Source organism: Miscanthus floridulus, chromosome 5 (genome assembly GCF_019320115.1).
Source record: "Miscanthus floridulus cultivar M001 chromosome 5, ASM1932011v1, whole genome shotgun sequence".
NCBI classification, from domain to species: domain Eukaryota; kingdom Viridiplantae; phylum Streptophyta; class Magnoliopsida; order Poales; family Poaceae; genus Miscanthus; species Miscanthus floridulus.
This window is the reverse complement of record NC_089584.1, coordinates 145528484-145599375: the sequence shown is the minus strand read 5'-3', so window position 1 is coordinate 145599375 and position 70892 is coordinate 145528484. Positions and strand designations below refer to the sequence as shown.

The 70892-nt window shown below is 46.3% G+C and overlaps 4 protein-coding genes and 2 pseudogenes across 5 annotated transcripts; 3 read left to right on the top strand and 3 right to left on the bottom strand.

Moving 5' to 3' along the window:
• Positions 1-25241: 25241 nt before the first annotated feature.
• LOC136451090 (S-formylglutathione hydrolase-like) lies at positions 25242-31268 on the bottom strand. 2 transcript variants are annotated; one of them, XM_066451834.1, is made up of 8 exons: positions 31014-31268; positions 30800-30917; positions 29562-29609; positions 27139-27335; positions 26933-27031; positions 26797-26862; positions 25739-25811; positions 25242-25599 (listed from the first exon to the last, which is right to left on the bottom strand). In XM_066451834.1, the coding sequence occupies exons 1-8, from the start codon at positions 31152-31154 to the stop codon at positions 25595-25597; spliced, it is 747 nt and encodes a 248-aa protein (XP_066307931.1). In that variant the 5' UTR covers positions 31155-31268; the 3' UTR covers positions 25242-25594. The 2 variants fall into 2 exon arrangements, with proteins under 2 accessions (XP_066307931.1, XP_066307930.1); XM_066451833.1 differs by having other exon boundaries at positions 25242-25811; positions 31014-31267.
• Positions 31269-31904: 636 nt separating this feature from the next.
• LOC136453997 (probable glycerol-3-phosphate dehydrogenase [NAD(+)] 1, cytosolic) lies at positions 31905-35657 on the bottom strand. Its single transcript, XM_066454548.1, has 6 exons — positions 35322-35657; positions 34298-35190; positions 33345-33566; positions 32736-32983; positions 32401-32540; positions 31905-32257 (listed from the first exon to the last, which is right to left on the bottom strand). The coding sequence occupies exons 2-6, from the start codon at positions 34938-34940 to the stop codon at positions 32134-32136; spliced, it is 1377 nt and encodes a 458-aa protein (XP_066310645.1). The 5' UTR covers positions 34941-35190; positions 35322-35657; the 3' UTR covers positions 31905-32133.
• Positions 35658-38308: 2651 nt separating this feature from the next.
• Positions 38309-43010, top strand: LOC136451089 (uncharacterized; annotated as a pseudogene).
• Positions 43011-44391: 1381 nt separating this feature from the next.
• On the top strand, positions 44392-45150 carry LOC136455556 (uncharacterized). Its single transcript, XM_066455531.1, has 3 exons — positions 44392-44564; positions 44641-44711; positions 44782-45150. The coding sequence occupies exons 1-3, from the start codon at positions 44459-44461 to the stop codon at positions 45148-45150; spliced, it is 546 nt and encodes a 181-aa protein (XP_066311628.1). The 5' UTR covers positions 44392-44458.
• Positions 45151-49338: 4188 nt separating this feature from the next.
• Positions 49339-49698, top strand: LOC136455555 (acetylserotonin O-methyltransferase 3-like). Its single transcript, XM_066455530.1, has one exon. The coding sequence runs from the start codon at positions 49339-49341 to the stop codon at positions 49696-49698; it is 360 nt and encodes a 119-aa protein (XP_066311627.1).
• Positions 49699-65240: 15542 nt separating this feature from the next.
• The window catches only part of LOC136453996 (uncharacterized), a 9971-nt pseudogene continuing 4319 nt past the window's right edge, over positions 65241-70892 (bottom strand).

The window sequence follows — 70892 nt, the reverse complement described above, 5'->3', positions numbered from 1 at the left end:
GATAGGCCCTTTGATGTATACTATGATGCCTCAAAGACAGGGTTAGGGTGTGTGCTTATGCAAGATGGGCGTGTAATAGCTTATGCTTCGCGCCAACTGAAAAAGCAAGAGGTGAATTACCCCACTCATGACTTAGAGCTGGCTGCTGTGGTCCATGCTCTAAAGATTTGGAGGCACTATCTGTTGGGCAACAAAGTGCATATCTTTATGGATCACAAGAGCCTCAAGTATATTTTCACTCAGTATGAGCTGAATATGAAGCAACAGAGATGGTTAGAATTGATAAAGGATTACAACTTGGAAGTCCATTATCACCCAGGAAAGGCCAATGTAGTGGCTGATGCTTTGAGTCGAAAGTCATATCAGGTTGAGGAAACCCCTTTATCTCTCAACCACGCAGAGGTGTTCGCTCACATTGCATTGACCTCAGAATTGCTGGAGCAGATTATTCAGGAGCAAAAGGAAGATCCTAAAGAAATACCCCACATCAGAAAATTGATTGCCGAAGGGTGTGGCCCTCACTTTAGTGTTGATGAGCATGGTGTAGTAAGATACAAGGATCGACTGGTGGTTCCATTCAGTAAGGAGCTGAGAAGAAAGATCTTGATTGAAGCTCACCATTTAAAGCTATCTATTCATCCTGGTAGCAACAAGATGTATCATGATCTGCGTCACTTGTACTAGTGGTCCAACATGAAGTAGGACATCACGTAGCACATCGTGGAGTGTGACACTTGTGGTAGAATTAAGGCAGATCACATGCGTACTCCAGGTTATTTGCAGCCCTTGCCCATTCCTATTTGGAAGTGTGAAGATATTTCTATAGATTTTATTATGGGTTTACCCGCACAACCAAGGGTTATAACTCTATCTAGGTCATTGTGGATTGCCTCACCAAGTCCGCTCATTTCCTCCTAGTGAATTCTAAATATTCTATCAGACAGTATGTCAAGTTGTACCTAGACCGGATTGTGACTCTACACGGAGTTCCCCTCACTATCATCTTTGATAGGGGATCGGTTTTTATCTCTCGTTTCTGGGAGCAACTCCAGGAGTGTCTTGGAACTAGTCTCCTCCACAGTTCAACCTATCACCCCTAGACTGATGGCCAAACCAAAAGGGTAAATCAAGTGCTCGAAGATATGTTGAGAGCTTGTGCCATTTCTTTCCCTGAGAAGTGGGATGCCTGCTTGAAGCTAGCAGAATTCTCTTACAATAATAGCTACCAAGAAAGCATCCACATGACACCCTTTGAAGCTCTATATGGAAGGAAGTGTAGGACACCACTCAATTGGGTTGAAGTGGGAGACCGTGGATACTTTGGGCTAGAATTCATCAAGGAAGCTCGTGAGCAAGTCGTTCTTATTTAGAGTCTTTTAAAGGCAGCCCAAAGTCAGAAGAAAGCCTGTGCTAACAAGCGAAGAAGGCCTTTGGAGTTTGAAGTTAGGGATTATGTGTACCTCAAGGTGTCTCCTATGAGAGGAGTGCATCGGTTTGGTATCCATGGCAAGCTAGCTCCCCGATATGTGTGCCCTTATAAAGTCTTGAAGCAGTGTAGCCTAGTTGCTTACCGTCTACAGCTTCCTGATATTCTATCTATGGTACACAATGTGTTCCATGTATCACAACTGAAGAAATGTTTGTGGGTTCTTGATGAAGCTATGGAAATTGAAGGACTTCCTCTCTAGCTAGATTTGACTTATGTTGAGCACCCTGTAAAGATCCTGGATGAGAAAGAAAGAGTAACCAGGAACAGTGTGGTAAAATTTTATAAAGTGCAATGGTAGAACCATTCATAGGATGAGGCCACGTGGGAACAAGAGGGTTACCTATTGAAGCATTACCCCCACCTACTCTCTAGTTTATATAGTTAGATGTTGAGTCGAAATGTACTTCCTATCTCTTTCTCACACTAGGCACACAAATCTCAGGTCAAGATTTTATTTTAGGTGGGTAGATTTGTAACACTCTCGGTGTTACATTGTATAGTTTTTGCTAAAACCCTGCATGAGCATCAACTTGTGCGTAAATGCATGTAATATAGAGTGTAAATCAATATTCAGAGCTTGAAACGTTCAGTTGAAACAAGAAACAAATGTTACAATTCATGTCACTTTATATCGTTTAGTATTCTAAATGAATTTTTATCGGACAGAAATGCTATGGAACGCATAGGTAGAACATATTATAGTTTGTAGCCCGAACCTCGTAGGCGACAATGAAATAGGTGCGGTCGAGGACGAAGTTCGCTAGCTATTACGTCAAGAAACTCGGAATTGGAATTCGATGCGAAACCGTTCGAGGTTTATTCATTTCACGTTAAGTCTGTAATTGAGTCAACGAAGCCATGTTTGGCAAATTTTGTAGAGCGATCGGCTTAGGAAGTGGTGAGATGTTATGGCTTAGGTCGATAGTCCTATGTACCCTCTTGCGTATAGAAGAATTGGTTTGGCGTTTGGACCATCAAGTAGGATTTTTCAACAGCTTTAGAAAGCATGCATGTCACATAGTTTCAACCAACGCTAGTGCTGGTCGCGGTCACCTCCTTTGCCAAGCACCGTTGCTGTCGCTGTTAGCTGCTAGTGAGCTGCCGAGCCGGCCACGTCACCACTGCTACGCTTGTGCGGGCATGCCATGCGTGGGCCACCGCACTGGCCATCCCGGCCACTGTCCTCGCCCTACTGGCTACGCTGTGCTGCTGCTCTAGCACACCATGTATGCTCCCGCACTGGCTGCCATTGCGCCTGCGTGTGTACACCTGTGTGTTGGCCCTTCGCTGCCGGCCAAGGTCTCCTACTGTCGTGTGCTGGCACATGGCATGCGTGCGCGCTGGGCCCGACCATGCCTGGCTACTCTGCTCCTCTTTCAGCGCGTCATGCCGTGTTGCTTGCACTGCACGCCGTTCGACACTGCCAGCCCGCTACTGCTTCTATTGACATCGGATGTGTGCGTGCATGGGCTCATCCTGCTTGCCTTGTCCTCATGCCTACGCTCGAGGCCATGACAAGGGTGCCAGTCCCATCTCCTAGAAGGTGGCCGACTGACTGAGCCACACCAAAGCCGAATCGATGTGTTGGCCCCTTTCTTTGTACTGAGCACGTTGGTGGTCGAGTGGAAGGATGGCGTCGTGCCAAACCGATCACTGTGGCGGTGGTACAAGGGAGGGGCACCAATTTGATTTTTTTGCCGTCGCCAGCCGCCATAAGTCCTTAGGCGTCGCCACTGCAATTAGCCTCACCCACTCCACCGTTTTCCAATTATCGGTGCATACTATGAGCTTAGGTAGTTAGCTATCGAGTGAAGTGCTCCCGGCATTCGTTCGGCCAATAGTGAGGTGAGGCGGGGCGTTCCCCTCGTGGTGGTCCACCATGGCCGCCAAAGCAGGCGAGCAGGGTCCTCCTCATAATAGCATCAAGCAGTCTAGCTGTAGGAGTGAGATCCTTAGGTGTCCTGCTCGACCCCTCGCCAAAAGGCTCTATGAAACAATGGTGGACTAGATCTGTAGGGGCACAAGACCGCTATGAGGGTGTCTGGGAGGCTCTGTCTGTCTATAGCACACCTCATGTAGTCGGATGGGCTGCTCCTGAAGCCTAAGTATCTCTCTGACCCTAAAGCTCATCGGCCTGTAATCTCTACCTCTGAAAGCAAAGTGAATGAATCTGTGTTGTGGGTCAATCCAAAGTGTAGCATAGAACTCATGGACCCAAGATGGAACATATAAGCCTGTTCGTTTGAGTAAGTCTGTCAGCCCTGGCAGGTAAGATAGGTAAGGGCGAATATGCTCCCCAGTTGCTGCTATAGTGGACTCAATGTTGCACACCCTCCGAGACCTAAATACTACCCCGCTGTTAAGATATGCATTATAAAAATCTTCCTACAGTGGTGTGTAGAAGACCTCTGATGCACACTCATCCCTCCTAGGTGGGAACCGGTCCTCAAACTACGTAAATTAGAGTTGCTGCACCTGCTTGGCCGTGGCGGTCCTCAAATCCAAGTGAGTCACTAGAGGTGGACCATGTGGTCTAGGTGGTGGACGAGAACCCCTCCACTGTGTCTCTACCCTCGGTGTCACTTGGGTGCGAGTATGACCAGAGCGGCATAACTGTGGCTGAGGTGCCTGCTCTGTCTCCTCGGCCTGCTCTCCCTCCTGAGTCTGCTCTACTGGCTGTGTCTGCTGCTGTGACTCCCCCTGAGACTGACTCTCATCAATAACGACACGCCATCCTCCAACCATGGCTATCCTAGCTGGACCACCATGACAACACTCAACCTCCTAGACAGCGGTCCTCTGAGCTAGAGAAAACTGATTTGCAATCTGTACTCCACTCCTAGCACCTCCTGCCTCTGCACGCTCTATGGCGGCTGCAACTATGACTGCTCTCGCTATGTCAGCATCAGGATACTTGCGCTTCTTTATTCCAAGCTTCTTCATCGCCTTGCCTTTTACCTCAGAAGGCAGGCGAGGCAGGAGCCTCGAATCCTCATCAACGGGACCACCTCTGGCATTCTTGACATGAGCCATCTAAAAAGAACTGTTGCCTCTGACAAAGATCAACTGCCCACTATCACCTCTGAGGCTTGGCCTCGATCCATACTCATGAGTTTGGCCCCGAGTTGACTGATAACTGCCAATGAGACCTCAGAAACACTGACTCGCTGCACTTAGGCCCTGTTTGGTTGAGCTATGGCTGTGGGAAAAAGCTGCTGTGGGCTGTGAGCTGTGGGAAAGCTGCTGTGGGCTGTGAGCTGTAGAAAAGCTGAAAGCTGTTTGGTTAAACAAGTATAAAATATACCTTCTATCTTTATCTCTCTTGAAACAACTATGGAAGAGCTTTTTATTCCACCAATTTTGAAAAGCAGAAAGCCAAAAGCCAAAAGCAGGGTCAAACCAACTTTCAAAAATGTACTACGGAAAAGCAGCTGCTTCTGAAAAAGCAGCCTCCAAAAGCAGCCCCTTTGGTTGGGCTTTTGGCTTTTGGGGCCAAAAGCCAAAGCCAAAAGCCCAACCAAACAGGGCCTTAGAATAGATCAGATATATGAATAATTTCAATATATATCTAGAGATATGAAACCCTAAGAAAGCAAGTAATAGATACGAAATTAGAAATGAGGGCTTGCTACCTAATGAACCGGTGATCCAAAAAGAAGAGGAACGATAATCAGGGAACCACCGGGTCGGCACTGTGAAGCTAGGGTTTTAGCGAGGCAATGCGGCGTGGATCGGCAGTGCACTACGGTGAAGAGGCGCGGTGAGTAGTGGCTAGGGCACTGGAGGTGCTTCTTGTTGGCATAGAGGCGGCGCTAGCGTAGGGCTCAGGCACGACGGCGGTGCTGAAGCACGGCACGGGAGAGCTGTGGCGTGAGCGTGGGCGAAATAGCACGGTGGTACACGGGCGTGGGGAGGCGCGGCTGTGCGGCGGTGGCTAGGGCACGAGCACAGCGCGGCGACCGGTGGCGAGGGTGTAGGAGCAAGGCGGCACGGCGAGCTTGTGGAGGCATGACTAGGGTTGCTCAGCGATGTCGGTGCGGTGGGTATAGGAATAGGTTAGCGGCGCGATTTATGGTGGCCCCTAGCGGATTAGATAAGGAAACAGAGAAGAATCTGGATCCCGCACGTTTTCTACTGACTGGATGCTCCGGTGGCAGTGTCCGGACACTGCCACCCAGAGTCCGGTCGACTCTAGAGAGGTCCAAAACCCCTAGAATCTTGACCAGATGCGTCTGATCCCAACTGACCGGACGCAGCCAGAGTCCGGTCGATCCTGTTTTCGTCTTCTTCGCTTGATCGGAAGCAGGATCACCTTTTGACCGGACGCTGAACAGCAGAGTCTAGTCACTCCTTCGCAGCTTCTATTTACCTCCTGTGAACAGACCGGACACTAGACATTAGAGTCTGATGCAGCGTTCGGTCACTCTTTTCTAGCAAGTCTTTCAAGTTCTTCGCGCTGCCTGTTCCTAATCAAGTCCCAACTTCAATAAGATCCAAATAAACACCAATTAGGACTGATGTGAGTGACCTCTCTCAAACCCTCAAAATTTTCAAAATATTTTGCCTTAGGCTATAATTCTTTTTAAGAAAATAGGCAATAAAAGGGTGATTGAAGAGAAACGACAAAACAACATTCATACATATGCAATTCAATACTTGAAAATAAATCTAGTTGCTTGTCAAGTCTGATCCAAGGTTAAGCTTCTTCACCTGCTTTTCGGCGGTTATCTTAACCATGTTAGACAAGCCCTAAGTGCATTACCAAAGATTAAACATGTTGTATATTACAATGCAATGCAAGGGACAACATAAGCTTATTTTCTAGTGAAGTTGCTAAAATCAAGAACATTGAGCTCATTCCGTAATCGACAAAAAGTCGCCTCATCTAGCGGTTTAGTGAAGATGTCTGCCAATTGATCCTCGGTCCTTACACCTTCTAATGAAATATCATTCTTCACAACATGATCTCTAAGAAAGTGATGGCGGATATCTATGTGCTTGGTGCGAGAGTGTTGAACCAGATTATTTGCAAGTTTTACCGTACTTTCATTATCGCACAAAAGAGGTACTTTTTCTAGAACTACACCATAGTCTAGCAAAGTTTGTTTCATATAAAGAATTTGTGCACAACAAGCACCCGCGGCAATGTATTCCGCTTCGGCGGTGGACAAAGCCACACTATTTTGTTTCTTGGAGGACCAAGACACAAGTGATCTACCAAGCAAATAGCACCCTCCAGATGTGCTTTTTCTATCAACTTTGCACCCTGCATAATCTGAATCAGAATAGCCAATTAATTCAAATCTAGCACCTTTGGGATACCAAAGGCCAATGCTTGGTGTGTGCTTAAGGTACCTAAGGATTCTTTTAATGGCACTTAAATGAGCTTCCTTTGGATTAGCTTGAAATCTAGCACACATACACACACTAAACATGATGTCGGGCCTAGATGTGGTTAAATATAACAAGCTACCAATCATAGAGCGGTACAGAGTTTGATCAACCATGTTACCTCCCTCATCTAGGTCGAGATATCCATTAGTTGGCATTGGTGTCTTGATTAGCTTATATTCATCCATCTTGAATCTCTTAAGAAGATCATTTGTATATTTCTCTTGAGAGATGAAAATTCCTTCTCTCATTTGCTTGACTTAAAAACCAAGAAAGAATGTAAACTCTCCAATCATTGACATCTCGAACTCCTTCGACATCAATTCACCAAATTCCTTACAAGAATCTTCATTTGATGATCCAAAGATGATATCATCAACATATACTTGACAAATAAAGATATGTCCATCAAGCTTCTTGGTGAATAGTGTGGTGTCGACCTTCCCAATGGTGAAGCCCTTCTCAATGAGGAAGTCTCGAAGGCGCTCATACCAAGCTCTTGGGGCTTGCTTAAGCCCATATAACACCTTGTGCCTAGAAAGTGTTTCTATTGATCTACCGCACAAAAGTTTAGCAACCTATGTTCTAATCCTACTCTAGCATGGCAATTCTATGAATGTAAATGACAAGAATTGAATTGCTCAAAGTAAATGCTCAAAGTAAAGAGAGAAGGAGGAACGCGGCGATGTTTTGCCGAGGTATCAAAGAGTCGCCACTCCCCACTAGTCCTCGTTGGAGCACCCGCGCAAGGGTGTAGCTCCCCCTTGATCCGCGCAAGGATCAAGTGCTCTCTATGGGTTGATTCTTTGACACTCCATCGTGGTGAATTACCCACAACCGCTCACAACTTGAGTTGGGTCATCCACAAGCTTCGCCGGATGATCACCAAGCTCCCAATCACCACCAAGCCATCTAGGTGATGGCGATCACCAAGAGTAACAAGCACGAACTCTCACTTGACCATGACAAGCCTAATGAGAAGGGTGGATGCACACTTTACTACTCTTGCTTTCACTAATGAGGGCTCTCTCTTGGATTCTCAAATCTCAATCACCTCACTAGAACCTTGCTCTTCTTAGCACTCTCAAGGGTGTTTCTCAGCTGTTGAAATGAGCAAAAGTACCCCTTCACACGAATGGAGAAAGTATTTATACATCTGTGTTCAAAACAAACCGTTATGTGCCTCTGCGGGGTGACCAGAGGCTCCGGTCAAGTTGACCGGACGCTTCAGTCAGTTCACCCCAAAACCCAGTGTTTAAGTTGTGACCGAACGCTAGACAACGTCCGGTCAGCACTGACCGGACACGTCCGGTCACGATTTTCCCTCTATGGAACCTTACTAGAGTCGACTGGACGCTAGCCCTCAGTGTCTAGTCACTCACCTCTCAGCGTCCGATCACGCTAGACGACTTCACCTTGATCAAATAAACTGATCAGACTCTGCGCCAGCGTCCGGTCACACCGGAACCAGCGTCCGATCAGTATTTGACCCTCCATTCACTTCCATCTCGCAATCATATGTGAATGAAGTTTGCTTCAATTGATCTAAGGGCTATTTAGGAGCTACCTAGTGCTAGATTTAGCAAGTGTGCACCACACCTAACCCACTAGACTCACCTAGGTCAAGCTACCCGTCCATACCCCCTTAATAGTATGACCAAAGAAAAAACAAAGTCCTAAACTACTCTAATTGTCTCTTCAACAACAAACGACACTCAGAACTAGTCTATCCTTAACCTTGTTGTTCATCCTTTAAAAACCAAAACGATTTCCATCGTAGGGGCATGACAACATTATTGCCCAATCGATCTCCATTACCATGACCTAACCTAATCGCCTGTACAAAACACATGTTAGTCATAATAATCACGTATTGTCATTAATCACTGAAACTCAACTAGGGGCCTAGATGATTTCACATACTTAGAAAATCATATATTTCAGTTTTGAACTAACATCCACTAGCGTGTTTGCCTTAATTTTTAAAAGGTCTAAACCCAGTCGATTTCAACTAACAAGCATATCATGACATAGCCCATACTACATATTAACCCATAGGAGCAAAATACTTAAGCACACTTTAACTATTTTGCTCAATATAATTCGTCAAAATAGTATTCTAACTATAATTTTAACTTCCTGCTGATTCATGAAAAGTTCTAGTTTAATTTCGGATTCAATTTCTGAGCTATCAAATATACTATTGAATAATTTCTACTCACCAAAATAAAAGTTGCATTTTCCTCTACTAAACTTGCACTCCAATTTTTATTCAAGTAATAAATACGAGTTATACTTTAAAAAATTTGTAAAAATTGTTTTTCATGCTTAATCTAATAGAACAAGCCATTCGCTATTTATTTGCTAGAATCGTTATCGGACATTTTTAAATACTTCACGCACTGAGTGAGTTACCTTGGATATTTATTTGAGTCTAAAAAAGTGAGTCACATAGGATTCACTTATTACTTCATGTGTGTATTAGGTTTTCAAAACCCAAAAATTTAGTTGACTGATTTCTCTTAGGCCTTAATCTTGATGCTAAGCGAGCTCGTGACACCAAAGATGCTACAGAGTGGCACTATAGAAAGACTAGCGCACACAGTTCGACCAAAAATAAGCATGTGACCAAATCTTGTGTGGGCCCCGTCGATCTACGCGGGTCCTATATCTTAGAAATCTCCAATATTGGTTCTCCCTGATTTATATAGTATATAGTAACCTAAAGAGACATGCACGCACGCTCTATTTTGTTAGCAAGCGGGTGCTAGCCAGTGCTAGACAACAATATCGTTGTGCATGGGAGCGACAAGTTGATGCTTTTACACTACTGATGAATCTTACCAAAATTGCCTAACTATGTAGACCTAAAGATGATATATAATAGCGTAATAACTCTAGTCGTAGCAGTTGTGTGCAAGCATAGTGCACATCAAAATAGGTGGAAGTAGCTATGAATATGTACGTACTTCATCTAGTCATAGATGAATGACGTTTTGAGGTTGTACAAAGTTCATTATTCCAAACTTTGACTGTATATGTTACTTATTATGTATCAACTTTTAATGTTTGAAGTGATATGAGTAGTTTTTTTAAATAGTTTTCTTAAAATTAGTACATTGGATACATTTTATAGATAATATTATAAGGAAAAGTAGTAGTCAAAGTTTTGAGTCATAGACTTTAGACCAGCCTCCTCCCTGGTGGCTCACGCCCATGCCACCCTTGCCCGGCGCCCCTTTTCCTAGCCCGCCTTGACACGCGGTCATCCAGGCTCGGCCTTGCTCAGCCTTGCCTGCACAGCCCGAAAAATGAGAAGAGAAGATGAGGGAGCGCATGAGAGAGGAAACGAAGCACACACTGAGAAAGGGGCGATGTGGACAAGAAGGCGACGATATGTAAGGGAATATTCCTTTCTAGGACGGTTCATCCAACCCGCACTCGAACCAAACACCAGAGGAAGTCCCATCCCTTATTGAACCAGACGCAGATGATCTCTTTGAATGATGATGAGACAACCACTAGTAAAATCTGTTATTGCTTTGAACACACAGGGGCAACTTGAATTGAACCACCAGGGCAACTTCAAATTATAAGTCATTATAACTTTCTTGAGAGTCAAAGCATCTCAAGTTTGACCAAAATTATAGAGAGAAATACAAAGATTTATGACATCAAATAGATATTACCATAAAAGTATAATTAATGAAGAATCTAATGATACTTATTTGGTATCATAAATGTTATAAGAGTTAAATACACCAGAGGTCCATTAGCCTGTGAGGAGGTTTCGGTTAGGTCCATCAACTTTCAAAGTAGTTTTTTGAGTCCATAAACTTTGTACGCCGTATCACTTAGGTCCATACATCTTCACGTTGGCTTCTCGTGCTGATGTGGCATGATTCCGTGGCCATGCGGGCGTGCAGGTGGCTTCCTCCGGCGGCGCTTCATCCCCTCCTCCATGGCCGGCCACCGGCGCAACTCCAACAGCTTCCTTCAGTGCCCCTGTGCTCTGCCACGGGCAAGGGCTCCGCCACGCGCGGGCACCGTCGCGGGCCCAAGCTTGACCGCGTGCACGCTCCGCGCGCGGGTGGCCTCCAGGCCCCTCGCCACCGCGAGCTCCTCTCTAGCGAGCGCGCATGCCATCCTCGCCGGCGCGAGCTCCATCCCCGGCGGGCGCGCTACACGACGAAGACAGGGAGGGGAACGACAACATCAACGATGGGCGTCGCGGAGGACAACCTGCTCGCGCGCCTGTGTGGCCACGGCAGCAGCTCGCCCACGCCCACAGTGGCGGCGATGACACCTCCTCTCACGCCCGCGCGCCTGTGGGGCCATGGCGCCGACGATGGCGCTGCCCAGCACGGCGCTGAACCCAAGGCCGAGAGCGAGCAACGACACCCTGATGCTAGACATGGTATTGGGAAACTCGGAGTAGTAGAACTCAATCTGCCTGATCAGGTTCAGGCCCTCGGCGAGCCCCGTCAGGCAGTGCTGCGGCACCAGCTTCATGGCCGACATGTGCACCGGTTCGTCCGGGTGCCCCGGGTCGCGGAGCTCCTGGGCGATTGCGGCAGCTCGTGGTGTGCGCGGCCATGGCCATGGCCACGGCGAAGAGCGCGAGGCACACAGTCGTGGTGCAGGTAGCTCACGCCCTGCGCCACGCCCACCGCGATCTGGTGCCGCGCTTCCTAGTCCAGCCCCGCCTTGCCCACGACGCCGGCACCGGCAGCGCCGTGCAGGAGGTCATCCAGGCTGCCGTTCAGCATGTACTCATAGAGGAGCAGCATGGCCTCGTCGTCGGTGCACCACCCTAGTAGCCGGACGATGTTGCAGTGCCGGAGGTGGCCCAGCACCTCCACCTCGGCGAGCACCTCCACCTCTGGAATGCGGTCATCCGCCATGGCCCGACAACGACGTTGGGGCGTGCACGTGCGCCGCCCGTGCTACCGCCGCCCAGCGCGCCGGTGCCATCCTCGCACCACTGCTCCACAGGAACGCCGCCGTCGTAGGCATTGTATCCGATCTCCAGCTGCTCCAGCGACGCGAGGGCGCCGAGCTCCGAAGGGAGCTGCCTGGTCAGCGCATTCCCAGCGAGGTGCAGGAACCACAGCGAGCGGAGCTGCCCGATCTCGACCGGGACGCTCCCGTTGAAGAAGCTGCCACCGAGGTTGAGCCGCTGGAGCCGATGCAGCTCGCCGAGGCCGCGCGGCAGCGGGCTGACGAAGCAGTTGCTGTAGGCATCGAGCACAACGGGTTGATCGACACAACGGGCTGATCAAGGATGACGCCATCCAGCAGCTCGATGACATCGAGTCGTCCGCGATGCTCCCACGGTGGTTCGGTAGCTCGGCAACGTTCGTGGAATCCCACCTGCACCGTGGTCATGCCCCGTGAGCCGCTTGACACGGCCACCGTCGCGGAGGCCATCAGCATCATCTCGTGCTTCTACGAGGACAAGACGGAGTGGGGGCGGCGCATCGGGTGGATCTACGGGTCAACGCTCGCGCCTCCTACGTGCTCGCCGGTGGTGGCGACCTGTGCGGTGGCGGCCAGTCGGGCGAGGCCCGTGCCCGCGAGCTCACACGCGGTCGGTGGCAGTAATGCAGTGTGCGCCGCGGCTACAGCCCGAGCCCGAACGGTGAGCGAGGGGTGAAGAACAAGGAGTCAGGAAGGGGCACGCGGGCCACCACCGGTTGCTAGAGTGCGCAAGATCTGTCGGCCGCGAGCGCCACCACCGGCAGGCCACGGGCACAGGCTCTGCTACCGCATAGGACGAGCAGGGCGCAGCCACCCCAGAGGCCGGCCGTGGCCACAGCGCCGCCAAGCGCGTCAAGTGGCGCGGTAGGTCTCGTCGTGGAGCTCACGATGCTGCAGGTGGCACCGCCGGGGAGGAGCGGTTGTCGGACGCCGACATGACGGCGTCGTCTACGGCCTCGTGCCGCTGTCCACCCCCAATGTCATCTCTCTCTACTCCGGCCGAGGCGGCGGCCGCTCCTCTCATGTGACTCCTTTGTGGCACGGGCGTGCCCGCATGAGGAGGGTTCAGGGGCGCCAGATGGCTCCTCGGCGGTGGCCGGTGGGGGCGGCGTCCGGGCAGGGCGACGTGGACGCACCTGCACAGGCGGTTGCCAGTACGGTGTGGGCGACGTGGAGCTCACGATGCTGCAGCTCGAGCCACGTCAGGGCGCCCAGGAGTGCCAGCTGCGGCGGTACCCCGCCGGAGATGCCGTTGCGGGAGAGGTAGAGCTCTTGCAGCGTGGAGGAGGCGGTGAATAGGGACCCCGGGATGGCGTCGAAGAAGGCGTTGCCGGAGAGGTCGAGGATGCGGAGGCTCGGCGGCAGCAGGACCCCCGCGGGGAGCTCGCCGTGGAACCGGTTGTCGGCGAGGGACAGCGACGCGAGGAAGGGGAGCGACACGGTGACGGCATCGGCTTCTGCTCACGCGCCGCGGGGCTGCAACTGGCCTGTTTTCGCGCCCGTGTGGCAGGGCGGCGGCACCTGCCTGCACGCCCGCATGGCCACGGCATCATGCCACATCAGCACGAGAAGCCAACATGGAGAAGTATGGACCTAAGTGATACGACATACAAAGTTTATGGACCCAAAAAATCACTTTGGAAGTTGATGGGCCTAATCGAAGCCAGCTCACAAGTTAATGGATCTCTGGTGCATTTAACTCATGTTATAATTTTATTATATAAATTTGGTCAAACCTTGAGATACTTTGACTCTCTAATAAGAAAGTTGGAATGACTTATGATTTGGGATAGAGGGAGTATATCTCATTTCTTAGGTACACAAAGTAACCTATTCTCTTCCATGAAGGCACAAGCTGCAATTATAACTTGAGCGGCTAGCTAGTTTAATTATTTGACATCACGCCATCATGTGCATGCAACTTGCGCATCCAGGGAAAGTGGTCGCTGTACTCCAACCCTTTCCTACGTAACATGCATTTGTTATCATACGAGTTTATACTTGTCTAGAGATGTAGTTTATTTCAATGTTTCATTAATTGAAGCATACACTTTGTAACAAATAGTACTCGTCAAAATTAGGTTTGGAAAAAAACCATGTCCCAAAACATCACTTATTCGTGTGACTCGAGAGACAGGAGAGAGCAGGACGGTGTTCCCGTACAGTCCATTCTACCAACTTTGTGAAAGCTAAAAAGAAGACCCGCCAAAGTAACTGTTGCTTTCATGAACGCATGCATAAGCTATATGGCCGCGCGCGCATTTCCCATCAAGCAAGTTTAAGTACCCAAGAGCTAGACTTTTTAAGCTTCTAGAGATCTTTAGCTTTGACAATTGACATAATCTCTCTCTATATACATTGATGTGTGTATGTGCTGCCAACAATTAATTAATAATTAAGGAGTATATATAATATCTTTCTTACTTGATGTCACATCTCATTGGATGTCACTGACACTTCTCTCTAGATTGCTTTCAGATATGCTTATTAGTTAACTATAGTAAAGAGGCCTCTTAACCTAACCGTGTAGCTATAGGTTTACATAAAGTTGCAAGCCTAACTAGATCACATTACGTACTAGCTAGCTTTCGTGTAATCAACCCGGCCCAACTTTTGCTGATCGAGCATGAATCAGTGAATCTTTGACAACAAACACCATATCTCAGCTAACATATAGTATATGCAGCCATGTTTGGATTACGTACTAGCTTCTATACATTAAGCTATACATAGCTGCATCAAATTATTGGCAACTGAGATATCAAGAGCACTAAACAAAGCATATATGCTAATGCGACATCCAAAGACAAGTGTGCAACAACATATGAGAGGTCAAGAAAAACGACACTAGCTACATCGATTACATCAATTGCTAGTAGCCAAACCATCTGCAAAGCTAGCAACAGCATACATACAAATAAAATCTACCCGATCATGCATCTCTCTGAAGATCTTTTGATGAATATATATATATATATATATATATATATATATATATATATATATATATATATATATATATATATATATATATATATATATATATATATATATATATATATATATATATATATATATATATATATATATATATATAATAGGCAGCTTTTTTCTGCCCATAGCTACAAGTACTACACAGCAGGTGTCCGGTTTCCCATTTCCAATGTCAAATTAGTCAGTGCAGAAATGCTGCGCTAGCTGTTGCGACCTTTTGGCTATGCTAGAGATTTGGTTTGGTTTGGTTTGGGTGCGTGCTGCTGGGTGCCGGATACAATAGAACCGAATTCTGACCGTGTTTCGCCCGGCAACATGTCGCCTAAAGGCCCAGCCATGAGAGCCCCACCATGGGGTTATATATATCTCATGTTTTCCATTTTATTTTAAACTTTTTGGACACAAATTCATTGCCTCGGAATGTGCCCCCGTACTTCGTGTGTATGGTGGTTGAGCTTAATTTGCTGCGGTACTCCGGTTACCTCATAGGAGGTCAGATTTCAAAAAAAAAAATATCCCAAAGCCTTGATTTTGATTTATTATAAAAACAAACAATGAAATAACTAGGTAAAAAAGAAAACTCTAGACAAAAATAAATAAATCCCAAGTATCACGGGCGTGTCTTAGCTCGCCGGTCATGCTGTTCACACGAGATGTTTAAATCCCGGACCCACAGTTCTTCCAATAATTAACCTTTTTAATGTGATGGAAATATGTTCCCAAGAAGAAACTCATTTACAGGTGCAAAGAAAGTTGCCAGACACAGGTTTATGTTTTCTTTTTGTAACAAGCACATATGTTTGCATTTGTCCACACTAAAAAAATCTACATCTACATAAAAAGCAACAAGTGTGACAAAATCGTGATAAATGTGTTTGAGTTTTGCTTGAAATCGACGCCAAGAGATGGATCATTTTTTCCAAGCGTCTTCAGTGGATCTTGTCTTTCAGGAACGCATAGTCCCTATCATTCATTCTTTACACGTGCTTCCTAATTTTGTAGATGGAGGGAGCCCAACAGATTTCTTATGTGCTACTCCTAATAGAATGTGTGGTCGATCACTCTTCTATTTGCTAGCTGTAGGTTCTTGACATATCGCCAGTCGAATAATGCATGGTCGTCCTAGATGTCTGACAGCAACACATTATTCTCCATTATCGCATTGTTGGGAAATGAAGCAATGCTGTAAACTTTTTTTGTTGGCCACAACATTTCACTCAGTTTGGTAGATCAGGCAGAGGCAACTAGGATATATAACTAGTAGGATGCCTGTCTTTTGATAGACATGCATGTATGTGATGATGATCTCCTGGCCAGATGCTAATAAGCAAAATGGAATAACAACTGCTCTCTATATATTCTACCTACAAGAAGGTCAACATCGCTTGGATTTTGTGTTATCCATGTTCAAACACACTGGATGATGCTGTCTCAAAAACAAACATGCTGTTGGATTATGCTGAATGATGTGTCGGTTGTTCATGGGATAATTAGGGCATAAGTAATGCCTCCACATTGAGTCGATGAAAGAACATATACTATACATAAAAAAGTGAATGCATGATGTACATCTTTCAGGGTGCACACACCTATCATTTCAGTTCCCTTTGGACAAAACGTGTGCGTTTGGTGTCGTTTTCTAATTATTCTATCTGATACTTTTAGTACAAAAGTTATTCCCTGTGATCACAAATATGTTTGGAAAGCAATGTGCAATCTAAATTATCTGCTATTATTTGAGTTGCTTTTCATGAGGATCTGTACTTGAAAGGTCCTAATGGCTAAAGGGGTGAATAACCTAATAAAATTTTCTATAAAATACTAGAGCAATTTGTTAGTCAACTAAATGGCGAAGCTTTTTGCTCTAGCTCTACTTCAAAGGCAAGCCACCTAAACCACAATTCTAGTATATTATGATCACTATGGCACACACAAGGCTATGTCACTACTTCTACCAATTAGTGAGCTAACTAGCACAAGTAAATAGCTAATTACTCTAGTTACTCACTAAGCTACACTACCAAGCTAACACTACCACTACACAAGAGTATATGAAAGTAAGTGCAAGAGAATGGTGGAAGGGTTATACCGACGTGGCAAGTGACAATCAATCAATTATCAATGAATACCAAGTGAAATCCAAGGAGACAAGTGACATAATTTTTCTCCTGAGGTTCACGTGCTTACCGACACGCTAGTCCCCGTGTGTCGACCGTTCAATTGGTGGTTCGCGAGCTAATAGACGCCACGAGCCTAGCCTTACACAAAGGTGCCGCAAGAACCTACACAAATGAGGGTACTCAACGACACGAGCAATCCACTAGAGTACCTTTTGGCACTCCATCGGGGAAAAGGTCAAGAACCCCTCACAATGATTATCGGGAGTGGCCACGAACAATCACCAACACATGCTGAGCTCCTCAAGCTGCTCCAAGCCGTCTTGGTGGCAGCAACCACCAAGAGTAACAAGAAAACCACAGCTAGAATGATCCCTAAGTGCCACTAGATGCAATCACTTAAGCAAATACACTTTGGATCACTCCCAACTCACTTGGATGATGAATCACTAAAGAGAATGAGTGAGAAGGCTTTGGCTTATTAGCTCACAAGGATGTATGGATGATCAAAATGTCCAAGAGAGTGAGTTAAAGCCGGCCACAATCTATTTATAGAGCCCCAGAGGCTCACTAGCCTTACCCTATCGTGGGAGCTCCAGACCATGAATAGTAGGGTCCGGACGCTCCTAGCTATGAATTTTGTGCCGCCACGTGTCCAAGTGACCGTTGACCAAGCCAACGGCTACTGTGAATCTGTGATCAACCGGACTGGACTTGCCGCCTAGCGTCCGGTCCAACGCATGCGTGTGTCCGGAGCCATCCAGAGATGTTCCAGAGCGCATAAATGATTCCAGACTGAGTCCGGTCCAAACGACCGGACTTGTGAACAATAGAGTCTGGTGGTGCCGATTTTCATGCAGAGAGCTCAAAACTGACCGGACAGAATCCCGTCCAACTGACCGGAAGCAACTATCGAGTCCGATCACTCCTCAGCGTGCCATGTCGCCATCAGCCCCCTCAATCAGGCGCTACAAACATGGTCCGGACCCTAACCCAAGCAGAGTCCAGAGCCAGCGCTGAAGCCCGCAGGCTAGGGTTAGGTACCGGACCAGACTCACCCAGGGTTCGAACCCCCTAAGCCTTCAGAGTCTGGTGCATAATTCTTCTCCAAATCAACTCCAATCTCTTCACCCTAGTGCATGTGTGCCAACTCAAGTATATCAACACATGTGTACGTGAGTTAGCAACATTTTCAAAGTATTTTCAAGGGTCTTAAGTAGCACACTAGGTCCTAATGCATATGCAAGTATGAATTCACCTAGTGGCACTTGATAACCGTGTTAACCATGATTATCCCATCTTCATAGTATGGCTATCTATCCTAAACCCAATCACACCCTCTATGGTGTCTTGATTTTTAAAACAAAAATGGTCCTATCAATTATACCTTTGCCTTGAGCCCATTTTTGTTTTTCTCTTTCTTCTTTTCCAAGTTGGAGCACTTAATCTTCAATCTGTCCATCACCATCACCATGGACATCATCTTGCTCCACCACTTGGACTTGGACCACCCTAACTCATCCATCACTTAGACAAAGGGTTAGTCGAAATAGGTTTCATCAATTAGTCAAAACCAAACTAGGGCTTTCAGTACTGCAATCCATTAGGATTTGTTTCTAGCACCTTTATTTCTTCACTTTAAGTTTTAGTTCTAGTTTTATTACTCCTCAGTCTCAAAATAAATCGATTCCTAAAATCACCCCTGAGTCAAACTATTTAAAGTTTGACCAGCTTTATAGAAAAGGGATAGCAACATCTATGACGTCAAATAAGTACATTATGAAAATACATTTCATGATGTATCTAGTGATACTAATTTGATGTCATAAATATTGATGCTATTTAGTTTCTAAAAAGTTTGACTTAGAACAAGTTTAAAAGGTGATTTAATTTGAGTATATAGAAAGTTGCATGGAAATTCACACAAACATATTGTTGTAGAATTATTTGTGATCCCTACAAAAAATAATCTCATGTCCCCTTTACTTTTCATTTAATTTTAGTTGTACGTAATTAATTGGATGGACTGATGCCTCGTCTTTGATGAGATTGAAGCCGAAACAATTTTTATTATCTAGAAAATATAATTAATTGGATGAACTGGTACCATGTTTGATCTTGGAGTATGTTTTCCTCATTTGTACGGACATGTATGGTTGTACTTTGCAAAAGACAAGTATTACTATTCTTTTAGCCGCGCTGGGTTGTTGGGTATCGTTTTCAACCCAGCAGTTTTCTTTAATTATTTTCCACAGTTGTGTGATGTAAGCGCAATCTAATTAGTATCTCTTCATGGTCCAATATGACATGGACCCTTTTGCTCAATTAATTATAGCTGAAAATCTAAAAAAAGGTTACAAATCTACAATGAAAATCCAAATATTGAGAAAGCGTAATTGTATTTAATATGGTTTTATTGTAATATGAATGGTTTTATTGTAATATGAAACATCGCGGTAATCCTTTTTAGGCTAGAGACTATGGCCTCATTCGGCTTACCTTATAATCCGCACTATTCAGCTTGTTTTTTCAGCTGGAACAGTGTTTTTCTCTCACAACAATTCAGCTAGAACAGTGTTTTCAGCCAATTCAGTCAAGTTTCAGCAAGCCAAACGAGGCATATTTGTTAAATTAATCCACACAAGAGGAGTGAAAGAGAAGCATGACAACAATAACAATAAAAAGAAGTAGCATCATCTGATCTGGTGGCTGTGAGATTACCACTGAAGGAAAGTTATGTATGAATATAAAATTGGGTGTAGACTATAGGTGTAACAAATTATTCGTCACCTAGTAGCGTTTAATATATTTTTCTGTTGGTCTTTTAGGTTATTTCATTATTCTTCAGATGTGGGCCATATCCCTATACAGCATCAGCTTCAATGGATGCAAGTAAAGTCCAAGCCCACACAGGTTATACAAAAGGTAGGGGCCAGGAGCTAGCAAGTTGGATAAAAGGGTGACAGGCCATTTCTGAGGGTGGGAAGGGAGCAATGTTCATATCATTGCTGCAGGAGGGGTGGAAAGGAGAACCAAACAATGACCCTTTTTCTTTGCTCTATGAGACAATAATGTACTCCATTTCAGTCCAAATAGTTGTACTACGTGACACCAAAAGGGGCATGACCTGTACTGCAATTGTGGGAGATCCTTTTTGTGCCATCCTTCATGCTATAACCAAATATTTTATATAACACATGAAGAAAGCCCCACAACGTGTTGCTTGCTTGCTTGCCAGCGTATTGACAATAACTCTCAAAGATTTATCTTGTTTTATAGAGGCAGACGTTTCAAAGACTGAGCTGACACATTTTAAGATTGATGATGTTACTTTTCTTTTTTAACAGACATAGATACTTCGAAAGATTAAGACGGTAAATCTTGAGATTGATGAGTCACCATGACGCATCGTCGTTGAGAGAGACATTGTCTTCTACCACTGAAAGAATATAACACCGCTAAATTCTAGAATAAATCTAAGAAAATGTAAACACCCACGTTAAAGTTGAGAACTTGAATCTAGGTAGACATTTTCCACAAGGCACCCAACTAGCTGAAATTCACTTCTCGAAGATTTATCTTAACAATATTGCTTGCTGAGAATATAGTCTACTGTATGCAGAAATTTCACTCCAATACAATGGCTCCCCAAGAATCTAGACCCATACCACACAATATGGGTGTGTTTGGTTTCACCTCCTAAACTTTAGTCGTTGTCTCATCGGATGTTTGGACATATGCATGGAGTATTAAATATAGACTATTTATGAAACTAAATGCACAGATTGAGACTGTTTTGCGAGACGAATTTTTTAAACCTAATTACTCCATGAATTGACAATGTGGTGCTACAGTAAATATGTGCTAATGATGGATCAATTAGGCTTAATAAATTCGTCTCGTGAATTACTGACGGGCCTGTTCGCTTGTTGGTTTCAGTCAGGGCTTATTAGCCAGCCAATAGTGTTTTTCTCTCACACAACAAACCAGCACTGGTTTCAGTCAGGGCTTATTAGCCAGCCAATAGTGTTTTTCTCTCACACAACAAACCAGCACCAGCCGGGCTTATCAGCCTAAAAATCAACCAGCGAACAGGCCGTCTGTAATCTGTTTTTCTATTAGTATCCGAACACCACATACGACACTCTCATGTGACACCTACTAAATTTTAGTCACCGAATCCAAACACCCCCTATAATGGGGTCACCAAGAATTAGCCTGTTCGCTTGCTCGTAAACGATCGTAAATTTCTAACTAGAAACAGTGTTTTTCTCTTACACCAAATTAGCCAGCAGTAAATAATCCACAGTCGTTTACGGCCTCCCGAACAGGCCGCTAGACCCTAAAGACATACTGCTCCTAAATGATACCTGATGAACATGACAGGTCACGACTCACGAGTTGTTGACACAACTGGCCCAATGCCACATCACCAATCACGCATAATGGCAATCTGGACTATGATCCTTCTTATTAGCGCCACCAAGCTAACAGTAGGTGAGGACAGGTGCAGGAGCTAGGTAGGGGCATGCATGCAGCAGATCGCTAAAATGCATGGGCGAGAGAACGAAGCATCAAGCATCCACTATTGCAGAGACAGAGGCGGTGCAAGGAAAGAGATGGGATGAATGATGAAGCAATGTGCAAAGAGATGGGTGCTGAGCAGCCAGCAGCAGCAGCTGGAGGTTAGCATCTAGCTAGGGCATAGGGCAGGGCCATGCCTACTACGCCAGTCGCCAGCCCGTGTTCGGCTGGAGAGGAAGCGGCTTGTTGGGCTTATTTTCTAAGCTGGAGCGATATCTTCCTCTCACAATATTCAGCATAAACAGTATTTTTTAATATAAACGGTAAATAATTCGTACCAGTCCAATCTCATGTCCCCCCCCCCCCCCCCCCCCCCCCCCCCCCCCCCCCACCCCCCACCCGCGTCTCGCCTGTCTGAAATTGGCATCCTCTCCTACATTTTACACGCACGCCACAGTGCTTCTACTTGCAGTGCAGTGCAGCTAGCTTCTCCTCCATGGCTCCATGACCATACGTCTCCGTCTCCGATCCCTTCTGCTAGCTTTCTCCTTCCTGCACTTTAGTTTTTTGCTGCTGTGCTGGGTAAAGGCGAAGGTGAATATAATGGGTCAGCAACAGTGGATCTCTCTTTTGAGAATCTATTTGTATTGTTGTCGCATCATGTTGTCTGGGCAGCGTATATAATTGGGACTGCATGATGCTTGCATTATATTGGCCGGGAGGCTTGAGCACCAAGAGATTCGCGTGACCTAAGAAGATCGAGATCATGAGAAAGCTATGCTACGTATTATTTCCGCTACAGAAATCTGATGATGCAAATCTTCATGTAAAGCAAAGCACCTGATCTGTGATTTGCCACATCTCCATCTCCATCCATCGTCATCGACAGTAATGTGTGATTAGGGACGAAGCCAGAAAAAAAATTAGGAGGGGTTGAACAAAAGAATAAAGGTTTTTTTATCTTCTCTTAACCTTAGCTCCTCCTACCTAATATATATATATATATATAATTTTAAAGGATAGCTTAGGGGGCTCCACGTGCCTAGGATTGGTACCCCCAGGCCCCACCGCTGCCTCCATCTTTGTGTGTGATGCCCTTGGACACAATTGATGCAGCAAGAAGGCAGTAGCCGTAGACACGCACCACACGCCGACACAGAGAGGGCACATGGAAGCTCATGTCAGTCTCGCTGGTGCCATTGATGTCTGCGGCAGACATATCACTAGTATAGCAGAGCTCAATACTGGCGGTTCCAAATATTAGGGATTACCAAATATATTATAACATTCGTGAGATTATTGAAGAAGCCCAATGTTTTATACTAACATCACCTATATATAGTTCCAAATGTTGTAAACTAACATCAGCTATAGTAATTAGTAACTGTCGATGCATCGTAAAGTTGTGGATCAAGTGGAAGCCAACGAGGTTCCGTAAACGAATGGTGGACATTTGTGCCAATGTCGAGGAGGTAGTTGAGCGCAAAGGCATGTAGTGGTTGAGGATATCATGCTTAAGATAGTTGTGGTCAACGTAGTTGTAGTAAGGTAGCTGATGTTAAGTCGCAAAAAAAAAAGTAGCTGATGTTGAGGTAGCCGCACATAAACCTAGTTTGCCAGGCCCAGAAACATAATTGCCGACGAACCCGTTTTTCTAATATTGAACGTACAAGTGAGAGACATAACAACCACATGCCAGTGCCTAAGGGGCTAGTGGATCAGGCCTCGACGACGACTACAGTGCAAAACTACGTCAAGTAGAAGGTGCCGATACATGGTGCATTTAGCGGAGAATATGAACATTGTCAGGGAGCGTGCACTAGTTACGAGTGCTAGATGCACGAGAAGGTGGGAGGAGCAAAGCCGCATGATTGTTGTGTTGTGGTGGCGATGGTGCTCAAGGAAGACGGTGAAGGACACAAACAACGCGACCGCGAGCCCCACTATACCGAGCACACAAAGATGATGAGGTGGCTGGTGTGGTTGACAATGATACCAGAGTAAATACGCACAAATATGATAGGTTGCAAGTGAGTCAAACCGATCTTAGATCAGAAAAATCAAAAGAAACGCAAGTCAACGATCGACAGGAGAGAAATTTCTAATCAGCGGATGAACAAAAGACTCCTTAGGGTAGCCAATCAACGGGATTAGTGGTGTGAGCTTTAGAACGAGGTGGTGTTGCCCCTAAAGGATCCTCATATTCTCATGGGCAATCTCCAAGCAGCGTGTAGGTTGTTGGTTTGGGGTCACGCCGTTCCACATCATGGAAGATGATAGCTGGCAGAAGAGATGTGCAGCAGCCAACGGAAGATTAAGGGCTTGTTTAGTTGGTGTTATATGAAACATGCCTAGCATGCAGGCGTCTTACCAATGCTAATCTTCAACCTTGCTCCTTCAACTTCAACCTCCCCCCACTCCCACCCCCACTCATCTTCAACCTCGTCTCCACCCGCCCCACCACCATTGGCCACACCATCTAGTGTGTTCACCCCTGCCGTCTCCCTAATACGTATCGGAGGATTCGCCTTCCGGCCACCTACTGCTCCACTCACCATCCGTTGAACCGCGACCACCGCCAAGCCCCCATTCTTCAGATGCTCCCTCCTCTAACCTAAATGGGAGTGGAGGAGATGAGGCTTGTGTCGTGCCAGGGCTGAGGAAGACAAGGAGTGGACCGTTCGTTAGCCTGGATTGGATCTAGGAACAATTTCAGTTTATCAAGATTATACAAATTAGTGAATCATTCCAATCCAATTCCAAGAACTTGTTGCAAAGGGACCGAACGAGCCCTAAGTGATTTTTTGGATAAGGAAGGATATCACGGAATTATACCACAATAATAAATTGTAAACTAAAGTACCGTAGTTGGGATTCCAAAATATACTCTAACAGTGCCCAGATGTGCTCGACCCTTCCTGGACGATGCTGGCTCACAAGGTAGTTGCAGCTGCCGTCCGTGCAAGGAGCCGTGACGTACTCACGAGAGCCTGAAGCACGACGGCTGTCGACTGGTAGCCGCTCCTGCACGGAATGACAAAATTTTGCCATGATGCCCAGGTCCCGGTCCGGCCGCGGGGGGCGGGGGTCCAGTCCAGACGTGCCATGGACAGCCCAGCGGCGAATCCGGCGAGCCGGGGCAGGCGGAGGAGAGCTTGCTAGCTTAGCTTGGTCCCGGTGGTTGGACGCAATCTTCCGTACTTGGCTCAAGATGCTGTAGGTACAGTGCCCATGTCGTTCGTGGCTGCGTTTCAGGCCCAACAGAGAACAGATAGACTGTCTGAAGCGGCCATTCGTGATTCGTCGAGGGCAACACAGAGCACCAGAATGACTGGCACTGGCAGGTAGATCGCAGGACATCTTGAACGCTTCAAGAGTGGACGGGAGGACCATGTCTGAAATTCTGAATCGAGAGATGATCATCACCATCCATATCTATGATGCAGATACGTGTCGGTGCGAAGGCACCAACTTCATTCATTGATGCATGCCAAATGCTGTCTCCTCCTAGCCCCCTAGGCCTTCCCCGCCCTACAACAGTGACCGGACGGAAGGTGACTCTGGCCTGGCGTCGACGCGTCGTCCTCATGGTCCGGCATCCAGCTCGGCCAGAAAGGTTCACACAAGATACATCATCGTTGCATCATGTTGCAAATATGACATACTACGGCAGAGCTGTAACTGAACCCAGCACACAAGAACACCTACTACAGACAGCACCAAGGGGAACCATGGCACAATACGTATTGACAAAGGCCAACAACGAGACCAACTTATAAACAAGGCTCTGATCATACCGATTTTTGCTCCCCCTGCAGATTGCGAAGAAGAGTCAACTACACAGTTGGGCATCATTTCTTGCACCAGAAAAGAAATGGCAGCATCAGGGCCAATAATTGTGCATAGCGAATGACAAGGAAACTACACTCAATGCAACATCAGTCCCATTCGAGCTTCTCAATGGACAGGAACAGCAAATCTTTCATCTTATTTTGCATGTGGGCGTATTGTTCACCTCAAGCTGGCAGACAAGAGAAGACTGTCGGCATGGGTAACATGCTGCAAGCAGACACCTCAGAGCTCTGCCTCCTTGTCTTCCTCACACTACACATTACAGGAGACTTCTGCAGTCAGGCACTCTTGAGAAACTGAGCATGGTGCGCAATGTGATCGTCCACGAACGTAGCAATGAAATAGTAGGAATGGTCATATCCAGGCTGCATGCGCAAGATCAGAGTAGCACCTACAGCCTTGCACGCCTCCTCGAAGTTGTGAGGTAGCAACTGCTGCTCAGCCAGGAACTTGTCAGCATCCCCCTAAACAAAAGAGCATAGCGGATAAGAACTCCCACAGAAATAACCCTTTTTACTTCTACTCTGAGATAAACAAAAAACTACATAGTAGCAGCCTCAGGACTCATCAGATATTTTAATTTTCTCCAAACAGCGTCACACTGTGGGTGATGCATGATAGTTATGAGCTCTAAAATCTATCGGAAACAGTTGACAAGCTTGACCCTACTCTACTCTTTTAGGAGCCTAGCCAACTAGACTTCTAACCGGTTCAATCAAAACATGGCATTTTAAATTAAATGAATCCATTCAGGCGGTAGGGATCTATGCTACTGTTAATAACTGTTAAGTAACCCTGATAGGCTCTGAATAATGCTCATGTGTGGAGTCCTACAAATGCTACGTGAATAAGTAGAGGTCTCATCGTTTGATGAGCTAATCCAACCCACGGTGTAGAAGACCATCAAAATGGCTGTACTCAATCACGTGCAACAGCGTAACAAAGAAAACGTGAACAGCCCAATTGAAAAAAATGTTCTAAGGTCCCCATTTGCCATCAACTTCCCACCTACCTATTATCCAGGATGGCAACTCAATAATGTTGACACCAACATCTGAGTAAAGCTACTTGAGTCCGATTCAGTGGTATCTCAAAAAAATCCAGCTATAATGCTAAGTAGATTTTCAGATGTATCCAGGATTTGTTCTGATACGGGCTGGGTGGTCTGGGTGAGATTTCATTTTCAAGAATGAGAGAGATCAAATGTAAGCACTAAATGACTAGTCAACCCATTAAAAAAAAGAAAAAAAACCATGTGTGGACAGGCAAGCAGGTGGTTTGGCCACATGGGCATGTGCCACCACACTCGACTTAAAATCATAGTTCCTCATTTTCAAAAGGCTAATAGTTCCTTCCATGTTCTCAAAATATAGGACAACAAACGAACTTGGCTAGCAACAACGTGATAGCAGAGACAGGACATGAGTGAATACATGGCCAACACTGTACCTGGTCAATTAGGATAGGAGTGGAAACGTTGCTGTTCTTTTTAATCAGGCAGGTTGCGTCATATTCCTACACAAATCAGGCACTTATAAGTATCCAACATGTCTCAGAGATAAGTGATTTCTAAAGAGGAGAATACCTCCCAATCTGATTTAGTTGGGCCCAGGTAATTTGAGAATGCTTTCTGACCCCATGGGCAGTTTATTGGATTGGCAATTGGAGCAAATGCTGATACTGACTGAAATATAAGATAAACCCAAAATTCAGGGTGAGAATCAGTACAAAATGTCATGAACAAACTTGAAAAGGTTATCTAGGCTAAATAAAATGGCATGCTAAGAGTACCTTGTATTTATCAGTGTTTTTCAAGTAAATTGTCAGCGCACCATGCCCTCCCATTGAGTGCCCAAAAATTGATGCCTGTGAAGTGTTAAGCTGTTCAAAGTTGTCACTTAAAACTTTTGGAAGTTCCTTCACAACATAGTCATACATGCGCCAATATTTCCACTTTTCATTTGTGGCGTTCAAATAAAACCCGGCACCTAGTAACAAAAAGAAAATGTTAACATACTGAATGAAGGGCGTACCCAGTGCAGAGAGCTCCTGCTCTGTGCGGGGTCTGGGAAAGGGTGTTAGTGGCAAGCCTTACCCTCGCCTGTGCAATGCGAGGAGACCGCGACTGGAACCCGTACTGAATGAGTGTGCAGAAATAAAATCATCCAAGCTGCTAGTGTATACCAAATTCAAGTAGTGTTTGCACAATGTTCCAACAGTAATGCTTTGACAGAATGTAATGGACCTCCCCTTACTACTAAAGCACTATTATAACCTACTTGCTATAATAAGGGTGCCAATTTCCATCTCTTCCTCAAAACACGTAAAAGAATCTCATCATGCACAGCTACCGTATAACCATGAGCATGCACAGGGCACTACAAACAAAGCGACACTGCACACTCATTTTCAAATATGCTAAAATTTACCTAGGTTAACACAGGGTGACCATGGTACAAGATCACAATAATTGGTAAAAGGCACAATCGAATTGTATACTGTATAGCTAGAACTTTAAAATATTAACCATCTGAGCTACAAGAAGTAAGCAGTGTTCCTATCCAGACCACTAGATACATCGATATGGAATTGGCGTGATTAGTTCTTACAAATTGAATGTTGCTTCTATTGTTACTTTATCGATAGGTTACCAAGTTCGGTGCACTGTAATTGAACCCAATTTTTTTTTCCATGATTGCTATTCTCCTTTTGTAATTTGACAAGTTTTTGTTACGAATGATTCGACAAAAATGCTGATGTAGATCACTGTAGATAAATAGGTAAAGAAAGATGTACTAATGCACTGTGTTACATGGATACATGGCTGAGGCCTCGTATCGCGTATCGGATACGTATCACATACGAATACGCGGGCAACGCATATCTTCGGAGTATCCGATTTTTGAATATTGAGTACGTGGGCCGATACATATCTGTCTAATCGATAAGGCCCAGCCCAGCAAGAAACAATGCTCTCTTATCTCCCTCTGCCCCCAATGCCCGCCCGCCTGCCCGCACCTCGTGCCGCCTCCAACAAACACGCTTGGTGATGCCTAGCCCCTGCTCGTCAACCGCCTATATAGCTTTATCCATAGTGTCAAGAGAAATTCCTTAACTCCAGAGCGTGCTCAAGATTTGGTCTTTGAGCACTCAAATCTGAGGCATATGTCAAGAAGAACTGATGCATACAAGACTGGAGAGACAAGGATGAGGGATGTGGGAGGAGGTTCTTTTGATTCACTTGGTGGTATTGGCATTCTAGAAGTGGCCGACCTCTCCCTTGATGAGCCTGAATTGCAAGCTGTCTTTTGGTTTGGATGACCTGCGGCTTGATGTTATGGATGAGAATGAAACAAATGAGACAAATGGGGAAATAGGAACTTGATGCGAGCCTGAGTTGCAAGCCTGAATGCCTTTCATTAATTTCCTAAATTTGAGATGCTATATTTGATAATTTGGGAACAGACTTGAGACCAGCTGTGCTGTAATAATATAACTTAAGTAGTTAAGTAGATTGCAACATTTTATTGTTATTCAGTTTTAATATGTGTTAATATTTTTTATTTTAAAATAGTAAAACATATCCGAGTATCGGGTTTTTTTCAGGAAATTGTTGTATCCGTGTATCCGTATCCTTCCAATAATGATACACGTATCTGTATCCATACTGCATAACTAATGCATGACTACAGCATATGCAATAACTGATAAGCACACCAACCAAGGGCAAATGGCTTTAGGTTATGCACTTAGCAACCATTCTCCTTGGAAGTTAGAGTAGATTATAGAAATTTATTTAGCCTTTGTTTCAACTGCATTTGTGTTCATGAGATTCGATATTACCATACACAAATCATATATCATGCGGCAATCTATCGTGCCATGGTTCACCATTAACTTTAGTAGAGATTGGACTAGTGAAAGTGCTGCTCAATGCAACAGACTTATACATGTCACACTAGTCACAACAAAACTCATGCATTGCCTAAAAAAGGTACCATCATATAGTGAGCTAATGCAGACTAGCCTATAAGCTCCTGCTGAATTTTTTAAGTAACAATTAAGCGAGGCAGATGATGGCATAATGAAATCATCACGGGGTAACTTGTCAAGTTGGACATTTAATGAAGTTTGCCAAGTCAGGAGACCATATATTTGTGCAAAATGCAAAACTTATAGCAAGATTATCTTAGTTAGAATCCTCCATTCCTTACCAACACCAAAATCATAGCTGTCTGACTCTCCTTCAATATTTAACCCCCCTGCATAAGCCAAAGAAAAAGAGCAATGAGAAAACAGAACCCATTTACAGTAAGAAAATAATAAGCATATATAAAGTGTATTCTCAATGATGAAAGGTGAAGACTATTAATAGAAATGAGACCACACTGAGCATACTACAAATCATTTGCAGGAAAAGGAACAGACACTGCAGTAAGTGATCAACAGGACCCTAGTTATATGGTAAATTGGGAAACAATCGTTACTTTGGTTATGTCACTAAACTCAGCTCTAAACTGTCAACTATGTTTAGGCTGGGGAGAAGGGAAAAAATACAATTCCTAAGTGCTCTAGGGATATCTTTGACTCTTCTGCTGATAAGATTGTCTTGCTCATACCAATCTCAGAAAAAGGACCTACAGTGGTGGGATTACTTATAACACAAGCCTGTAAGATATTAACACTTTGGGTAGTAAACCCTTGTTCCTTGAGCTCTATAATATACCACCAGCATTGTATTTATCGAATCAATTTTTGGGAATCCAAGTCAATACAAGTCCTGACAAGTCATAGAAAGGATAATTCTGGTATTAAAACTAATTGGAAGATAACAAAGGATGAACTACCTCACGTAAATAAATGGCTCTAAATTCTACCATACAATTGCTGGTTAGGCCACGTAAATGAACCAACAATAGTGAAAAGTCACTAGTAGGTGGTAGTGCAATGAACAAATACCTCTATGAACTTTACAATCTTGCTTGACAAATCCCCAACAGGGAAGCATGTCAGGTTACTCTTCCCTTTTGGGGAGGTGACACTTTTTAAGTTGAACAGCATTTGATAAACATTAGGTCCACTGAGTTCAAAAAATGTGCCTACTAACATCTTCGAAATGTAAACTCTGGTCTTTGCACTTAGGGTAGGAACCAGTTGCATTCTGAACCTATCAAAAGGAGTGATAACACAATCGATTCTAAATGGGCCTCTCATTACACATTGGAATTTGGCAGTCAGCCAGACTATGCAGGCAAACATTAGATGCCAGACCGCCACTTACTGGAAGAGGAAAACAAATAAACCCTGCCACTAGCGAGATTACGATTCTCAAGGTTAAGCATCCTGTTCTGCAACCGCACCACGCTTCCGGACCGGACACATAGATGGGCACGCATAAACCCTAGAAACATAACGCTGTCAGCGAGGAACAGGGGATTCGATTACGACATACGTGGGGAGGTGTCAGGCACGACGAGGGCGATGCCGTGGGCGGCAGCGGCGCGCTGGGCGCCGGACTTCATGATGAAATTCTCGTCGTTGCAGGTGAGGCCCGAGAGCCAGTACAGCACCTGCAAAGCATCCATACGACACCGCACATTCCACAGCACAGATTAGCCCAGAGAGAGAGACGGAGGATAGGGGAGCGAGGGCGGCGGCGCACTGACGGGTATGTTGGACGCCGGGGACGGGGGCATGTAGATGGAGAAGGTCATGGCGCAGCCGAGGGTGGCGCTCTGGTGGCGGAAGCGGAGGTTGAAGCCGTCGAACATCTTGCTGCTGCTCAGTTGCTCCAGCGCCGCCGCCATCGTTCGATCCGCGCCGCGGCTTCGGCTTCGCCTTCCGAGTTCGGATGCGGTGGCGATGTGGAGGATGGAGTGGGCAGTTCCCGGAGGCCGGAGTGGTGACTGACTGGCGTTGGATAAGGAGAGACAGGAAATATCCGAGGCTCGGTGGGCCTTATCAAACCGGATATGGGCCGAAAGCACGAAACCGCGTATATAATGGAAAAAATGTCGGGGGGTTTTTTCCTCTGAACTAGCGCTAGAGCCAGAGGTTTTCCAAAGCCAACATAAATAGTAGTGTTTTATTTACAAGATGAATATAATAATAAACGTTAAAACGTACACATGGCCTTCTACTCAAGGAAATATACGGTCTGAGACGCCACAAAATAGTAATTTCCAGGAAGACATTTTTCTTTGAACCATCTAGTCACATAAAAAGGGAATCTCTTGTACTGATAATGTTATATAGCATTTTGATATTAACACCCATGCCTGGACTAATTCTCTCCCTTGGCAACCATTGGCATGTGTCCAAGCATTGTGCTCTTTTAGGAGAGTTACATATCTGCCAGCCAGCACATAACGGGCAAGTTTCTCATCTTGTGAGTTCTTTATGTTGCAGGAATATTGCAGAAAACTGAGAAAAGCATCCGCAAACAAACCCAGCTTGACTGTGAAAATCAGACACACTCACACACCCACACAACACATTGCACGATGCCAATTTCCAGCAAGAAATCTTCCTTGGGTACTCTCAACTGGGTGTTCATATGATATGAACTTAGAGCATTTATTGATTCAGTAATCTCTTGTACACCATGGCAATGAGGAAGCACAAAGAATTGGACAACTAACAAAGCCCCATGTAGCTCGGACACAGGACAGCAAGCACAGCGGAGATACCTGCTCCAAGCTCGATCAAGAATGATCGGGCAAGCTTGGTGAGTTCGATTTCATGCAGCATTCGTTTATATTCTACTAATTTACAGGACTAACTAGATCATGGTTTTCCAAGGAGAGACGGGCGGTAGAATGCATGGCTTTGTGCCATCTCAATCCTTTCCCGAGGATCATTCATCGTTTCATCCCTCAGGGCTTGGAGAATGTCCCTTGCTGGGAGCTCCCTGCTCACAAGTCAGGTATATATCAGAAGGGTAAAATGAAAGCAGTTAAATGCATGATTGAGAAGTGGTCACTTTTTCACTCCTCAAGCACACTGTAAATTTCTCCAGTTATGTGGAGAGTAATGGTGATACATAGCACAAACCTTTTTATCAGTATTCTGTAAAGCCTCTTCAGGATTGGGCATAGCTCAGCTAGAGCAACCAGCTTGTTTTCTTCTGGGTGCTGCACACTTAAGCTGGGTTGACTAAGCAGCTCAAAAAATGCACCAACGGCAGAGACACCCTGTCCAATGGAATGACAAAATGATCACGGTGAATCACACCGTGCAAATAAGGAAAAGGGATGGTTGCAAATGTCAGGGTTATCAAATATCTAGGAAACTTTGACATCTTCTGCAATCTTCGCCTTTCAACATTTGTTAAAGAGATTCTCAGAATCAATAATACAAGACAAAAAAAAACACATTCATTATATTACCTGAATCATTCCCTTTCCCTTGATACTATCGCCCATGTCAGGACTCAACTCTCCCTTGGCAAGCATTTGCCCATACCATGCATTGCGACCTTTTAGGAGAGTTACATAAGTGTCAGCCAGCAGAGGACCAGCGAGTTTCTCAGGTTGTTCTGTCAGCAAATGAGTAATGAATATCATCTCTGACGTGCAATGAGAAAAATATACAGATTTGCTTGTTGCGCTCTCATTTGTTAAAGCTGCCACCATTCCTGAAACATAAAGAGAAATATGATAAAATAGGTACTCAACGTTCATTCAAAGAATGGAAATTATCGAAAAGTAAGCAGCAAGCATTTAACTCTATATCCTTATTTCAAGGTTTTCCAATTCGATTGTTTCTTTTCTTATGAAAATTCTAAGGAGCCCTTCTGATTTTAGTGTACCACACCCATACTCTATTCAGGCAAAGAGGTTATGGTGATGGCCCGATGGATGACCATTAACAGATCAACTAAAATTTGAGCAAAGAAAAACATTCCCATGTTTGTCATGTTTTCTTCAACATCAAGGAGTAGAATGCCAACTGTACAATAATGTTGACAGCTAAAAAGACATAGAAGTTAGTTTTACCAGCGCCAATTGCATAGACATTCTTCAGACCACCCATCACCTCATGAGTGACAAGATCACTGTTGTCCCAGACAATAAAATGTGGCTGTCTCAAAAACTTAGCAAGAGGCTTCCTCCACTTGTTGGATCCACAGATTCGAGCGTTTGCATATTCTTTGTTATAAATTTCTGAGGCGATGTTTGGTCCTCCAAGATAGAGTATATTCTCAGTTGGAACTCCAGCTGCAATGCATTCCTAAAAAATATCAGCCTGTACTGTTGACCTCAAATATGCAGGCCAAGCATTAAGCACAAAAACACTGATTATACGTTTGAACCAGATGCATGTCAAGATCAAGACCATTCCTTCCATCAGGGAATTGAAGATAAGCACCATGTCATGATCATGCCATAAATTTACAACTCTGGTGTGTTTGGCTTCCAGTATACATAAAACGCACCATAAATTCATAATGGTAAATAGAGAATTGGAACAGACCGGTAAACACATCAATCAGAATTCAGTGCAGTCTCCAAATGGAGGGGGAAGTTTGATACTAATTATGGAGCGAATGAGTTGTTGGTGAGCACATGTCCACAAACTAACCGTGTTAAGCAGCTAATGGCATTAATTATGCAAATTACTGTATCTAATTATGGTAACATGGCAGGTAACGTACTGAAATTATTAGCGTGGACTATAGACATCAGGTTCGTTTGTCAGAGATCGTTCAGTACAGAAATGAGCTTTCCACATGATAGCATTTTGTACACTGATTAGGAATTCTGTTATTTAAACATTACACTAGCAAATAGCCAAGTACTACGAACACTTTGATCAAGCAGCTTATCATGCATGCCACAAATCGTAATCTTTTTCCAGCAACCAAGATCATTCAAGGAAACCTGGTGATTGAATTTTTCAGTTTAAAATACGCAGGCAGGGACAAGATAGAGACAAGAGAGATTCTTACTTGCAGAGCTAATCATTTGAGTAGGTGTTATGATACGAGGTATTGGATCCAAAGAGGCTTCTATTCCCTTGGCGAGGGAAATTATCACCGGAACACTGATCCTCTCCTTCCAATACTTGCTGATCTCATCAAACACCTCCCTCGTCTCGGTGGACGGCACCCCATTCACGACGATGTCGGCATCCCAGACGGCTTCCTGCAGGTTGGTGACGACCTTGAGAGGGCAGAGCGGCGTCTCGATCATGTTCAGACAGAACCCATCCTTGAGTATCTCGTCGGCATACAGCGTGCGGTCTCCGAGCCGCGCCTCGACGTACTTGAGGTAGGCGCAGCGGCGGATGAGGCGCCTGAGCACGTCCTCCCTGGAGTTGATCACCTCGAACAGGTGCTCCGCGGTGGAGCGGTCCACCGTCCGGCCCGGGCGGCGCCAGATCCGTATCTGCACCTTGTCCCGGAAATGGCCGTAGGCGTCCTGCAGGAGCGCGGCGAAGACGCTGCCCCACGCGCCGGCGCCGACGCTGACGATCTTGAGCAGGTCCCCCTCCGACTTGCCCAGCAGCAGGCGCAGCTCGTCCAGCCGCTCCTCCGTGGCCGTGCCATTGCCACCGTGGACCGATCCATTGACGTGCACGCTCCCAACCATCTCCCGAGCCCAGTAGTCAGTGCAGCAGGAAGGGCTCGGCTCACAGGCGCGCGCTCCGCCAGGTAATTAATCAAGCACTTTGAGCGCGAGCGCGAGGTATTCCCACCCTCCCACAGCCCGATTCCTGCATCACCCAACGACCCCGCCGCGCGCGAGACCGCTCCGACCGCCGCTCACCAACCGCGGACCTAACGCAACGCCCTCCGATCCTCCCCTCACAAAATTCCGAGAGCTGGTCATCCACCGCCACCTACAAACCAAAGAAACGGCAAGCACAGCACACAACAGAATCAAGCACGGCACGGCACCGATGTGTAGCAGGGTCGCAGGGAGATGAACCGCAGTAGTAACGCAAGCGGCTGCCTTTACGTCGCCACCCACCTCCAGCTCAGGGATCCCGGGGGCGGAGCTGGCCGGCAGCCGGCATTGGGGTGAGGAGGAGGGGCGCGGGGTGGGTGGCGGATGGGGATGGATTGGACGCAACGGCCCGGCCGGCGCTGGATTGGAAGCAAGCGCCCGATCGCCTTGTATAAGTAGATAGATGGGGGCGGGGCGGCCCGGAGGTGGGTGGAGGCATTGATGGGCATGGATGGCTCCAACCATGCAGTGCCCGCCATTAATGAGCAAGGGAGCGACGGCCGGGAGCGGAGACGTGGAGTGGAGTGGGGGAGGAGGAGCAGAGGGGAGGGACAGGACAAGCCCTGCTTCAGTGCTTCCCGAGCTGGTTGTTGACGAAGATGGCATTTTTAGATAGAGTGATGAAACGAACTGCTGCGACTACGGTCGATACCGATGCGCCAGCTACAACGACGGAGATGGGGATATTGATATGGCCATATGGCATATGCGATTCTATGGCAGCAGATGGAGTTGATCGCTGTCTGTCTTCGTTGACACTGGCACAGGAGCATGTACATCACATGCGGGAGTGGGCAAGTATCGCTATCCTCCCCTCCCGGACGGACAGTTGCAGTTGCAGTTGCAGTTGCAGCTTTCTCAGCGGTTGCATAGCGGTTGCAACCGGCCTCATGTAGAGTGCATTTTGTTAACTATATGTGAACAAGTCAGTTGCATGTAACTTCTGGAATAATGCATTTGTTCAATACTGCTACTGCATTGGGTTCTGCAGTCCTTCCTCTTAATGCTCACCATCTACCACAATTAGATGATGATTATGTTTATGTTCTCTACTTTAGCATGCCAGTATAAATCAATCTGGAAATATTATATAAGACCCAACCAATTTGGCAGTGGTTTCTGTGTAGCGCTAGATTTCTCTTATGATCTTATCATGGTTTATACAGATTGCTTGTCATCAGAATGAGGCACTAAGCCACTGATTAATAGATTATATGCCTGTTCTGCTCCCTTTGCCTGGGCATATAATTTGTCTACATTCCAACAAGTGAGTAAGAAAGACTGAAAGAGCATATTTGCCTTGTTTCTGAGCTTCTTCCTTTGTTTTCGAAAAAGGAAATAAATGGTACTCCTAACAGGATAAGTTGGATTGTTGGATGCCCTTTGATGCTTTGGCTTATTGGGCAAAAAGATTGCAAATGGTATTGGTTATTTAAAGCAGACACTTCGAAGGGCGGGCCTGGTGCAAGCGGTAGAGTCTTACCGCCTGTGACCGGAAGGTCCCGGGTTCGAGTCGTGGTCTCCTTGCATTGCACATGCGAGGGTACACTACTGGAAAACCGAGATTTGCCTAGTGTTTAATGGTTTGCCTAGTGCTAATCGTCGGACACTAGGCAAAGAGCTTGTTTGCCGAGTGTTAGACCCCGGAGCACTCGGCAAAATAAAGACACTAGGCAAAATAACGATTTGCAGAGTTTCAACACTAGGCAAAGAAATCCACTCGGTAAATGACCATTTTGCCTAGTGTCAATACTAGGCATACCATCACACTCGGCAAAGGCTGCCGGAGGGCAACCGCCATTACCATTTTGCCGAGTGTCTTCCGTTAACACTCGGCAAAATTAGAACTTTGCCTGGTGTCTCCAGACGACACTAGGCAAACTGGTCAGTTTGCCTAGTGTCTTACAGAGACACTAGGCAAAATATTTTTTCTTTTTTTTTATTTTAGCTTCCAATTTTTTCTGTAGCTTTCCTACTATACCTTGACCAACATGTTGAAAGTTGGCACAATTTTATGAAATTTTGCTATATTTCTTTAGTTTATTTAATTTATTTGAATTTTTTCGACAAATGCAAATTTAAACTGTAAGTGTGACGAATAATGGCAATTCATGAATGCAAAAATGATATTCATGTTAGTAAGTGTTAGTTAAGGCCGTATCCAGAAACAGACCAAAAATTTTACGCATCTTCACGTCGAGACATGACCACGAACTTGTGAGCAAATAGTTTTTAAATTCTATCAAATGAAAACGGAGTCTGAAATTCAAGAAACTTGTCAACAAGTCAAGATATCACATGCGGGTGCCATGATAAAAATTTAAAAAGATTTCAAGCACATCGTCACGTATGATGCTTAGAAACCCTAATATCTCCACACGATTACATGTGAAGATGTTAGGGTTTCATGTGGAGATGTTAGGGTTTCTAAGCATCATACGTGACGATGTGCTTGAAATCTTTTTAAATTTTTATCATGGCACCCGCATGCGATATCTTGACTTGTCGACAAGTTTCATGAATTTCAGACTCCGTTTTCATTTAATAGAATTTAAAAACTATTTGCTCGCAAGTTCGTGGTCATGTCTCAACGTGAAGATGTGTGAAATTTTTGGTCTGTTTCTGGATATGGTCTCAACTAACACTTACTAACATGAATATTATTTTTACATTCATGAATTGCCATTATTCGTCACACTTGTAGTTCAAATTTGCATTTGTCGAAAAAAATCAAAGAAATTAAATAAACTAAAGAAATATAGCAAAATTTCATAAAATTGTGCCAACTTTCAACATGTTGGTCAAGGTATAGTAGGAAAGCTACAGAAAAAAATTGGAAGCTAAAATCAAAAAAAGAAAAAATATTTTGCCTAGTGTTTCTGTAAGACACTAGGCAAACTGACCAGTTTGCCTAGTGTCGTCCGGAGACACTAGGCAAAGTTTTAATTTTGCCGAGTGTTAACGGAAGACACTCGGCAAAATAGTAACGGCGGTTGCCCTCCGGCAGCCTTTGTCGAGTGTGATGGTATGTCTAGTATTGACACTAGGCAAAATGGTCATTTACCGAGTAGATTTCTTTGCCTAGTGTCGACACTTGGCAAATCGTTATTTTGCCTAGTGCCTTTATTTTGCTGAATGCTCCGAGATCTAACACTCGGCAAACAAGCTCTTTGCCTAGTTTCCGACGATCGGCACTGGGCGAACCATTAAACACTAGCAAATCCCGGTTTTCCAGTAGTGTAACGATAGCGAGCGGCCCGCGCACCACGGGGACACGAATGCCTCGAGCGGGAGCCATGGCGGCGGCGGTGAGGGCGGCGCTGCTGCCCTCCTCATCCTCCTCCCCGTCGCCGCTGCTCCGCCTCCCGCGCCGCTTCCTCTCGCTCACGGCGACTCCCTACCCTCTCTACTACGACCTCATCGTGCACCGCCCCGCGAACCCCATGCCCCCCAAACCCTCCGCCTCCGACGTCGCCGGGGCCGGGGCCGACCGGCAGTCGTAGCCAGCCCCCGATAAGCAGCCGCTCGACCGCGCCAAGCGCCGGTACCTCCGCAAGCGCCGCAGCCGCCTCCTCCCCCACCCTGACACTACAACCACCACCAAGCCCTCCTCCTCCTCGTCGGAGTTCGTCGAGCTCTGGCCAGAGGTGGTGGACTTCCCGCGCCTGCACGGGTGCGAGGAGGCGCTTTACTTCCAGGACACCTTCGCCATGCCGTGGAAGAAGGACAAGCACTACCGCATGCTCTACCGCCTGGAGAAGATGTACTTCCCCCATCAGTCCCTCGACAACGCATTCGTCTTCGCTGACGCTGCCCCGGCCTCCGACGCCGACAGGAGCCTCGCCTTCTTCGACGACGAGAAGAAGGAAGATGAGGGAGGGGAGCGGGTGGTTAGTAAGAAGGGCGGCGACAGCGACGACAAAGGGGAGGTGCTGGAGAGGAAGGTGGAAGACTTCTTTAGGTCTCTGAATAAGGGCCCCGGCCAAGCCGACACCAAGGCCAAGAGACCAGGAGCGGAGCCACGGCAGGTGAAGCGCGAGGTGCCAAGGGTGGAGGAGCGTCCGCAGCCGTACCGTCGTGCTCATTGACTAGCCCAAAGGTGATGCCTTTCCCCTCCCCTTTGGTGCATTGCAGGGTCTGGGATTCTCACCCAAAGGTAATGCCTTTCCCCTCCACTTTGGTGTGTTGCAGGTTCTGGGATTCTCACCAAAATGTATCATGTAAGACAACAGTAGTATTTTAGCTACTTTTATCTGATGCACATGCACCACCGGAAAATTCCTTTTCTGAAATGTGAGCGATTAGGGCAACAATTACATGGCAATGAGTCGGTGTGGCAACTGCAGCTTTGCCTCAAGACAGGGTTCTGTATTGTGTTTCCTATCAGGACAGATAATAATTAGTTAATGCGCAGACAGGATTAGGTTCGAGCGGTGTTTTATTAATTTGCTCTGTTGCCTTCCATCCTGAACAATTCATCTGAACTCGTCTTTCCTCTAATCTTAGGATGGACTTCATTTACTGTTTGTGGCAAGTTGCGGCGCTTGGTGAAAGTACAAAAGGTGATATCAGGTTTTTTTCACTGTGTCTGAATGTAGCATTTGCCCTTAGCATTAAGTATATGTTTTGCAATATTTGTGTGGTCTCAGGTTGGACATGCTGGAACTCTGGACCCCATGGCAACTGGATTGTTGATTGTTTGTGTAGGAAAAGCAACCAAAATAGTTGATAGGTAACATCATCTAATCTTTTGGGGAAAGCTTATTCTTGTGGATGCTGGGAGCCTGGGACAATTGTCCTCTGGCTTACGCTTATCTTCAAATTTGCTCTGATATAGACTGTATAGTAGGCTTTGGTGGAAAAATAAAATATGGACTCTAAAATAATTGTTTTACATACTATCGCTACTTATCGTCCCTCCATCTCTAGCACTTACTGTATTTTTTTTCTGAATGATCTCATGCTTCTGAAGCTACCAAGGAATGGTTAAAGGCTACAACGGTGTTTTCCGATTTGGAGAAGCCACATCAACCTGGGATGCAGATTCACCAGTATGTATCCTAGCATCTCTACAATGGTCTGCTGGACATTCTTTTATTCGAGGGTTGCAAATGAATTTACATTATTGAAGGGATTTGGGGAAGCATCACCAAATAACAACCTATTTGGTTCACAGTTAGTTATGCTTCTTTTCAATGCTGCTGGAAATCTTATTGAAAGATTCTATCCTGAAAAGTGGTTCGTCACTTATCAACATATATTGTTTACATATCATTTAGTTGGTGACTGTTAACTCTATTTTCACAGTTAATTATGCTTCTGTACAATGTTGCTGAGAAATCGTATTGAAAGATTCTATCCTAAAAAGAGGTTTATCACCTTATTAGCATATATAGTCTATATATAGTTTAGTAGGCAACTGTAAATTCTACAAGCATTTGTTGATCCTATCTGTACAAATGTCAGAAATTACAAACTCTGTTTTCAGATCTCAATAGATGATTGTGTGCAATCTTAACCTTTTCTTGATATAATTAATTAAACCACTTGTGTTTTCCCAAATCTGATCCTGTATAGTTATTTTTTTATATTAGCTTTCATTTTAATTATCTATATTCTTACAATTCTGCTTAGATGACAGTAATGCTTTCCATCCTTCTATGATCAGATTATTCAGAGGGAACCATGGGAACACATCAAAGATGAAGATATTCGAAAGGCAGCAGCATCATTCAAGGGTCAGATATGGCAAGTTCCTCCAATGTTTTCTGCCATTAAGGTACACTATTCTTGTTCCTAAAGCTATTTTTCTGTATCTTTTCTTTAAAAGAATGTTGCCATTAAGGTACACAATCTGCTCAGCAGTTTTACACTTTTGGATAGTAAGCAACTAAACCACTAGAAGTATATTGTTCACCTATGTAGAGCAAAAAGGGAAATAGAAAAGATAATGCGCATATAGGTTACTTTTGTCATACTATCTCCGGACTTGTCTGTGTACTGCTTCTGTAAATAATGACATAAGGATATAATTGGATTTTGTCATTATACAGTTTGATATTACTGATCTTCCATGTGCTGTCACACTGCTTATTACTCAAAGTTAATCAACCATGAAACCACAAGTTCACAAGTTGTGTTATTTCCGAAACATGTATGACAAATTCACAAGCTTACAATTGTAATCAACGATGAAATCAGGTTGGTGGTGAAAAGATGTATGACAAAGCAAGAAGGGGTGAAACAGTAGAGCTTTCACCAAGACGTATATCAATATACCAATTTGATATTGAGCGCAGTTTGGAAGACAGGTGTTCTTATACTCCTCTTTTCCTACCTTTGAATTCATAGCAGATAATAAATATCTGGTTAGTGTTCATATGATTACCTGTACTCCTCTTGATGATTGTTTTTTTTGGTTGCATTCTACAGACAGAATTTGATATTTCGAGTTACTTGCTCAAAAGGAACATATATTCGGTCCCTATGTGCGGACTTGGGTAAAGCACTTGGAAGGTTTGCACAATTATTCTTCTGTTAGTCTTATTTTCTGTTTTCTTTCTGTGTGTGCAGTCTGCATAAATGATAAATGGACATCAGCATGTATAATGTGCTCTGAGTGATATAGTGTCAGGATTGCATTTAGATTTCCTTTTCAGGTTTCTATAAATGTTTCAGTTGTTAGGATTGTGCAATATCCTTTCACTTACTGTCATCTTTTTATGGGCAAGTTACTTTATGTGTCCAGTGGAGTTCTAATTTCATTGAACACCATAAGCCTAAAAGTCTGCGTAGAGCCTATCTCTATGTGTTTTGGACCTATGCTTATGCACCCTGCTTATACTTGCTCTGTCAAAGATTTAACTGAGTGTACCATCTTGGCCAATTCGCATACATACTAATAGTACTCACTTGGAACTTACCCTTACTTTTTTTTCTCGAAAAACGCAGGAGATCTGCGTCTCATTGTATTAAGAAGAAAGAGGGTAAAAGTACCCAACACTTACAAGACACCCAAACACAACTCACACACACACGCTACTGCAGCCAAGATGGCTGCAAAACGACCCACACAGATCCAAAACACTAATCTCCAGGGAGATGGGCTGACAAGAGGGAAAGGCCTCGGGCTCCTGCTGTGGTCCACAACCGGCGCTCCTCCCCAGCCACTACTAAAGCCCCAGCAACACTAGGAGCTGCTCCATCAAAAACACAACGATTACGATGGTTCCAAAGAATCCAGGCCCCCAGAATGATTAGGGAGTTAACCCCTTGCCTCACCAAACTAGAAGTAGCATTACTAGCTCTCTCCCACCAATCAAGAAAGGAATTTTCAGTAGGTTGTGGGGACAAGGCCTGGAGACCGACCTGCCGTAGCAAAATAAACCAGAACTCCCTAGTGAAGACACATTGAACCAAGAGATGGTTGATTGTTTCCTGCTCTTGATCACAGAGTGGACAGCCATCTGGGCAAGGCAATCCACGACGTGCAAGGCGGTCAGACGTCCAACACTTATTGTGTGCCACTAACCACATGAAGAAACGTCATTTTGGTGGCGCCGAACTTACCCTTACTAACAGGCCCAAGTTTGATATTCATATTTCACAAGTACTAACAGGGGAGGTTCTGCCGAATTTTTTTATTGATGGTATCCTTTTCATTTTTTCAGCATCAATCGGGCGTGGCATCGAATCAAATTGGAGGGTCACCGGCACCACAGCTTGAGCTGAATCAAGTGGAAGGGTCGTCGGCTTCACAGATTGGAGCGTCGCCGGCACCATAGCTTGAGCCGAATCAAGTGGAAGGGTCGCCTGGAGCATCAAACCACGGGCCTCTTCACCCTTGACAATCGTCGTGATCAGCTTGTTGTGAACTTTGTTAAGAAATTTGGTTGTGCACTTATAAACTTGTGAACTTGTGGTACATTTGGACTTTTGGTATGAACATGTGATATATGTGAACATGTGGTTCTTATTTATGATTCATGTGATATATTTGTGGTGTTTGAATATGATTTATATTTGTGTCGCAAATGGAATAATAAAAAAAAATTCAGCTTCTGGTTACTTTGCCTAGTGTCAGGGGTCTGACACTAGGCAAAGGGGCCACACGTGGCACACCTGGGAACAGGCTTTGCCTAATGTCAGGAAACTAACACTAGGCAAAGTAGGCAGTTTGCCTAGTGTCGGAGGCCTGACACTAGGCAAAGCTTGGCATATTTGCCTAGTGTAGGCGGCCTGACACTAGGCAAAGCTTGACAATTTGCCTAGTGTCGGACGCCTGGCACTAGGTAAACCTTGCATACTTTGCCGAGTGTCAGACCTCCGACATTAGGCAAAACGTCCGTTACGATTTCCACCGTCAGTGAAATACTTTTGCCGAGTGGTGTCCTTGACACTAGGCAAACACTTTGCCGAGTGTCCGAGGTTTAACACTCGGTAAAGTGCTCTTTGCCTAGTCCGCCTCTGCCGACCCTTGTTTGCCTAGTGTGACACTAGGCAAACTGTTTGCCTAGTGTTTCTGGGCCTTTGCCTAGTGCCTGTGGCACTAGGCAAATCCCGCGATTCCAGTAGTGGTAAGGCTTGCCAAGGCACTAGGCAAATCCCGCGATTCTAGTAGTGGTAAGGCTTGCCAAGCGGGGGCTCTCTGCACTGGGTACACCATTTTTTTATTTAAAGCAGACACTTCCCTTCTGCATCTAATCTCTTATTGTATTGGGTATGAATGTACTTCCTTTTGTTATATTATATTTCATTGCTCCCTCTTTATTTTGGTTCCTGGGCTTGTTTTTGTTTCTTTTTGTTTCTATCTACAGTTCTAGCTGTATGCTGAAGTGTTATTCAGAATGTATCTACTTGATTACTTGTCAGTTTCCTAAATGCACAGTACATTACTACCATTACTCCCGCCATTGCTATCTAGGTTTGATATGGTATTGGTGAGTCCTTAACTTATTGTTTTTGTTGTTTTGGTCCAGGAGTGTAGCACCGATTAATTCGAGCAATGGCTCTCTGCCCACACCATCATTAGACCTCCCAGATGTTGCAGATCTCTTTGCTTGCCCTGCAGACAATGCATCAAAGAAGAGAGAATCAAACGAGTCTGCTCTTCATGACTCGCGCAGTAAAATTCCACGGATGCAATCACTACCCCGAGACATGAGAAGTGCTGCAGGGAAGGTTAGTTTTTTCTCCTTTTCCACCACAGCTTCATGGAAGGTTAGTTTTTTCTCCTTTTCTGAAAGCTTTGGAGGCTTTGCCGAAGGTTTCTGTGACTCTGGAGGCTCCGGCGGGGGTGCAAAGGGCTCCGGAGGTTGCAGGGGATGCTCTGCGAAGTATGATTTCTCTTGTGCGAAGTTGTTTGGTTTTGTGGCGGTTGTATGCGTGATTTGCTCTTCCCTTGCTCAGGTGGCAGTGCAGGCGATGGAGCTTCTCGCAAACGCGATGATGAAGAAGCCGCGGCACTTTTGTTTAAGACGAGGAAGGGTTAGTGTTCTGAAGCGATTTTTATCGGTGGTTAAGGTTTTTTACTGTATCTGATGTTCGCGCTTCCTTGTAGCAGCTGCCGAGGAACTCATGGATGGTTTAGACCTGAAAGAGCTTCTAAAGCTCATGCGTAAGAGAGCCTACGAGGTAAGCCTTCGTGTAGCTTAATTGGTTTTGTTTAACTCAGGTGGTTCGTGATGATATTTTGCACTTGCAGAGCTGTATTAGTGCAAATTGTATGAAAGAGAAGGTGCAGAGCACCTTGACCCTTCAGGAGGGGACTCTCGCGAACCTTCGCGAGCAAGTTTCAACGCTTTGCTCTGAGAAGGCTGCACTTGAGAAGCGGAACCAAGAGTTGTTGTCTGATCGTGAGGCTTCGCTTTCCGAGAGAGGTGCTCTGGCCGCGACGATCAAGGAGATTGAGGAGGCGATGTCAGCTGATGCCAAGAAGCTAGCTGATATGGAGCAGATGTTAAAAGCTTCTGTATCCGCGAAAGAGGTTCTTGAAAGTAAGCTGGAAAAGCAAAATATTGTGGATTTGTGGTGGATGGCCTCTGGGAGCGGGCAGCGAAGGAATGGTCATTAGCTATGGACCTGAAAAGGAATGTTGATGACTTGAATGAGAAGATGCAAGCTATTGAGAATTTAGGCCAGGAGGCGGCCGGTTTATACATCAAGATGGTAGAATCGTTTGGTGGTGTTATAGAGGGCATTCCTGCTGAGGCTTCGGCTAGTGACATATTTTCCTGGATGTCAGACAAGTTTGCCACACTCTCGGATTTTGTTTTGAAGGTTGGTGATTTTGCTGCTTTATCTGGAGTTAGAAACTTGCTGTCTATGGAGGAGGCTCTGGGCTGTAACCACCTGGAAGAGTTTGGAAGAAAGAGTTACAAGTTTTCTTCGCCGGGTGAGCTTGGCGAGCCTTCGAAGTTGGTGAAATTGGTTAGTCGAAGGTATATGTCTGAATTTTGGGCCCAGTTTGGACGGGATCATGCGCTTACACTGGTCGAGACTCGTTGGGCTGAGGTGAGTCCGTTACTATTTTATCCGCTTTGTTTGCTGATTGTATCTTATTGGCCTAAAGGTTTTGGCTTTGCCTACTTTTATTAGACATCGAAGGCTAAAAAGCTTCTTCCGAAGGAAAATGTTGCTGGGAGTTCTCAAGCGGCTCCGGGTGCAGTAGTTGCTTGTGGCGACTAGGCCCAGGAGGCCGTACCTTTGAAGGGTTTAGGCGAAGCGACCATGGATGTGGGCATGGCGAAGGCCGTGACTCCGGAGGCGAGGAAGTAGTGACTCTTGAGGGGGGCGACGTTGTGGAAGGTGTAACTTCGTAGGGATAACTCGTAGTGTAGATACTGATGTAACCTGTCTTTTGCGATTGACTGAACGGAAACATTGACCGTCCTGTGCAGGTTCCCATTTTGGAGCCTGCGCTGGATGTTGTTCCGCTGACAACGATGTGTGATCTTTGGTAGCTCTGCGACGCGCGTACTTCATTCATCTGCTGATTTTTGGAGATTTGTTGAAAGCACTTACAACGAGGGTTCTGTTTCTACTCGGTCATACGCTTTTCGTGCCTTATTAGACGGATGGACTGCGAGGTTGAGTAGGATTCGTTCTTGATCTTTGTATTTCGTACGTAAGCACTTGCAACGAGGGTTGGGATGCTATCACGAAACAGGCAACAGATCGAGTTGATCGCTGTCTCCGTTGACACTGTCACATACTCCCTCCGTGCTTAAATGTTTGTCCTTTTCATTTCCTGAAAAATAACTTTGACTAAATATATATTAAAAAATATGAATATTTATGATACATAATTAGTATCATTTGATAGATATTTGAATCTAGTTTTTTAATAAATTTATTTGAAGATAGAAATATTGCATATATTTTTTATAAATCGAGTCAAAGTTATTAACACGTAAATCGTGAGGACTAATATTTAGGGATGGAGTGAGTACGGGCATGTTTGGTTGGAAGCCTGGATGACTTGCCTGAAGAAAAGTGTTGCCTGAGAGCTGTCTGGAATTCTGAGAGAATCTGCCTGGTCAGACAAGTTGAGAGTTATTCGTTTGGTTAGATGCCTGGCCTGAGAAAGCTAATGAATAGAGATCATGTGTTTTCTTCTCTGCTGGAGAGGTAATTAATTTATTTTCTTAATTAATAATACCTCAAATATACACAACGTGACAAAATAAAAATAGATAAGTGAGTTTTCTTAATTTATAATATGCTTAAATTAATGTGTTTTTTATTTATCTTTGTATAGTTAACATGTATTTTTATAATCCGATTAACCAAAATATAGAATTTAGTAAAATAGATAATCATGTTTAATAAGATTAAATAGGAAATATATTGATAAATTATGTCTTTTAGTATAATATATGATTTTAATACTTTTGATTAAATAATGTGAGGATAAATAAAAAATAAGTAATCAATATAAGAAATCTTAATCTGGATTTGAAAAAACTAATGGTTATGAACAGTAAAAGATCCTTTCCATGCCTATGTGATAATAACGTGGATGTAATTTTTTTAGCAAACATGTGTATCTTTTGTGAATAATAAAAGAACAGAACAACAATAGTTAATAATAGAACAAAACTTGTGTATCTTTTGTGAATAATAAAAGAACATGACAACAATACTCTTCGATCCTGAAAAGAAGAACGTAATATGTTTCTAAAAAAACACACAATCTGGACTTCTCATTAGTTCAGGTTTATTGATATACGTTTTTTTTTCATGGAATTTCGTGTACACAGTAAATAAGACAACAAGTGATTAGACGAGTGATTAGTCCAGGCAAGCCAGCAGCTGCACCCCAAGCGACCGTTTTCGTGCGCTTGAGCCTGGGGGCTGATGCCTGGGACAGGCAGCTCACCAGGGCTGCATCCAAATACCGCACAGGCAGCATCCAGTCACGCTACAGGCCAGGCGTCTTCTACCCAGGTTTCAATCCAAACACGCCCTACATGCACATGCGGGGGTGGAGCAGCTGCGGGCAGCTTTCTCGAGCAGCAGGTGCATGTTTTCTGCCAAGTGATGAGGCCTGCCAGCAGCCGCAGCAACCCTGTCAGTTTCTGTTCCGCTCACGCAGATGTTGCTGCTTGCGGCAAGTTGGGCACGGCGTTCACTTCACACGTCTCTCATGCGCAGCACATGCACGTTCCCCCCAGGCAACGCCAACACGTACGATCTCGGCTCCTCCAGTCCTCCTCCTTGCGTCGCGTCGCGTGTATATATACATGATCATTGATGCCAATATCCGGCTCAACCCAACGCAACGCAGCTAGCATCGATCTCTCGATACATCTGCGCACCTTCGTCTTCACTCTTCAGAGCAGAGGTCGATCGACAGCTCCGAAGAAGGTACGTACGTGCATCGATCATGAAGGCTGTCGCGGCGATGCTTCTGCTGCTGCTGGCGCTCATGCATCATGCCAGGAGGTCACCACCAAAACAGTGTGTGTCACACACTGTTATGTGTGCTAGTATATAATTGTTTTGTTCCTTTGTTGTTTTATATAATTGCAGCTTATATATGATTGATTATATACATACTTAAGTCTCTAATGCCAATTCTTTTTTTTCAAAAAAAAAAGGAATATAATTGAATTGACATAGTCTCTAATGCCAATTCTTTTGTTCCTGGCTTTTGCATGCAGCGACACCATGTCGAATAGAGAGCAGAACAGCGAGATGCTGCCAGAGTAGGGCTGAATATAAGCCAGCTCGGCTCGGCTCGGTTCAGCTCAAGCTGTTTCGTCAGGCTAACAAGTCAGCTTGGCTCGGCTCGTTAATATTATGAGCTAGAGGGGCAGCTCGGTTCGACTCGTTACCGAGTTCGAGCTGGCTCATTTAGCTCACGAGCTACTATAAAAAAAAATAGGACACATATGTTTATGCTACATTAATTCCAGAATGTGACATCCATCATTATGCAACCATACATAATTAATACATATCGGGTTCATTAAAAGTATCAACAATATAACATAGTTGGTCCATCCATAATCATGCAGTTCCAGCATACTAACTAGTTGCTTGCCACTACAAACTTAGAAAAATCCACATATTTAATGTCAGCATCATTATCTTCTCCCTAAAAAACCATCCATAAACAATCAATAAAATCAACATTTAAGTACCACAACAATTATACAATTAAAATTCATATAAAACGGCTGAAAATAAGAATTACATACCAATAGAATACGTGTACACTTCTAAGTCAGTATTATTATCTTCTGGATTCATAGTCGTGGGCTGATAGGTCTCAGCTCGCTTCAACTCGTGAGCAGCTCGTGAGCTGGCTCGAGCTCGTTAAAATAACAAGCTAGACTTCGAGCTCAACTCGTGAAAAAGTTAAAACGAGCATAGTCGAGCCGAGCTGAGCCGGCCACGAGTTGAGCGAGCTAGCGAGCCGCGAGTATGCGAGGGTACGGTCACCTGTTCAGCCTTAGCCTCGCCCATTTCAAGTCGGCGGCGATCAAGTGCGCCGTGGAGTTGGGCATTCCAACTGCTATCAAACGCTGCGGCGGGGGCGGCCACCGTCTCCGACGTCATCAAGGAGATCGGCCTCGTCCCGGCAAAGGCGCCATACCTCAGCCGCCTCTTGCGCTTCCTTGCCTTCTTCGGGCTGTTCCAGGAGGACGACGAGGAGTCTGCGTCAGCTGAAAGCCGGACGGTGTACAAGCTGACTCCGACGTCGCGGCTCCTCGTCCAGGAGGCCGACAACGATTCGACGTGCGACTTGTCCCACATGCTGCTGCTGTTCACGAGCCCCAGCACCACTGTGTCAACCTTCTTCGACCTTGAGCGTTGGTTCAGAGATCCAACTAGTACCAAGACTGTTTTCGAGGCGGCTCACGGTACGTCCCCTTGGAGTCTCACCCAGAGCGACGCGTCGTTTAACGATGCCATGAACAGAGCTAGTGTGGCGGATAGCCGATTCACCATGGACGTTGTGATCAAAGAGGCCGGTGGGTATTTCAAGGGCCTGAAGACTCTGACGGATGTCGGCGGCGGCCACGGCACAGCCACGGCTGCTATCGTTGCAGCCTTTCCGGACATGCAGTGCACCGTGATGGACCTCCAGCAAAGTGGTCAGTGTCAGAATTGATCTCATCCATCTAGACCCAACGGTCGAGACGGACCCTTTAACCGCGTCTTGATCGGGGACGTTCAGCTATCTAGTGGTTAGTGGGCCCCCGTCGCACAGTACCTATAAAGAGGAGGTGGGGCAAACGGCTCAAAGAACGAGGTTCACCGCCGCCACAGCCTCACGGTCCTAACCCTAATCCAATCCAGAGGGTGGCACTGCCAGCGGCAGGAAGCGCCACTGCCTCCACCACAGCCGGTCTCCACCGCTACTTCATCGCCCGTCGTTGCCCTAGCGTAGATTATCACCAGCGAACCAGTGAAGGCAGGGAGCTCCTCCAACCCCTCCGACGATCAGATGTTCCTACATCTCCCTCTCTCTCTATCTGTCTCCTACTCCCGAAGCAAACTCTAGGTCTATGTGATTCAATTAGAAAAGAACCCACCCACTGAATCCACTACTAGATGATCCAAACTATTTAACAATGGTATCAGAGCAAGGTTTAGTATGTGGATCTGGATCGGGGAAAGAAAAGCGAATCGAACCCTAACCCTAGATCGGGTACGAGAAAAGTGGGGATGAGATTGAAACACGGTTTCAACAAAGAACCCTAACCCTAGCAGTTCGCCACCCTAGGGTGTAGATCTAGGGTTTTCCGAATCAAAAGCAAAGAAAAACGAATAGAAAGAAAGTGTGGAGTTTGAATTCGATTCGGATCCAACAGACCGGAACCCTAACCCTACGAAGAAGAGCGTGGGGAAGAAGAACAGACTCTAACCCTAGCTGGGTGAATACGGAAGGGGCTCGGCTTCAAGACCGCTTGATCCAAACCCTAAACCCACGACCAGATCTCGGGGCAAAGAAAAGAAGAAAGAAGAGAAAGAGAAACGAACTTCGGTTCGGAGAAAATGAAACCCTAACTTAGATCCCCACATTGCAAATCGGTTCAATCCAAACACAAAAGAGAACAAGAATCAAAGAAGGGGAAAAGGAAAAGAGAACCTCGCCGTCGTAAAGACCGACGCGTGGGGAAAAGAACATCGAGCCGGGGCGCTGCTCGCCAGGCTCCGGCCAAAGAGGCGCCGTGGCCAGGCCGCTCGACGGCGGCGCGCTCACCCACTGGGAAGCGCGCACGCCCGCGAGGGGGCCAGCGATGGCGCCATGGCTTTCGCTCCACCGTCGTTGCTCTCGCCCTCTCACTCGGTGGCTGGCTCCTGCTGCGCTGCGAAGAGCGAAGAGAGAGCGGAGTGAGGCGAAGAGAGAGAGGGTCGAAGAGAATGAGGTTAGGGTTTTCCTCAGGCGTGTGCGGTGTAGGCGTTTTATCCGAGCGAAATGCGCGCTCGGCCATCGGATCTGGACGGATGGCCGAGATCGAATGGGCCGTTTCGCAGCCCAGGCGGGATTGAGCTTTCCCAGCCCAGGCCCAGGTTGTGGCCTGGGCACGGGGAGGAAGGCGCGCGCGTAGCGGTGGTGGGCCGCGCACTGCTGTAGCATCTGGGCCGAGCGCGTGAGCAGCTGGGCCGCGCGCACTGCTGCTGCTGGGCTCTGGGCTACCCAGTGCTGGACCGGGTCAGAATGCACAGTGATGATTAAGAATTGCTTTATTATTTTTCAGAAGCATTTTTTGATGATTTCATTCAAAGAATGATTTAAAATCTCTGATAATTTTTGCACCAACGTGTTAGAATTTTCAAAGAGTAGAAAAGTACAGAAAAATACTTCTGAAAAGTAGGAAAAGAAATTTTGTCAAGTTTCCGCTGCAAAGTTAAAGGTTTATTGTCTTCTAATTTGAAGAGTAGTTATAGTTATTCAGTAAATGATGAAAAGTTTATTCTCCAGTTAAAATTGGAACCAACGAAAAAATTTTACTTGGAGGAATAGTAAGTTAATAGTTAAAGTTAAATTATAATATTGTTATTTTCTGACCAATGTTGATGATAACAATATTATAATTCTATGAGTTTTATGATTAAAGTTTAAATCTCTGATGAATTTTGCATCAAAGTGACCAATTTTCAGAGAATAGATAAAGATCAAGGAATGCTCTTAAACTAGATAAATGTATTTTCATGTTTCCGTTGTAATGAAGTTGATTGTCTTCTAATTAAATTCGAACCAATGGAAGAATTTAATTTTGAGGAGCAGTTCTATGTTTTCAAGATTATTGAATTTCTATACGTTAATTCTATTTCTGCCCAACGGTGATGTGGAATTAATGTAGAAGAATTATGTTTTATTCTATTTCTGCCCAACGGTGATATAGAATAGAACATAAAGATTTTAAAGTTTAATGAGCATTATTGTTGAATATTTTTTCAGACAAAAGACCTCCATGCTTTCATTCTTGAAGGTAGTAAGAGAAATGAACTGGGTACTTATGACTCAGATGATGAAATGCCTAAGGGCAAGTTATGTATAAAAGAATGCCATTGTTTAAGAGACTGTGTTCTCTTTAAAGAATGGTTTCAAAAGAAAAGAATTCTAGGATATTGATTCAAGAAAAGAGATAGATCAATGAGAGTCTTCATTGAAAAATGTCTTTTATATACTCTCTGTGAAGAAGAATTTATTTTTAGTTTCACTTATGAGAGTTGTAAAAGTCATATACATGGATTAAACATGTGTGTTAAAAGAATATTTGGATTTATTTCTGAATTTGATGATTGAACATGAGCCAATCCTAGCATTTATGTCCGTTTAAGAGAATTATCTCGCATGACGAGAAAAGTTTGAGAAAATACCCGCATGACGGGGTAAAGTTGGCATAGTACTTATTCTGCATGGCGGGAGAAGGATGTGATGACTCATGTGCTCTAAAGAAATATCCCGCACATGGAGAGAAGTTTGGGATAGCTCTTATGCTATCCTAGTATTGACCGTACACTCTGATTGTGTCATGGTCATTAAGTACTCAATGAGTTTAAGAACAAAAAAAAAGTTGCATGTGAACCAAAAGATAAGAATGATATGCAAATGTAACTTGCAGAAGTATAATAATAGACTATATTGAGTTTTGAAGTGTAATAAGGAAAATATACTCTCATACGAATTTTGTTTGCATGCTGTAATCATGTGGATAAAGTAAGTAATCAAAGTTTCCTCATTCATAAGAGTTCTGGATGTTTCGAAATTATGGTAGAAAAGTTCATACCACATTTCGAGGGGGAGAAATATAAGATTAATTAAGAAAGACAATTAAGAAAGAAACTTCGCCATACTTCAGATAATGCAATGCATACTATACATTGAAGGTAAAAGTGATCTATAAAAGATGAATGTGATCGTTGAGGGAGTAAGACGGTCATAATAACGATACCCCTAAAGTAAAGAAATAGCTAAATTCCTAGACTTTTTATAGTTTCGATGGGAAGATAGCATAGTCGGCTAGTATTCATACTGGACGAGTTCAGAGTTATCAAGGCGGTGCTAAACGCGTCGTATGAGTTTTTTAGCAGATTAAACCCAAAATAAGAAATTTAAAGATACACCATCTTTATAGAAGATGGAGTAATCTAGGGGAGCATGGTATGTAGATACCTAAGGCTTGAATAGAAGTGGGATTACATATCCACTACAGTGTTTTTTAGAGCAACAAATTGCTTTATACAAGCTGCTGTTGTATGACATATACAACACCAGATGTTAACTCTTAAAGAGGATAAATAAGTAAACAAGAATCTTGTGATACAGGAGGCTATAGAACAATTGTCTTTTGGCAATAAAGAGTAACAATAGCCCCATATGAAAGAAGTGCCACGAGGCCTTAGAAGGTCTCAAAGAATAAGAAAATCAGATATTTCTGGTGACTAAGAAGTAAAAGTTAAGAAAGAAATTCAAATAGAGAGTGATTCCACCTCATTTGAAGAAGCCATGAGAGGTGTTCACTCGTCTAAATGGCAAGAAGCAAAGGAACATGAAATGAAATCGATAAATACCAACGATGTTTGGGACTTAGAAGAAATTCCTAATGAAGATAAAATAATAGGCTATAATAGGTCTACAAGACAAAGGTGACTCCAAAGGGAATATAGAAAGATATCCAAAGATAATATAGAAAGCTATAAAGTGCCACTTGTGGTGAAATGATTTACATAAAGAGAAGGAATAGATTATAATAAGCATGCAAGGATTCTTTTAGAATTATAATGGTATTAGTGGCACATTACGATTTATAATTACATCAGAAGGATGTAAAGACACATTCCTCAACGGGGATTTGTATGAAAAAGTTCACATGGCATAACTCAAAAGGTTTTGTCATGAAAGAAAAAGAACGTAAAGGGATGTTGCCTAAAGAAATCCATTTATGGATTAGAGCAAGCTTCAAGACAGTGGTTCTTGAAGTTTGACAGTACAATAAGAAAGTTTGGGTTTTAAAGAGAATGTAGAGGACAATTGTATTTATGCAAAGTTTAAACATGGGAAATTTATTTTCCTAATCCTGCATGTGGGTAGCACCTTACTCGCTAGTAGTGGTGTTAATCTACTGTTGGAGAGGAAGCAGTTCTTGTCCTTAAGTTTCAATGAGAATGGTCTTGGGAAAGCATCATTCGTTCTAGGAATTGGAACTTACCGAGATAAAAGGAAAAGGGGTATTAGAACTATCTCAAGTGTATACTTAGAGAAGATTTTAAAGAAATAAAGTATATATGTGAATAAACCTACGCCTGTTCCTATAGTCAAGTGTAATAGTTTTCGGGACTTTCGGTGTTCCAAGAATAAATGTGAGATCGATCAAATAGACGTCCTATATGCTTCAGCTGTTGGAAGCTTACTAAATGCTTATAAGCAAGAACTTACCCTGAAACAGTTTATGTATCCGGAATGTTTTTGGTAGAAGTCCAGTCCAGATATAGATCACTGGAATGGAGTTGAGAATGTTTTGCAATTGTGCAAAAGATTTATAGGCCTCATGGTGAGTAAGAAAGAATAAGTACTCTCAAATAGTTATGGGTACAAATGTTAAATTTTGACAAGATGTTTAGTGAAACCCACATAGTAGCTAACACTCGCAGTTGGAGTTTTATTGTGGAAAAGCTCTAAAGAAACAGTTGTGGTGTCATCAAAGATGCATACCCATAGTATAGCTTGTTATGAGGCTTAAGGACAGGCGAAATGGTTAAAAGAACTTACACCCAAAATTGATAATGGTATTCAACAGCAATAACCATTTAAGTAGTTCGCTCCTATAACAACGGTCAAGTGTGCTGCCAAACACATTGACGTTAAAGTTATACGTTGTGAAGGAGAAAGTCCGGAATCATACTAAAAGTATTGAACATAAAAGTAACAAGCAAGTGCTTGCGGATCTACGTACAAAAGGTTTACCACCCAGTGTGTTTGGAGAACACACAGTCGACATGGGTTTATGGTATAGCCTATGATTTCCGGACAATAAAGGGCCCAAAAGTTAAAGAATCTGTTTCAGAGCAGAGACATGTATTGTAGTTGTTAAGTCTATCAGCGATTGACCGTGACGATGAAGCATGCTCTATGCACTAATCTGTGATGGAACAAATAAAAGTAAAAGAGATTAAAGTCAAAGTTTAAAGTTAAAGTATGAGTTGAGATCAAGGGGGAGAATGTTAGAATTGATCTCATCCGTCTTGACCTAACGGTCGAGACGGACCCCTTGACCGCGTCCTGATCGGAGACGTCCAGCCATCTAGTGGCTAGTGGGCCCCCATCGCACAGTGCCTATAAAGAGGAGGTGGGGCAAACGGCTCAAAGAACGAGGTTCACCGCCGCCACATCCCCACGGTCCTAACCCTAATCCGATCCAGAGGGTGGCACTGCCAGTGGCGGGAAGCGCCACTGCCTCCACCACAGCCGGTCTCCATCGCTACTTCATCGCCCGTCGCTGCCCTAGCGCAGATCATCACCGGCGAACCAGCGAAGGCAGAGAGCTCCTCCAACCCCTCCGACGGTTAGGTGTTCCTACATCTCCCTCTCTCTCTCTCTCTCCTACTTCCAAAGCAAACTCTAGGTTTATGTGATTCAATTAGAAAAGAACTCACCCACTGGATCCACTAGATGATCCAAACTATTTAACAGTCAGCAGCGCACCTGAGTGCGGCGGGACGGTCAAGTTCGTGGTAGACGATATGTTTGAGTCAATTCCGCCAGCAGATGCTAGCTGTTCTACTCAAGGTAGCCCTTGTACTTTTCAATACAGAATGTACACTCTCTATCTTCACATTGGTAACATATACTGTTAAGTGTTCATATCAGCTCGTCTTGCACTCCTGGGACGATGCCTCATGCATCAAGATACTCAAACGCTGCAAGGAAGCGATACCACCAACGGGAGGAAAGGTGTTCATCAACAACACCGTTCTTGGGCATAGGGGGGAGACAAGCAAGCAGGTAACTGAGGCGCAACTCTTATCTTTACATGATGAGAGGCCACGGTTTCGAGAGGGATGAGCGTCAGTGGAAGACGATATTCTTGGAGGCTGGATTCGCCAACTACACGGTGATCCCATTACAAGATCCCTTAGCTATGATTGTGCTTCATCCAAGTCCATAGGTGGTGGAGACGACGGTGAAGGTGACCGGCGCCGGCGGGGCCAAGAGGACTCGTTCCTGTCCACTGACGAGGCTGAGGCAGCGCCATGACCCAGGCCGGAGGCGAGTCAAGCCTCAAGCCTGCACCAACCTGAGCCCTGACGTGTGTGTGGCCTGTCCGGCTGTCCGGTTGCGGCTGGACTAATAAATAAACAAACTCAGATCCTCCATCGTCTAAGGTTGTGCTGTCTTTGGGCTGTGGCGTTATTATTCGTCCTGGTCGCTTGGCTTATAAGCCGTACTTTTTCAGTCAACAAATAGTATTTTTCTCCCACAACAAATCAAATAGTATTCTCAGTCATGGCTTATCAGTCAAACGAACAGGACAATTATTGTTATGTATGCACGTGTACGTGCTTGATTCACGTTTGCTAGCTGCTCTGTCGTCGTGTTAAAACTTGCGCTGATGAGAACTTATTAGAGTCCCTACTATCTGATTTGTCGGTTAACCTTATCTATGGTTCTCGCTGGGTTAAGTTAGTTCTTATTGGCTTTGGTTCATGCTCATCTGTTCACTGGGATGGTATATATCTTGTTATTTGTATCCATCCTCTAGAACACTGCACTGCTGCTCCTGCTCCTGATATCCTCTAGAATGAGATGACGCAGTGAATCAGTGAGAGTAGAAGATGAACACTGCTCTAAAACACACTGAATCCTCACATGCTGCTGCTTCATGAAAACCAAACCATCCTATTTGATTTTACCACAACTTTGAGTAGACAAGTTTCCCTTTTTTAGAGTAGAATGTTACAATTTTTGGTCATACCTCTCAGACTCCTGCATGATAGGTTCTGAAATAAAGAGCTGGTTGGGGGACACACCAGTTTTAACATGATGGGCAGAAATGCCAGACATCCACAACAACAGCATAGAAACAAGAAGCGATACAAAGAACTACAAACCAGAATCTGGCTCTTGATCTGCTGTTTTAACAAGACTACTTGTTTCCGGTATCCCCCTAATCCCAACATAATGCATCACGCTTTCAGCAATAAACAGGAGTTCTTGATGCCATTGCTCTCTTCCTCACAACTCACATTACCATTAGTATGTGTTATGGATAAAAAAAATACCAGCTACATACTGCATCTGGACAAAATATTATAAAGAAAATGCTACAAGAGGCGAGGCTCTATATAGGTGCCACTTCAAAAAGGAACTGCACTTAGATGTATATAAGCCAACACATTATCGCGTTCTGTAGGAACTCAGTTCCATTGGAGCTGGTTCGAGTAGGTGAACAGATAAATTCTTTAGTGCTTGATTATACTGCTCACTCTGTCATACAATAAACACAGGCCCTGCAACCATTGGGTCCAAATCCTTACACGTTGCTCCCTCATGAAAACACCAACCAAATGTACTGGTTCATGATACTGATTGCTGCAACGATGGGGAGAAACTCACCCAAGGCAATGCCCGAACCCCCACCCAGCCCCCGTTGCCCCAACGAGGGCGACTCACCCCCAATCCCCCAGATCTCCTCTCCGCATGCAAACCAGCCCAAATCGACGCCAGATCCGTGCGCGGCCAGCTCCGATCTACCTCCCAGTGGCTTCAATGCCGCCTCTACACCACAGATGGCGGAGATCTCGCTCGATGCAGAGGAGAACAGTAGCTCTTCAGAAGAGCCTGTCATGGCGGATTCAAGCCTCCCCAACCGCATCATTGAAGATGTGGGTGAAGCTCAGATCCTGGAGGAGCTAGCGAGCGACATCAGATACCTACTTCAAGATCCAATGGCCGGGGCTGCTCAGGCGCTCGCCCAGCCCGCGGCCCAAGCAGCGGCAACGGTGCGAGATTCAAAGTCCAGAGGTAGCAAAGATGAAGCTCGTCAGGACACTTCAGGTAGCAATCAACCAGCACAGAAGACTGCGAAGCTCTGCGACACGACTGAAATCGGACCAAAGCATTCAATCTCCAAGCTGAGCAACCAGAACGGCTCCAATGTTGAAGACCGGAACAGTACACCTAGTCTGAATTGCCAGGAAGGGGAGATAGGAGCTACTCTGAAGAACAAGAGCAAAGGCACTGAGGGTAGCAATCAACGTCCGCAGGCTGAGCGGGAGCGCTGCAACACCTCCGCAAAAGGAACTCCTTCTTCAATCCTCGGAGCTAGCAAGCCAAAGAAATACACCAGGGTAGAGAAAGAAAAATGGGTGCTGGAATCCACAAATGCATCCCCTCCGCCCGGTCCATGGAAGGACGAGACCCAGAGCAGAGCACGCCCGGAAACCTGGACAGAAGTTAAGGGGCCGTACTGGTGGAGGAAGGAACAGCAATATTCAAGTTCGTCGGAAGGAGCAAGCCAGCGACCAATGACACTTCGGGGAATCGAAAAATTCAAACTGCATGCCCGTGGTAAATGTTTCAATTGCTTAGCTTCAGACCATGTTGTGCGTGACTGTCGCTCACCAACCTGCTGTTGGCGTTGCAGAGGAAGAGGGCACCATGCCAGCGGGTGCTCACGCAAGCTATCGGAGCACCGTGTAAAACAACCAGCACCTACAAGCAAACTTTCATTCCCGCAGCTCTCCTCTCCAACACCACCTCCTAGCAACCACACCTCAACCAGAGACACGGGCCGCTCCTACTTGGAGGCGGCACGCGGTGAACCAGCACCAGCGGCGATGGCGGCATACCCCGGCGATCCCAGGGCGCGTCCTGATGGTGCGCAGGTGTTCGTCACCGCCACGGGGGGCATCAAGAGGCGCAGGGATGCGCTGATCGGCAAGGCGGCAGTGTGCTGGCTCCAAGGGAATAGCCATGACACGGAGCCATATCACGTCGGTGACGCCCTTAGGTCCAAGCTTGGCCTGGCCTTTGAGGACTTCCAAGTAGTCAAGCACTACCCAGAGCAGTATTTGGTCATCTTCTCTGAGGAGCGTTTCAGGCAGAGGGCGACTCGGCAGCATAGCATCGAGGATGGTGGAAGGGTCTTCAACTTCGCTACTTGGAATGAAGCCAGGGAAGCAGAGGATGCGCAGCTGGAGTTCCATGTCAACATCCGCATCGAGGGCATCCCACCTCATGCCTGGGGGGAGGATGTGGCTGCCCTGATCCTGGGGCAATCATGCGCCATCCACTACGTTGAGGAGCACACTCGGCGCCGGGAGAGGACAAGGACGTACGATGTGTGGGCCTGGTGCGCAGACCCGAATAAGATCCCGAAGACGTTGTGGCTGACCATCACCGACCCGGATGCTGAGCAGCCACCTGTGGACACCCCTCGCATCTACGTGCAGGTCCACCACGAACCGCCAACCGGGCTCAAGCATGCCCTATCCTACAAGGTCTTCCCCCACCTGGTGGTGGTCGAGGATCTGTCCTTCATCAATGGCGATGGTGGACAGGGAGGCCCCCCAAACCGCAAGAGGCGCAGGGAGTTTCTCTGGAGGTATGGTGAGCCAGACTCCCTGGGAGAGGCCTGGGGACGCCATGGCAGAGACCGTGGGCGCCAAGAGCATCGCAACCACAGAAGGGATGAAGACCACGACGGCCGTGGCGGCAACAACCGCCGACACAGAAGCGTCTCATCCTGGGGCCATGTCACTCGCTGTCGCAATGGAGTTGCGGACTGCTACAGCACCAACTTCCGTGGGCCTGCACCGCGCGGAGGAGGCTCCTACCGGTCAAGGCTTTGGGAGGAGCCCAGGAGGTTTATGTACAAGAAAAAGGTGGCACCTGCAACGACTACAACAAAAGCAAGTAAGAACATGAAGCATGTCTCCTTCGCTGAACCGCTTGTTTCATTTTTGGGAGAATCCATTAAAGTTGCAAGTGAGCCTCCTTTCCAAATCCTTGACGTTCCGAGCCATGATAACCCAACAGATAATTTTGATCCTATGCTTCATGAGTTCCTCATTCATGTTGATCAAGGTGAACATGGCAAGAAGGCAACCAAGACAGCTGACCAAGAGTTGCTGAAGGAGCGCAAGTCAGGGGACATCCTGGTCCAAGACAAGGGGGCTATGGCCAGTGCTGAACCGCTCCAAGATCTGCTGGTGAGTTCTTTCCGCTCCGGAACAGTTGCAGAAATGGAGGATATCAATGTTGTCACTAGTCCACCTTCAGATAGTCCTATGAATACAACTAAGTTTTTTAACACGTCACAAGTAGATGGCTCCACAACTCCCTCACCGTCACTCATAGACCCAACTGTTTTAGTAGAGGGGCAGGAAGTATTGGGGGATTTAAACAGCTTGATCAACATTAATCCTGGCCCAAGTGAAGTAGCACTGCAACTTGTCACGCCACTTTTAGACAGTTTGACAACACCTCGACCTGAACATGCTGAAAATGCAAACCATGACATACAGAACCAAACTCCTATAGTTGACGAACATGTTCAATCAGGAAATGAAAATGGCTTGCTGAACAACTGCCCTGTAGACCTCTTTCTTGCATCCATCTCTACAGAGGTAGACCAGCCTCTACTACCAGACCCTGCTACACTAAACAACCCACATCCCCAACCAAAATTTAAAAGCCACAGAGTTGCATCCTCAGTCACCAAGCGGAAGAGTGTGCGTCTTACAGCCAAAGCGCAGTCCAGAATTGGAAAAGATACTATACAAATAGCTCAGGACTTGCTGGTCAAGAAATTGGGAGAACTTTCTCCAGACAATCAGGCTGCAAATATTCCTAACATTGAGTCGTTCTCGCAGCACCTCGATCAACCACTAACCAAGAAGAGTATGGAGGCCCTTCAGGTTCTGGTGGAGCACGGTGCTAAGAAGATGAAGAAGGGGGGCAACCCCAGGAAGCAAGGACCAGCAACACGCATGGAGGTGGCCTGAGGCACTTTGCCTCAGGAAACAGTAGGGGCGGTTTCTCTAAATGACAGCTCTTACTGGCATCTCATCCTGGGCATCGGTGGCCTGGGACTCTCATGTCGCTTTAGTTCGGGCCCTGCGTGGCTGTCAAGGGGTTTGTATGCCCATGTTATGCAGATCATCGAAACAGACTCGCACTACGGATGTGTCGATCATCTCAAGGATCTTTCAGTTTATTGACCGACGGGGGAGACTATGGCCTGCTGGCTCTGTTGCCTTCGGCAAACCCCGTGCGGTTCTATTTCGAATATTAGGGACCTACTGGCCTCGCTGCCTTCGGTCCATGTATGTCAGGAACTTGGTCTATGCTTTAGTTGCTAATGGTGGTTAATGTCGCAGAAAAATTGCTCTGTCTTGTGTTGGAATGTTAGAGGCCTCAACGATGGGGTGAAGCGGGCAAGTGTGCGCAATCTCATTAGCGCATCCAATGCGACTATTGTATGCCTTCAGGAAACTAAGATAGAAAGCTGGACTCAGAGTCTCCTTGTAGAAACCGTGGGTCCAGTTTTGGCTCGAAATTGCAGTTTTCTCCCATCGATAGGGGCAGCGGGAGGTATCCTAATGGCAGTGTCTAACCAATTCTTCAGTATGTCACCTTTGCAGACAACGAACCATTCTGTGTCTGCTGAAATCACGATGCTAGAAGAGAACGTAACCTGGTGTTTGACGGGTGTGTATGGGCCACAGAACGATCAAGAAAAAATTGCGTTCCTTCAAGAGATTACAGACCTCAGGCAACATATAAGGACAGCATGGCTTATCATAGGGGACTTTAACCTCATTTATAGAGCTGAAGACAAAAACAACGATAGGGTCAACATCCGAATGCTCAACAGATTTAAAAATACAATAGACAATTTGCAGCTAGCACCTCTGGAGTTGAAAGGGAGGCGATTCACATGGTGCAACGACCAACAAAACCCAACGATGACGAAAATTGATCATTTCCTAGCATCAATCGAATGGTTGGAAATCTTTCCAAGAACTGACCTCCAGGCTTTAGCATCATTGGGCTCTGATCATTGCCCATTATTTCTTCAGGGAGATACGGATTTGGACTTCTACCGAGGTTTCCGTTTTGAGGCGCACTGGATACACATGCCAGAATTTACACAAACGGTCCAGGTGGCATGGGAGCAACCAGTAAGCTCTCAGGACCCGATGCTGCGTATGCATGTCAAACTTTTGCGCACAGCAAGAGCCCTTAAAATATGGAGGCGAACACAACTCAGTGATTGGAAACTAAGAGACGCCATTCTTCACTTGATCCTATTAGAACTTGAGAAAGCACAAGAAAGACGCATGCTGACGACGGAAGAGTTGGAATTTAAAAGATACCTGAAGATGAAATCTTTAGGCCTCGCTGCCATTCAAAGGGCAAGAGCCAGACAGCATTCCCGGCTGACTTGGATTAGAAAAGGGGACACTAATACCAAGTTTTTTCAGCTACACGCTAACGCTAGACATAAGAAAAATTATATTAGCACAATCCAAAGTGATGAGGGGCTCGCCGTCACTCAGCAGGACAAATCTAAAGTTGCACTAGAGTTCTTTTCCAATGCTGTTGGTAGTAGAATGCCGAGAGGTCGGGCTATCAATTGGGAGCAGCTGGGCTATTCCCCGCACAACCTTGAGGATTTAGACACGCCATTCACAGAAGAGGAATTGCTCAACACAATCAGGTCATTACCGTCGGAAAAAGCTCCGGGCCCGGACGGCTTCATTGGAGTTTTCTATAAAAAATGTTGGGAAATAATCAAAGATGATTTTTACGTAGCAATACTTGGTTTCTATAACCACAGAACTGCTAAGATGAGTTTGTTCAACGAGGCCAATATTGTATTGCTGCCGAAAAAACAAGATGCAAGGACTTTAAATGAATATAGACCAATAAGTCTCATCAACAGCATGGTTAAAATCATCACTAAGATGCTGGCGATCAGATTGGTGCCACACTTGAATGAGTTGGTGTCGCATGCCCAAAATGCTTTCATCAGGAAAAGGTGTATTCACGATAATTTCATTTATGTACAAAGGGTCATCCAGCTCCTACACAAGAAAAAGAAGCCAGCATTGTTTATCAAATTGGACATTTCAAAAGCTTTTGACTCAATAGAATGGCCCTATCTCCTTGAGGTGCTTAAAGCACTCGGTTTTAGCAGGAAGTGGCGCAACTGGATATCAGCAATTCTCGGCACTTCATCATCCAAAATTCTCGTTAATGGTAGACCGACTCAAAATATTCCTCATGCGAGAGGTCTCAGGCAGGGCGATCCATTGTCACCGTTATTGTTCATCATCGCCATAGACCCGTTACAACGTATCATCGAACATGCAGCTCAGCGGGGTATTCTACACCCGGTTTTGCCCAAGGCCGCAAACTTGCGATGCTCTCTGTATGCGGACGATGCAGCCATATTTGCAAACCCGAACGTTACAGAGTTGAAGAATGTTCAAAAAATACTAAAGTTCTTCGGAGAATGCTCGGGGCTAAAAATTAACATGGAGAAGACGGAGATCTTTTCGATAAGGGTAGAGCCCGACTTAATACCTTCACTCATCCAGAATTTCCCTGGGAAAATTGGAAGTTTTCCAGGAAAATATCTTGGGCTACCACTTCACACAAGGAAGCTAAGGAAAATTGAATTCCAGCCACTAGTAGATAAGATAGGAGCCAGGCTGCCAGGATGGAAAGGAAAATTATTGTCAACCTCTGGAAGGGAAACATTAGTAAAAACGGTTCTTTCCTCCATTCCAATCTACCACTTCACAGTTTTTCAGGCGCAGAAAGGGGTGCTCAAAAGGATTGACAGATTACGCCGCAGTTTCCTTTGGCGCGGTGAAACTCCAGAAAACGTTACCGGGGGACATTCACTTATAAACTGGCCCACCACCTGCCTCCCAAAGGAAAAGGGGGGATTGGTATCTTGGATTTAGAGAGTTTCACAAGAGCTTTGAGGTTGAGATGGCTATGGTTCAAGTGGAAACAAAAGGAAAGAGCATGGACAAACCTGGAAGTCCCATGCAACAAGACCGATCATGAGCTTTTCAACGCATCAACCGTAGTAAATATTGGCAATGGAAAAACAGCTTTGTTCTGGACTTCGTCATGGATTAACGGCGCTTCGGCAAAAACAATCGCGCCTACCTTGTTTCGGAAGACGCACAGGAAGAAGATTTCAGTGCAAAAGGCTCTAGAAAATAGCAGATGGATTGACCACATATATCCTCCGAATTCATATGCAGAGGTCTCTGAATTTGCCGACCTTTGGGAGGCCATCAAGGATACGCAGTTGATCGACAATATGGAAGACAATATAAGATGGTGTTGGACAGAAAGTGGAGAGTACACAACAAAAAGCGCTTATAAAATTCAGTTTCAGGGGACCTTTTCCAAGCTCAGAATTATGCCAATTTGGAAGGCCAAGACGGAACCGAAATGCAGATTCTTCGCATGGACACTAATGCACAAAAAAATTCTGACCGCAAACAACTTGATGAAGCGAGGATGGACGGATGACCCCATATGTAAACTATGTACAAATGATCAAGAGACACCAACGCACCTGTGTAAAGATTGCCCTTTCACTAAGGAAGTGTGGGAGTTGATCAAGATATGGTTTAGTTTAACTGACCTAAGCTCCATAAGCACAACCGGGTCGCTTCATAATTACTGGCGAAGATGTAGGAGAAAAGTTGACAAAAATCAAAGACGGCGCTTCGACGGGATCATAATCTATTTTTGGTGGAATATCTGGAAAGAGAGGAATAGGCGAACTTTCCAACAAAAAAGTTTGAGCCCAAGACAAGTTGCAAGTTTGTGCAAAGATGATATAAGTCAATTTTCTTTGGCGACGTCTCCAATTCATAATACGGCGAACTAGCAGTGGACCTCTTCTTCAGTTGGGCCAGGGTTCTTATTTTCGGAGTGTCCCTAGTCTCAGTCTTTTTACCTTTTTTTTCTGTACAGTTGTTTTTTCTGCCGTTTTACTAGTTTTCCGTTTTTGTTTAGCAGGGGACGCTGGGTGTAAATAGAGAGTTGTATTTGCCCTTTTTTTTCTTTATATCGTCTAATAAAATCCACGGCAAAGCTTTTGCCGTTCTTTCGAAAAAAAAAATGTACTGGTTCTACCACTATGAATAGGCTCATTGGCAGAATGATATATCCAATCCATGTAGGTACTTAGTTTTAACATAGGCTAACATGGTCACAACCATACAACAAAAGAATACCAAAACTCCCACATGGCCTGTGTTCCAAGAGCCAATAGAAAGCCAATAGTAGTGGTAAGGGCCAGAGATTCGAAAGATAAATACAGGCAAGACTGCAGGGGCCATAGGATGCATATGTACAGAAGTGCTTTGTCTGCCTTGCATGGTACCAGAACCGAACCTATCCAGATCGCGCTCATATGGTTTATTCATGGAAAGAGGCGATACCTGAAACACAAAAGATGCCATTTTCAGAGTTAGAAAGCAGGGTAGATTTCATCAATATCAAAATGTTCAAGACAGCATGATTCTAGCTTGTTAAGATAGCAAGCATGTACCTGGCGAACTCTAGCCTCTGAGTGACAATACCATTCAGAAGAAGCTCCAAGTCAAAAACTTCCAGACCTGCAACAATTGTACAGAACTTTTTGATGAATTGCGAGAAATGGAGGAAGCAATAGAAAAAGGTTTTGGGAGGAAAAAATCATAACATGTACCACTCTCAATTAATGGCATACAGACACTGTGATCTTGTTCACAAGAGATTACAAAGGTCCCCTCAAAATTTTGATTCTCCCCAGCGGCTGACAAAATTTATTTAGCACTAGAGTAAATTAGCCAATGAAAATTATGGAACCAAGAATGGAATTCTAGCAGGTATAGAGATCATACAAATTATATGAAATGCAGTAAAACATAAAGCATATTATAGGATATTTTCTATTTATATGCCCTATGGCTACATGGTGCATACTACCAAGGACAGTGTGATGGTAGACTGATACGGATATGTAGATTACAGATTGCATACCTGACCATGAGCTGCAACTACTAAATTTTTCAGAAGCTCCTTGATAGGCTTGGCGTTTGGTGTGATTAATACTCTTCTACCCTGAAACAGATTTTCAAACCCTCTGGAAACATTATGATAATATTACAAAAGGAATGCTGTAAGCGTACTGTAAATGTTGAGTTTTCTCTTGACATAAAAGAGAATACAACTGCCCTCTGTCACTATTCGCTTTCCCATTTCAATTGGACTCTTCACATAAGAAATTAGAGGAAAACCTGAAGCAATGGTTTTTTTGCAGGCTCTGCTAAGTGAGACATGCATGCTACAGCCTAGCTCCTTTTCCTTCTTCATATCTCTCATAATGTATTTCTTGTCATCAATGAAGCACCTTGCTTCACTACAGCATTGAAGCCATGATGGCGTGACTACAGGTATTCCCATAGCTATTTCTTCAAGCATGTTCCTTGTACGGGCAAACTTTTCAGCAACAAAAGTGTGTAGCTTCTGAAATAGTTGTCGCCAGCATCTTAGACTAGCATCTAGAGGACAGCATCTTAGCATCTAGGACAGCATCTTAGACTAGCATCTTGGCATATGCTTGGCTGGCTGGCAGCCTATAAATATGTATCCCCAACCCCTCGGGTTGGTATGGCATTGAGAAATAAACCAGAAAATTGTCCCAACTCCTAGTGTCATCCTTTCTCGATAAGAGTAAGAATTCTACTACTTCCAAGAGTGAGAATTCAGCGACTAACAAGTGGTATCAGAGACGTACTATCCTGTAGCCTGAGCATCTCCTGCTCATCTCCTCTCCCAGCCACACAACAGCCCCAGCTGCGAGCAGCAGCTCCGGCCGCTCCTGCTCACTCCTCCCGTCTGAAGTAGCCCTCTCCCCACGCAGCAGCCCCCCGGTAGCGCGTCATGTCCGCAGGGCAGTCTCAGCGCTCGGTCGCCTCAAGCACGCGGCGTTGACAGGAGGCCGAACTTGCCGCGGCAGAGGAACGCGAGCGAGCGGCGGCAGAGACCGCTGCGGCGGCGGCAAGGGCGTCGAGGCTGGCAGCGGCGGAGCTGGCAGCAGCTAGAGCGGAGGCGGAAGCAGCGGCGGCGGCGAATGCAGCACGTGCGGCGGCGGCGGAGGTCGAGGCTCTGCGCGGCAGCATCGGCAGCTCCATTTCCGCTGACAACACCGCCGACGCGGACCTCGAGCTGCTAGAGAGGGAGGCAGCACGAGCGCGGGCGGCGCAGTGGGCAGCCGCGCACGCCCACGAGCGTGGCGGCAGCCCAGACAGGCGCGGACGCGCTGGCGGCGCTCCTGGAGGAGGCGCGCACGGCGGTGGCGCTCCTGGGGCAGCCGCGCACGCCCACGAGCGCGACGGCAGCCTAGACAGGCGCGGATGCGCCGGCGGCGCTCCTGGAGGAGGCGCGCACGGCAACGGTGGCGGACGGGTCGATGGAGAGCGCGGCCTTCACAAGCAGCGTGGCTCTCTCTCCCGGGATCGGTACCGACGGGTCGATGGAGAGTGTGGCCTTCACAGGCAGCGTGGCTCTCTCCCCGGATCGGTACCATGGTTACCACGGGCTCCAGGCTGTTGTCAGGGACGTCGGTCCCGGCGGTGGGTGGCCTACCCTTACCAAGACCAACTACGTCGAGTGGGCTGCGGTGATGAGGGTAAAGCTCCAGGTGCGGCACATGTGGGAGGCAGTCCGATACGGCGACGTCGACTACGACCTAGATCGACGGGCGCTGGATGCCCTCATCACTGCAGTCCCGCCCGAGATGCAGTTCTCGCTTACCAACAAGCGGACTGCAAGGAGGCTTGGGACGCCATCGCTGCGCCACGCATCGGCAGCGACCGCGCCCGCAAGTCCACACTGCAGGCACTTCGCAAGGAGTGGGAGAACCTGGCCTTCAAGCCAGGTGAGGACGTTGATGACTTTGCTCTTCGTCTCAACACTCTGTTGCAGAAGATGCTGTAGTTCGGCGATGACACCTACGGCGAGGAGAGAGCTGTCGAAAAGCTCTTTCGTTGCGTCCCCGAGAAGTACAAGCAGATGGTTCGCTCGATCGAGTCTCTGCTGGATCTCTCCACGATGTCGATTGAGGAGGCGATAGGTCGCCTCAAGGTCGTCGACAACGATGAGCCACAGTCTCTCTCGGGGCCCATCACCACTGGCGGGAAGCTCCTTCTCACTCGGGAGCAGTGGCTTGCCAGCCAAAGTGACCGGAGGAAGGGGGAGCCTTCTTCCGCGACAGGTGGTCGCAAGCGTGGCAAGTCACGCAAGGCGCGCAGAGACGCCCAGGCCAGGGCGCGAGGACGTGCCGAGGGTGATGCCCGCGGAGGCGCCCAGGGCGGCGCTGCCGGCAGGCACAAGCCGACACGAGACGACGCCTGCCGCAACTGCGGCCAGCTTGGCCATTGGGCCAAGGACTGTCGATAGCCACGACGCGGCCAGGCCCACGTCGCACAGGCAGAGGAGGAGCCGACTCTGTTCATGGCACATGCGAGCATCGAGCTACCTCCAGCGGCACCGGCCGCAGTGGCTCTCCTCCACCTTGACAAGCCAAAAGCACACACCCTCCTCGGCGACAGCTCCGGCAACAACAAGACTGACGGGTGGTGTCTCGACACCGGCGCCACCCATCACATGACCGGTCGACGGGAGTTCTTCACCGAGCTTGACTCTAGCATCCGAGGCTCCGTCAAGTTTGGGGATGCCTCCGACGTGGAGATCAAGGGCGTCGGCTCCGTCATCTTCACCGCCGTGTCTGGTGAGCACAGGCTGCTCATCGGAGTCTACTACATCCCCGCGTTGAAGAACTCTATCATCAGCTTGGGACAGCTGGATGAGAATGGTTCACGCGTGGTGGTTGAGGATGGAGTCATGAGGATTTGGGATCACCGTCGTCGCCTTCTTGCCAAGGTAACCAGAAGCGCAAATCGACTCTACGTCCTCAACGTGCAGGTGGACAACCCCTCTGTCTCGCTGCTCGTCGGGACGACGAGGCGTGGCAGTGGCACGAGCGTTTCGGGCACCTTCACTTTGAGGCCCTGAAGCGGCTCAGTGCCACGGAGATGGTGCGAGGCCTGCCGTGCCTCGACCATGTGGAGCAGCTCTGCGACGTCTGCGTGTTGACGAAGCAGAGGCGACTCCCCTTTCCACAGCGAGCTAGCTTTCGAGCCAAGGAGAGGCTCGAGCTTGTGCACGGGGACTTGTGTGGCCCGGTGACACCGACCACACCGGGAGGACGACGCTACTTCCTGCTGCTCGTCAACGACCTCTCCCGCTACATATGGGTGATGGTCCTCGGCAGCAAGGGAGAGGCTGCGGACGCCATCAGGCGCGCGCAGGCTGCTGCGGAGGCGAAGTGCGGCCGCAAGCTACGCGTGCTACGCACCGACAACGGCGGCGAATTCACGGCGGCTGAATTCGCGTCGTACTGCGCTGACGAGGGCATTCAGCGCCACTACTCCGCGCCGTACAGCCCGCAGCAGAATGGAGTCGCGTCGTCGAGCGGCGCAACCAGACGATTGTAGGGATGGCTCGGGCCCTCCTCAAGCAGAAGGAGATACCGGCTGTCTTCTGGGGAGAGGTGGTGGTGGCGGCCGTCTACATCCTCAACCGCTCACCTACCAAGACGCTCGACGGCAAGACGTCGTACGAGGCTTGGCATGGGCGCAAGCCGGCGGTCTCCCACTTGCGGGTCTTCGGCTACCTCGCGTTCGCCAAGGAGCTTGGTCACATCAGCAAGCTCGACGACAGGAGCACTCTGGGAGTGTTCATCGGCTACGCGGAGGGCTCGAAGGCCTACCGCATCCTCGACCCAAAGACACAGCGTGTGCGCACGGCGCGCGACGTTGTGTTCGACGAAGGGCAAGGATTGGCGTGGGAAAAGGCGATGGACGACGGCTCGGCTCCGACATACGACGACTTCACTATCAAGTACGTCCACTTCGAGGGAGCTGGGGGAGTAGGCGGCTCTTCTTCGGCGAGCGTGTCTACCCCAGTCCCCGAGCCTCCACCGACCTCGGCGCCTGCTACTCCGACAGCACCACGCTCTCCAGCCAGGACCTCGGCTGCGATGAGTTCTTCGCCGGCTCCACCACAGCCGGCAACGCCACGCACTCCAGCACCGACAGGCACCACTCCGGGCACGACTACTCCACCACCAGCTCGTGTCGAGCACGGCCCGGTTGAGCTCGCTACTCCGCTCTCTCACGACGAGGAGCGCGTCGACGCGTACCACGACGGTGAGCCGTTGCGGTACCGTACGATGGAGAACCTTCTCGGTGACCAGCCGGTGCCGGGACCGGTGCCTCACGACCTGGAGGCGCAGTTGCACCTTGCGTGTGATGACGGCGAGCCTCGGCCGTTTGCAGAGGCCGAAAGACACGCGGCATGGCGCGCCGTGATGCAGTTGGAGATGGATGCGGTTGAGAAGAACCGCACCTGGGAGCTTGCTGACCTTCCTCGTGGTCACCGCGCGATCACCCTTAAGTGGGTGTACAAGCTAAAGAGGGATGAAGCCGGTGCCATCATCAAGCACAAGGCTCGCTTGGTGGCACGAGGTTTCGTGCAGCAGGAGGGGGTCGACTTCGACGACGCCTTTGCTCCTGTGGCACGGATGGAGTCCGTGCGACTCCTCCTTGCACTAGCTGCCCAGGAGGGCTGGCGTGTTCATCACATGGACGTCAAGTCGGCATTCCTTAACAGCGACTTGAAGAAGGAGGTCTACGTGCACTAGCCGCCGGGATTTGCGATCCCCGGCAAGGAGGGCAAAGTGCTCCGCCTGCGCAAGGCCCTCT

What these genes read in the sequence shown, in the direction of transcription:
- LOC136451090 (XM_066451833.1), bottom strand. Translation starts at nt 31,154, where the DNA reads ATGGCGGCGGCGCTGGAGCAACTGAGCAGCAGCAAGATGTTCGACGGC. An exon ending in CAGCTATGATTTTGGTGTTG is followed by an intron (nt 27,336 to 29,561) that starts GTAAGGAATGGA and finishes TTTTGTTACTAG; the next exon opens with GTGCCGGGTTTTATTTGAAC. An exon ending in AAAACACTGATAAATACAAG is followed by an intron (nt 27,032 to 27,138) that starts GTACTCTTAGCA and finishes CTTATATTTCAG; the next exon opens with TCAGTATCAGCATTTGCTCC.
- LOC136453997 (XM_066454548.1), bottom strand. Translation starts at nt 34,940, where the DNA reads ATGGTTGGGAGCGTGCACGTCAATGGATCGGTCCACGGTGGCAATGGC. An exon ending in TGTCTATGCAATTGGCGCTG is followed by an intron (nt 32,984 to 33,344) that starts GTAAAACTAACT and finishes TTTATGTTTCAG; the next exon opens with GAATGGTGGCAGCTTTAACA. An exon ending in AGGGAAAGGGAATGATTCAG is followed by an intron (nt 32,541 to 32,735) that starts GTAATATAATGA and finishes TCCATTGGACAG; the next exon opens with GGTGTCTCTGCCGTTGGTGC.
- LOC136455556 (XM_066455531.1), top strand. Translation starts at nt 44,459, where the DNA reads ATGCGTGATTTGCTCTTCCCTTGCTCAGGTGGCAGTGCAGGCGATGGA. An exon ending in TTTGTTTAAGACGAGGAAGG is followed by an intron (nt 44,565 to 44,640) that starts GTTAGTGTTCTG and finishes TCCTTGTAGCAG; the next exon opens with CTGCCGAGGAACTCATGGAT. An exon ending in TGCGTAAGAGAGCCTACGAG is followed by an intron (nt 44,712 to 44,781) that starts GTAAGCCTTCGT and finishes TTGCACTTGCAG; the next exon opens with AGCTGTATTAGTGCAAATTG.
- LOC136455555 (XM_066455530.1), top strand. Translation starts at nt 49,339, where the DNA reads ATGCTGCTGCTGTTCACGAGCCCCAGCACCACTGTGTCAACCTTCTTC.